Source organism: the organism of the source record quoted next, unplaced genomic scaffold (assembly GCF_019419815.1).
Source record: "Pyrus x bretschneideri cultivar Hongxiangsu unplaced genomic scaffold, Pyrus_bretschneideri_v1 Contig21, whole genome shotgun sequence".
Classification (NCBI taxonomy): Eukaryota; Viridiplantae; Streptophyta; class Magnoliopsida; order Rosales; family Rosaceae; genus Pyrus; species Pyrus x bretschneideri.
The window spans coordinates 1,808,893-1,880,981 of NW_025999513.1; the positions used below are offsets into that span (position 1 = coordinate 1,808,893).

Genomic DNA, 72,089 nt, shown 5'->3' on the forward strand with positions numbered 1-72,089 from the left:
ACATACCAACAAGCCATGAATATGATCTTCCATGACTTAATCGGTACAATCGTCGAAGTTTATATCGATGATGTGGTCGTAAAATCCAAACGCCGTCAAACACACCTGGACGACCTACGTTAAGCGTTCCTTCGCATGCGCAAGAACAACCTCAAGATAAACCCGGCCAAGTGTGCTTTCGGTGTTTCGGTTGGTAATTTCCTAGGATTTTTGGTGCACCATCGCGACATCAAGGTCGACGAAAATAAAGCCCGCGCCATCATTAGCGCCCCACCTCCGACGACAAAGAAACAGCTCCAGTCGTTACTCGGGCAGATAAATTTCCTCCGTCGTTTCATCGCCAATTCGTCTGGTAAGATGAAAGCATTCTCTACGCTCCTTAAACTAAAGGAGACCGACCAATTTGAATGGTGCGAAGAGCATCAAACCGCGTTTACGCAAATCAAGGTGGCCCTTTCCACCCCACCGTGCTCGTTCCACCTTGTCGCAACAAACCCCTTAAATTATACATTTCAGCAGCCGCTGAATCCATTGGTTGTCTCCTCGCGCAAGATAATAATGTCAGGTGTGAACAAGCGATCTTTTATCTTAGCCGAAATCTGAACTCCCCAGAGCTCAATTACTCACTTGTCGAAAAACTTTGCCTAGCTTTGTTTTTTGCCGCATCTAAGCTTCGGCATTACATGCTCCCATCAGCCACGCAGGTCATCGCCCAAACGGACGTAATCCGATACATGCTCACTCGGCCCATTGTCAAAAGCCGAATCGGGAAATGGACACTCGCCTTATCCGAGTTCAGCCTTCAGTATGTACCCCAAAAGGCCGTCAAGGGGCAAGCCCTCGCTGATTTCTTGGCCCAACACCCTTACCCTTACGGTTTTGAGGGAGGCGACGTCGACATCGGTTTCGTCACCACACGCGATACCCATTGGACTATGCATTTTGATGGTTCCAGTACTTCGACCTCGGCGGGTATCGGTATCGCAATTCAGTCGCCTGACCACTGCCGATGGTATTTTTCTCTCAAGTTAGATTTCAGCTGTACCAATAATCAGGCCGAATATGAAGCCCTCATTATCGGCCTCCATGTTTTACACGATCTGCGGGCCCCCCGCGTTCTTGTCCTTGGTGATTCCGAACTTGTGATTAACCAACTGAATGGCGTGTTTCGTTGCATGAGTTGTACTTTAGCTCCCTATCACATGGTCGCCACCTATCTGGCCGAGTCGTTCGACCGAATCACTTTTGAACACATTTCACGTATCCACAACACTGACGCCGACGAACTCGCCTAGATCGCCTCCGGAGCACAACTCATGGGGGGCAAACTAGGTCGAATTGTGGGAATTGCAACCACGGGTCAACGTTCGTACCCCGCCTTGATCAATCAGCAAACTCTCCAACACGCGCACGTAATACGCACAAGAATAATGTCACTCCCATCCCTACTAGAACGAGGAGATCCCATAGAAATATGTGCCGTTGAAGTAGAACCAGATGATTGGAGAAAGACGATGTTACGGTACCTCGATAACCCCAATGGGAAACACGACCGAAGAACGAAGGTGCTCGCCACGAATTACGTGTCATATCAAAATGAATTATATCGCAAGGGCGAGGATGGGTTACTACTATTATGCCTTGGCCCACATAAAGCTGCCCAAGCAATGGCCGAGGTACATGAAGGAATTTGTGGGGCACACCAGTCCGGACGAAAGATGCGCTGGTTGCTCCAACGACACGGTTATTTTTGGCCCAATATATTAAAGGATTGCATCGAATATGCACGAAGATGCGTACCATGCCAAATTCATGGACCCGTGCAGAGAGCCCCGGCTGAATTACTACACTCGGTTACTAAACCATGGCCGTTCAGGGGTTGGGCAATGGACATAATTGGCAAGATCACGCCACCATCAGGGGCAGCGAAACACGCGTGGATAATTGTAACAACTGACTATTTCACTAAGTGGGTCGAGGCAAGATCATACGCCGAATTAACTGCTAAAGAGGTATGCAATTTCGTAGAGGAGAATATTGTGACCAGATTCGGCATGCCAGAAACGATCATAACTGATAATGGCACTATATTCACGGCCGATAGGTTTAAAGAATACGCGGCAAGTTTGAATATCCGACTCGAGCAATCTACGCCGTACTACCCACAGGCAAACGGGCAGGCCAAGGCAAGCAATAAAGTGTTAATCGGCATTGATGCGAACTAAGTAAGCACACAAATTAAAACCCTCTTGTGACAATTGTAGTAAAGATGCAAGTAGGGATCGTTCTAGACCGGGGATTAGGAGGGATTACTAAATCACTTGGACACTGACTCAAAAACGTAAAACAAACGTTAAAAACACTAAACTAGGCTCAAAGAATGCAAAACTAAACAATAAAACACTAAAACAAACCAAAAGACTCAAAGAATACAAAACACTTATAAACACAAATTAAGACACTTTCTAACTAAATTAGACACTAAGGTAAAGGGGAATTGAGGTTTTGGACGAGATTAAACTAAATACACAAATTGTAATTTAAAGGCAGAATTTAAATATGAATGTGATGAAATATGGAATGAATGCTAGCTAGAAGGTTCTTCTCCACACATGTCACACTTGCATACATTTTGATTTTCAGTTGGTCTTTCGATAAATTATGAAACTCAACACCCCGAGTTAATTAGGTCCGCTTAAATTAACCGTCAAGTTTTCCTTAAGTTAATGAATTGGATGATTGCATGCGACAACCCAAAGCATTCCCCACAAGTTCCCTACATGAATTGCATAATAGAGAAACAAGCAAGAATCATTAAGCATCATGAAAACTATAAGTGTTGACGAGGCATTCGTTACTATGATTGCATGAAACTTATGCCAAGAATTCATTTAACGCGATTGTTTATAAGCAACCTCCACTACTTGTGAATATAAGTTCATAACTATTAGGTGAAACTCACTTATATTCTAGCGTCAAATTCATGCATGAACATTAAGCGTGCACTCTCAATAAACATACACAAACAAGTTATCAATCACACAGTTAAACGAATTGAATCAATCATTCATGAAATTCCAACCAAAAGTAATCAATTCATATTGCAAGCATAAACATGGTTTCGAATCACCCCCTAGCTAACTAGGGGGATTTAGCCTCTCATAGTCACAAAAAGAGAAATACAATTGAATTTAAACATAAAGCACAAAGGATTGATTACACCTAGAACGCCCAACGAATCCTCGTGAATTGGTGCGCGTCGAAGCTCCTCTTTCCTCTTCTCTTTATTGCGGCAGAGATGGTCTAGGGAATTTCTGGAGGTTTTTCTGATTTGGGGATGGATTTAGGGAGGTTGGGTGGTGCGGCAAGGGTGTGTGGAGGTGTATGGAGGTGTGGAATGGAGGGAGAATGGATGGTGCTGCTGCGGCAGGTTTGGAATGGAAGGGGAGATGGTGCGGCTGATGGAGAAGATGAATTAGGGTGAATGGATGCCACGGCCTAGGGTGGAATAATGGGAAAAGAATGGAGTGACGGCTTAATAAAAAAAATGGAGAAAAAGGATTATGGAGGCTACGGCCTAGGTGGGAATTATGGGAGAATTTGGGAGCATGATTATGGAATGCACGGCAGGTAAGAAAATAAAATGGGATTTTAGGTTTTTGGTGTCTCACATGCACGGCAAAGAAGAAATAATAATATATGGTATGATGGTGGCGGCTAGGGAAAAGAATTAATTAGGATGTGAATGATGGATGCCACGGATTGATGGGAAGGAATGGGAAAAAGTGATGAATGGAATTAAAAGTTGCGGCTGATTGTGCTTTTGTGATGTTATGCACGGGTTAGGGTTTAATAATAGGAAAGAATGGAGTCCATGGCTTAGAATGAAAATAAAAAATGATATGGTGGCTACGGATGGAATAGAATATGGGATTTTGGAGAAATATTAGGGTGTATGGATGCTTGCGGCTAAAAGCCAAAAAATGGGATAATGGGCTTTGCGGATGGAATGGAGAAAAAGGTGAATAAAGAATGGAATGAATGGGATATGGTAAGGTGATAATAAAAAAATGGGATAAATGGGATGCACGGCTTGAATGAAATAAAGGGTTAATGATTTTTTTTTAGTTTATTAGGGTGAATGGTAAATGGGGGCCACGGCTTAGAAGGCAAAATAGGTTTTGTGGCTGCATGATTATTAGGGTGATTAGGGTTAGGGTTTAATTGCACAAAAGGGGACCAAAGTGCCCCCCCTTGCACGGCAAGGGAAGGAAAGAAGGGGAAAGGCACGGCTTAGGCTAGAATTTGGGTTAGGGCCTTCGTTTTGTATCCTAAAGCGCCTACAAGGACTTCAAAGTGGCTAGAAAATACGGACGTTTAAGATTAGGAAAGGTTACCAAAACGGGAAACTTAGGGTTAACTTTCCCAAAATAGGAAACCTTGTTTGAGTAGGATTCCTCGTTTTGGTAAGAATTCATCGTTGGAGTAGGAATTCGTCGTTTCTTCACGTCTTCAACTCATTCATTCCTCTTTCGCTCCAAAAGGCTCCAATTTGCATCTTCTTGCACACTTTGGCCTTATAATCTGAAAATACACAAAAGTGGCCTTAAACACTAACATAGATAAGTAAACACAACATAAATGCACGAGAACAAGCTAATTAAGTCGCATGAATATGCTCCTATCAGGCATCCTTGAAAAAATGGTAAAAGAGAAACCTGGGTTGTGGCATTTGAAGTTAAATGAAGCATTATGGGCATACCGAACTTCACCCCGGTCGGCCACTGGAACAACTCCTTACGTGTTAACTTATGGACACGATGTTATGTTACTGGTCGAGTTGAGTATAAGCTCGTTACGAGTGATCGAGCAGAGTAATTTGTTCAGTATTGAATATAGTCAAGCGATGCGACAAGAATTAGAAGACTTAGAAGAAAGTCGAATCGACGCGGGTAACTTATTGGTAGCACAAAAGAAAATTGCCGAGCGAGCGTATAACCAGCGTGTAAGGCAAAAAACATTCGGCGAAGGAGAATTGGTTTGGCAAACTGTGTTGCCTGTTGGGATTAAAGACCCCAGATTTGGTAAGTGGTCACCGAATTGGGAAGGGCCATTCATCGTTCATAAAGTCCTCGGCAAGGGGGCATATCATCTAAGAGATCGGACGGGGTCAGTTCACAAATTGCCGATTAATGGAAACATTTTAAAGAAGTACTATCCAATTACATGGGAAATGCAAGAGTAAGACCATTGTATTAATAGCAAAACGACCATTATATTGATAACAAAAGAATCATTACAAGAGAACAAATACAAATACAATGATAAATTCCTAAGGGGTTGAGGGGAGGAAAGTCTCAAGGGCAGCTTTTAGCTCCAGCCACTTCGCTTCGCTCAAAATTATCTCAGCCTGCCTTGTCTTCTTGTTGCACTGCAGTTGCTGGATACGCCGTGCACCGGCAGCGAAGGCCGTCAGCCGAGCCTTGTTGGCCTCAAAATCCTTCTCAAGCTCGGGAGCAACAGCTGACCTTTGCCGTTGAAGGTCAGAAATTTGACGCTGGAGGTCAGAGATCTGGCGATCAAACTCGGTCAGCTTCGCCTTCTTTGCCTTGATTGCCTCCATCTCTACTCGGCCAGCCTCATGCGCGACCTTGGCCACCTTCAAGTTGTCCTCGGCTTGTAGGGCTCGCTCGAAGATAAGAAAGTGTTGCCGAGTCCGCTCCAGGAGGTCGGTGAGGAAAGAGATACCCTCCGTGCTTAGGTGACCACCGCTGGCGAGGTCATTAAGACACTCTCCAACGGAGTCAAGGCCCTTGCATCGGAGGGCTTGGGAGGCAGTAAGAGATAGGACTTCGTGCAGCTTCACGAAGACTTCGGCCTCGGGTATGGCGCCCGCTGGTTCGGCAGGAGCAGCAGAAAAACCGGCCTCACCGGTCGTGCTCTGAAGAAGAGCGTCAAGCTCCACTTCCCACGATGGCTGCACATAAAAGGAAAACTTTGTGAAGGAAAGCAAGACGTCGTGATATAGTGCATAAAAAGAAAAGGGGATTATTTTAGACCTGCCGAGAGGAGACTTCGGCCATGCCCTCTGGGTCATTGCTCGAACCCAGGGAACTTAATGGCCGAGCCTAGTACCTTAGACCGCTTCACAATTCACGCAGCCGATGGAGGTCATCTACATTTGATGGCCACGACGGTGGCCAGGAAATATAGACAACGCCTGTCGGCGCATAAAATTATCGGTGAAATGAACGTTCGGGCACCTGACATTTAATAGTCTTTTAAAAACATGTGCCATGAGAAAATCAACGTAAAAGAAACGAGACTTACAAAGGCTGAGGAGACTTCCTGCGGAGGAATGGGGAGATCCTCATCTTGCGGATGGATCGGCGTTTCGGCCGTGGCCTCAGGTTCAGCCATGGGTCTCTTGCCACGATCCACCGCAGAAGGACACGGTTGAGCGGCCGCCTCGACGACCGGAGGAGGATGGACGGGAGGAGAGTTGATGGGTCGACGATGGCATTCCAGCGGAACTTCGTCGCTCTCGCTCTCGACATCTTGAACAAAAAGAAACACATTTTGCATTACGACTACTAGAAACCCAAAGAGACAAGAGTGGAAGTAGACAAGGGTGGAAGTAGAATTATACCTCCAGAATGACCGTTGGAGTCGAGGGTGCTTCGACAGGCGCAGCCGACTTCCCCACTGCATGCGCCACGACCGGCTCCGAAGCTGAAGCTGGTGCGACGATTAGATCGGCTATGACCTCAGGAAATGAGATGGTTGGAGGAGTCAGGTTTGGAGAAGCCGGGGCAGCCGGCATAGAGGGAGAGCCGGAGGGAGCAGGTGTCCCTGTAGTATCACTAGGGATGACATGAATCTCCCGGTCGCCCTTCTTCGCCAATTTCTTGACGCGTTTAGAAGGGCGAGGAGCATCAGCCTCCGGCTTGGCTTCTCGGTGCGGGCGTTTGGCAGGGACTGTCCGGTCGGTGGCGACGGTCCTCTTTGTGGGCACCAACTTCTTTGCCCTCGCCATCGCGGCGACCACTTCCACCTTCCTCGACCCCCGGCCCCCTGAAAAGCAAAGTAATGAATAACAAGGACAAGAGTTTTAAAAAAAAAAAAAAAAAAAGGGAAAAACGGAACGAAAATATACCTTGGGCCGGCTCCTTAGGTTGGGTCGAGGGCGCTGGTCTGGGCCGGTCGCCGAAAACTTTGCTCACCACGTCTTCGGCCGAGGCACCGAAGAAGTCGCCAGTATACTCATCCCACCAGTCTCCAAAAGTGTCGGTGCCCAAGGATTCCAGAACGGTTGGCCGAAGACGGAACTTCTTGCACCGATCCTAAAACTCTTGCTCCGTCGTCCGGCACTCCCTCTCTAAAGAACCAGAAAGACGCCCCCAGCTCAGGAGGGAACGGGAGACGAGCAGGGGTACGGGGCAGCCTTGGAGGTAGCCAAGTTGCCGGGCGATAAAGTGGGGATGGTAGACCTCCCAACTTGCTCGGCGGGCATCGCAACCAATGGGAAGGTCGCGAGTCAGCATGAATGACCCCCAAGACTGACGGAGGCCCGAATCCTCGACCTCGGTCCAAGCTGCCGTCTGGAGCCTGATCGAGGCAGGGTACTCCTGGCGCCGGTACACCAGAAACTCATTGTCCGAAAGGACGTCGAGGCCAAAAAAGTGCTTGAAGACCTCGTCAGCCCAGTGAGGAAGAGCCGGTCGAGAGGCCAATTGGGGGCCAAGGGCGGCTGAGCGCTGGAAGGCAGGGACCTCAGGCCGAAGAGTGGAGAAATAGACCTGCAGCCAGAGTTGGAAGACCCAGAGGGGCCCGTTCTGGTGCGGGTCAATCTTGTTGATGGTCGTTTCGGCCAAGCAACGGAAGAGGTTGGCGAGAATAGCCGGACTGAGCGCCAGAGAGTGACCACTAGCCAGGGCCTGGGCCACCGGCATATTCTCGACCAAGCATTTGTTTGACCTGGTACAACAAATAAATTTGTTGTACCAGTAGAAGAGGAAGGCTTCATGTTCTCCCTTCCTAAGACCCTCCTCGCCTCGGCCGGCAAAGTGGAGGATGAGAGTATTATAATTGAAGAAGTTCTTATGAAGCTTCTGAACTTCTTCTCTTGAGGGCTCCCGATCGCCTCGGCTGAGCGTTTCGACGTCCCGCTCGTCGAAAAACACCTTCAGGTCAAGAAGGGATGGGCATCCAGAAAGAGCGGCGTCGATGGGGAGGCCGGATGGAGAAGTCCCAAGGATAGCCGAGACGTCGAGGACTGTGGGGTCGAGGGGGCCGAAGGGAAGGACCATGGTGTTGGTAGCCGAACACCATAGAGCCAAGGCCGCCATAAGCAGCTCCTTATCCATGGTAATCTCCATGGTCGAGAGCAGGATGGCATCGTAGATACCAAGGGCTTTCCACTCCTCGCCGAAGAATGATTTCATTCGGTCCACCCAGGCGGCCCAGGCTGTGGTGGTCGAGGGCCAAGCTCCTTGAGGCCGAGCCAAGCACCATTTGGACCAGTCGAACCCTTGAAGCAGGGGTGTTAGGCACTGCTCCTTGAGAAGATTGGTGATGCACGACGGCACTGCATCCCTGAAGAGGGGGCCCAGAATCTGATGAGTAGTGGCCATGTCATTCTCGAAGCGTAGTGTTTTGATCGCGTTCCGATCGATGAAATCTTTGCACTTGTTGACCTCATCGGAGAGCTTCGAAATAAAGGAGGCCATTGGTAGAGATGAGAAGAGATGGTTTGGAAGAAGAAGATATTGCAGAAGGAAGAACTGGAAGGTTTTTGCCTGAACGAATAGGAATGATAAAATTGGGATTTTGGAATTTCTGAAAGCGTAAGATGCGAATGACAGAAGTGTGGGTATTTATAGGCTTTTCAGAGTGAAGATCAAACGTCTGGAATTCGAAAAGCACTGGGGGGAAATTTAATCGGGAAAGGTTCCAATCATTTCGGATATTTTGGGAACCTGCGAAGATGGGATCGAGGAGTCGAAAATCCAAGACACACGATTGCGTGCGGCGTCAGTTTTAATGCATTAATAAGGATAAGACGTTTTAGTAAGTGCACGGTTTCGAGGCTCATGATTGAAAGCTTTTAAGAGCGGCGGAGAATCGACATGTGGCCACGCGTTGGGGGCAACGAGGAGAGTGCAATCATGTCTCATAAATGTGCAGGAATAATGGTCATTAAGGAAGTAAAGTCCAAAAAGCAATAAATGTTTTCGCTTCTTCAAGGCCGAGGCACGACCAAGAGTTAACAGTCGACGACCTCAGAAGCGAGGGGGCAACGTTTGGGCCCAAAATACTATGGGCCGAATAATAAATCCCGGGCCAGCTGGCAGGATCGGCCAAATCCTATCCTAAGTAGTCCGGATGAATAGAAAAGGTTGAGGAAGTCCTAGTGCGACCAGGATTCTCGACCGGCAAGGAATGGAGTCTCGAAAAGAAGGAAAGTTCAGAATCCTAGTGGGAGTAGGTTTGTTTGAGTTAGAGTCGAAATGGGACAAGGACTCCCAATCCAAATCAGAATTGGTTTCAAGGAATGGGGTACTATAAATACAAGAAATCATGTAACAGAAAAGCCCTTCAAAAATCAGCATACAATTGCCCCGCGCAAAACCTCTCAAACACCTTAAGATTTTTCCTTTTTCTTTTCCTGCCGACACACCTTCAGTTTGGATAAACAGCACTGTGGAAGCACTCGGCGAGTACCTTCAGTTTGGATAAACAGCACTGCTGCCGCAGAATCAGCCGACCGAGAAGCACCTTCAGTTTGGATAAACAGCACTGCGTCGAGGTCGACCGATTATCTATCTAAGTCTCGGCTGAGAGGGGTTTTCGAACCTTTATTGGCAGAGGTCACCTTGCTAGCCTTCTCGGCATAGTCAGGTGTTACGAATTGCATTGCTCAGCGTAATGGACGCCGAGTGGTTTTATGATTGGATACTCACAAGTGAGTTTCAGGGTTCGGCATTCCGACGGCCGAACCACGTTTACCATCAAGACGTACATCACGTTTGAGTACCTGTGCCCACATAGTTTGGTCTCGATTCGACGTGCTTATACTCTTACGAATATAATCACAGTGACCGAATCGGGCTTTGACAATTTGTGAACTCCGCAGATAGCAGCCTTGTCTTCAGGCTGTAGAACCCAGAGACCGAGAGTGTTCCTTCCTCGGTCGCAATCGCAAGATAGAGAAGTCACCGACGCGCTCAAAGCTACATCAACAAATTTTACTCCTCGGCCTAGCTCGGCCGACGAGTTGGCACGCCCCGCATTCGACCAAAGGACGTAGTTAGCTTATTAGTTACTCGGCCTGTGCGCCACGTAGGTTTTGTAATTTTTAGAGTCAACAACTATTTATATTTAATTTTAAATAAAAGTATTTAAAATGATTTCTGGTCGCACAATGTACGATGAACGAACATGATTTGAGGATTCGAAGAGGATCCTCATTCCAATTTATCAACCAAGGACCTTAGTATAACACTAGGGCCATCAGCAGACCACCACTCCCTTCTCAGAGGGGGTGGCCGACTACCCCGCCACAGCTCAGCCGTAGGGTGCCCGAGCAAGCAACTAATGTCTCTCTAGAGTTGCAGATAAGATCAAACACTTTCCTACACGACTCCAAGTTAAAGACTACCTCTTACAATCGTTTGATTAAAATAAAATTCAACAACATTTTCTATTTGTCTTTCTTTTTCTATTTATGTCCGAGATACTCTACTTTTATTAAAAAGGTAATGATCAATTAAATATGGCTCAAGGCTCACGCATGAGAAGGTTGCTCAATCTTGGCTAATTGCTATTGGGTTAGCTGAGTTTTATCTCTTAATTAGGAGGACTGATCGTCGGTCTTATGACCTTTTTTAGTTGTTATCTATAAGTAGGGATTGCACCCATTTTGCTAAATAATAGAACCCAATTCTATGTTATATTTACATTCATATCTGAAAAATGAAAACCACCAAATAAAATCATGCTTAGATTTACCAAGCGATTAATCATGCCAATATAATAAATTCAAAGAAATGTCCATGATATCGAGGGCGAAAAGTGCTATAGAAACATAAAACTTAAAACATAACATTGCATCATAAGACACGTACACATCACACGACACTCACCACTCAGATTGGTAGGCATCATCAGATTACACAGTAATGAAAATGCCCATTATTCAAGTCCCAGGGACGACACTACGTACCACACAAACACAACGCATAAGTTCATAACCTCATACTACAGTCATAAGATGACCTCATAGACTCAAAACTAGCAAACCCTTCAATGATGTGCGTTGATGGGAGAATCAGTGTGGCAGCACTTGTAGCTCACGAATGTCTCCATGGTGCGAGGACACTCTGGGCATTTCATGGTCTCCGGGACCTTTCCAGCAACGCTCGGGATGTCAAGGCGGCAGCAGTGCCTCATGGTCTGAATTACCTTCTCGTAGTATGCTTTGAACGAGAATTCAAAGCCCTTCTCCTTTATGAAGTTCTTCCATGTGTCGAAGTCGTCGAGGACCTTCAAGATTGTGAAGCCATGGCCACTCACCACCACAGTAGACCCTTTAGTAAGCACAGCCCATCCACCCTCATTTTTGTAGGAAAGCAGCTTCTGGACTTCTTTGGTCACAGTGTCAGTTTGCTTGTTGACTTTGGTGAAGAACAAGCTCTCAATTCCATTCCAAAATCTCCCGAGAATTCCAAGGTCTTCCCCGCCTTTCGGGCTCTTGCCAACACAAAATAGCTCAATATTGATCTTCAATTCCTTGATGAAGGGGTCATTGGCAATGGTAGTTGCTTTCTTTGTGAACTGCTGGATCCAGTCATTGTCTTTGCCTCCATAGAAGAAAATGTACTTCTCCTCTTTGATCTGTTCGAACAAAGAAATAAAAATTATACCCACAAATTTGAATTAAAATGGGTACTGTAATATTGTGCAATTGTGAAAAAATGAATTGAATTAATTACCCAGGTCTGTATGGTTGGGTGAATATCATTCACAATGGGAGTGATCCATTCTTTGTCATTTGTGAGAGTATCTTCTATTCCCTTATGAAAAGGAAATGCCTTCATTCCATGAATCCGAATCAAGTGGACAGCATTCGTATTTTCCACCTTGCCTTGCGGGTTCATCACTACCACAGCTGGCTTGCCCTTGAAGTGCCACTCCTCCTTGATGAATCTGATGCCGGCTACAGGCGCAAAATACTGCACAGTGTACCATGGCATCTTGGCCCACAAGACCTCGAACTTCTTTCGTAGGTCATCAGTCCATTGCTCCACAATAGGGATCCACACAATCTTATACTTATCGTCTTTCTTTGTCCCCTCATAAACTGGTTTGATAACCGAAATGTCATCATCAGAAATGTCAAGGGTGGAAATGAACAAAAGCACATACTTCCTCCTCAGCACATCAATGCTAACCTGTTTGAAAAATTACGGACAATGATTACATTAATTAGCTACATACACTACAAACGGTAATGGTAAAATTTATCAAAAAGTTGTAACGTGCTATGAGAGCAAACCGTTTTGCTAGTAGAACCATCAATAATTGGCTGCACGGTATCCTTAGTGAAAATCAAGGCCTTGAAAACCTCCATAACTTCGGCAGGGGTCTGAAAAAGTTTCCTCAGCTTCCGGTAGGTCTCCGCCTCCTCTGTTTTACACAGAAAACACTTAATTTTCAGCAATGCACATCAAGTGTAACATGTACGTGTACAACAGTACAAGTACTCACCTATCTGTTTTTTGCAGATTAACAATTGTATCTTAAGCTTGTTGAGGATGTAATGGATTTTTTGAGCAAATTGGGACAAATCATATGGCTTCACTCTACAATGCAGGAAACCAAGTCAGAGAAATATGACTTGTTTTAAAATTGTAGTAATCATAAATATATACTTTTAGAGGGTAATTGGTTTGGAAATAAAGAACTTACTCATCACTGGTTAGAAGGGTGATCTTAGTTGCACAAGAAAAAATAGTTATGATAGACCAATACACATCAACCGGTATGTGATCCATTGCAATTGCCAATGCTGGCACATCCTTTGGATCATAAGCAGAAAGCTTCTCAAGCTCAAAGATGCACTCAATCACTTGCAATGTGGTCTTGATCAGGATGTTGAGCTCGACAACAGCTTGCCTGCGCTTCTGGAGGTCCGTGGGCTTGAGAAGGACCGGCACTCTCTTGAGGATTGCGACGGACTTGGCAAGTAGGTCACTTTGTTGAGTTTGGGCAAGGAGCCAGAACTCTCCATATTCCAAAGCAAATGCTGCAAAGGCCAGCACTGCCTTGGCTTCCCATGAATAAGTTGAGAGCTTGTTGAGTATTGCCAAGGTTGATTTGTGGGCAATTTCTTCACCTGGTGGCTTGCATGACATCTGAAAGAAATCGCAGATGTTAAACCCGTGATTTTTTATAGGAATTATAAGAATTGTTTTTTTTATTTTTTATTTTTTGGAAAAATAAAAGGAAAACTAAGAATTAATCAATTTGTCATGCAATATTGTAAATAATGACCTCACAGCCAATGGACTTGAGAGTGCACAATGGAGAACTGAAGGTGGCTTTGGGGGGCTTCTCATCAATGGTTTCAACATGTACTTGGGTGCCCTGCAACAAGTCACTAGTAATTATTCACCATTTGGAAGTTTGCTGATACTTAAAATTAAACTCAGCTCAGTAATATAATTGCGAGATATTTCTTACTTCTAATCACTTTATTAATCAGATATGGTTGGATTAGTCCCAAAAAAAGAAACCAGATATTGTTGGAGAAAGAAGTAATATTGTACATTTGGTTTTTTACTTTTTGATGATGATTTGGATTCAAAATATTTAAAACTTCTTATTTTAGTTGAGATTAATAAAATCATTTCCAAGCTTCACAATGTATACGTGTCTGATTTACCAACAAAGATAAAATTATGTGGCCCGTTCTGTCAAATACAAATTAAAGAGGTCCAGAGGCTACAGCATAGAGCACTCAAACAAAATGTCCTTTACCCACTTCATTTCTTCCAATTTTGAGGACAAACCCAACTGAAATATCAAGTGCCGTGATATTATTTTTAATAAATGCAAGGAAATCTCGCACAGCCATCGCAATTAGGAACAATGCTAGTTACAGTCACCTAGGCAATTGAAGTTAACATTTCCTGGCTTACGTTTTACCCTAACTAACAGTCTTCCCAAAATAAATAGAGAGACTATTCTGAGCATTTAAACGACTGTAGTTAATATTTCTCTTTCAATTAGCGAAGAACATAGAGATGTTACACAATCTCATACCTGCACAATGTTATCAACGATCTGGGTCGAACGCTTGATGATGTTTTCAGTGACAAGGAAGAGAGAATCAACGTCGAAGGAGTCGTCCTCATGGACGTGTGTTGCATAAATGAGCTCTAATATTTTGTTGTCAGATATGGTGAAGAGGCTGAGCTCACCCTCAATGTGCTGAGCAGTGGTGGCGACCGTCGAGGTCACCTTGCTCACCACATTTTGCGCTATGCCTAGCATGGTTGATGGAAAATGGCTTACTGGCTTAACTCTGGGGAAAAAACCTGAAGGAAGAACACAGAAGGATGGCTTACGAACAAGGGCTAGTGGGCTGTTCCGTGCAGTTCATTGCTACCCAGTGCCTCTATTTATAACCATGTTCATCTCCGAATATAGCAGGTAAGTGTGGCCCAGCTCTACAGAAAAAGGACACTTATAGGATCGTTATGTTTTAAGCGGCACGTGAATAATTTCCGAGACTTTTTATTCAAAATAATTTTTAAGATCGGCATAATTCTTCATTTATGTAACTGATAATAAAAATCAATAGGAGTGGTTCCTAAATTTGTTCACCGTAAATTATTTTGGTTATTCTATGAAAAATCTGTTAATATTCTTGTTAAATTGTCACATGAACGATTACATGACCATATTTTAAAGGTATTTTTGTCAAACCTACCTTCCAATTAACGAGTATATTGACGATGCGCAAACTCATAGACCCTTATATCGATCTTTATTGTCAATAATCAAAATGAGAAGTTATATCAATCTCAATGAATATTTTTGCTAAAATGCCTATTTTCCGATGATGACAGGCTTTTGTAAGAAGCGCTAGGAACATGAATATTTGGACGGGTACCTCTGATTTCTTCTTCGATTTCCTTCTGGCATCTTCCAGTGCAAAGCTAGTTCTAGCCACCAAATATAACACCTTCTCCAAGCCTCCAATGATCAGGGTATACACAATCAAGAGGATTATGTTGCCTTTACTTGCCACTGCCAAGATATTTTGAGCGGAAGCAAAATTCAGGGAGAAGCTGGTGCTAACATCTTGGCACCACTACCAGAATCGTCTTAACCAGATCGTCATGTACCAGAGTCCAACCTTCATACTTGGATATGGGCATGAAATTCCCATTTTCAAGTCTTCTGAAATGCCACATCAGCATAAATATGAGTTCAAAAAAAAATAATGAATAACAGATTTAAGATATTGCTACATAATTATAAGTTTGTGTAAGAATTATAATATTTTAAAGATGATATATGAGATTGCAATTGCATTCAAATTGGAAGATGCAAAATGCATTTACCCTTAAATGTTTTGAAGGTAATATAGGTATTTTGTGTAACATAAAAATTTATATTTTTGACTGTTGCATTTGAACATAAATTGGCGTGTGAATCACATGGATGCAAATATAAATGTACCAACTGGCATTGCATATCAAAAATAATTATGCCAGATACCTTCTAGGCTCAAATTAATTTATAAAAAGTGACAGTTCGTAAATGATGACAATTTATTTCGCGATTCACAATTTTTTAGATTAAAAGAAATTTCATTTAAGAATATAATCAAGAACACGTATAAAAAAATGTGATTTTTAAGGCAATTCAAGAGATTGCACATTTCAAAGTCATGACCACGATCATAATCATGAAATTCCTATCGATAAAGCAAGAGAGGGATTACAATTTAAAAAACTCTGCTTGAATGGAATTGGAGAGAGAAAAAGAAGTAAGAGATGAAGAAGGATTATCGTACCACGAGGCCAAAGACGGAGACGCGGCTGGGGTTTTTCTCCAGGGCTAAGATTTCTTGTTTTGAAGGTTATATTTTGTCCTTTACATTCAGTGTTTCACATTAATTAGTGATGTAATACCTAGGGTTTTTCTTCAGGGCTAAGATTGCTTGTTTTAAGGTTATATTTTGTCCTTTATATTGTGAGTCACATTAATTAGTGATGTGATATGTTTGTGACGTAATTAGTGTGATATATCAATGAGTCCATAAGGGCAAATGAGAACACAAAATTACCCATGTTCTAGAAAGACCGATCACCATAATAGCATCGCCTCGCTAAAAATAGATTCCAAAATAAAGGATAACAGGCTCTTGAAAGATAAGAAAGACAGAAAGCAGCAGCACAGGAGGGAGGGTGGGGTCGATAGGTGACCATGACACCAACGGTGTGAATTTCTTCCTTTCGGTGCTGAACCAAACATATGTTCATGCAAAGAAAGGCAAACACGTATGTAGAACTATAAATGAAAGGTACCAATTTTCATAATTTTGTTGTGTCCTGGTGCCATAAATTTCTACCTCCGTCGGAGAGCAGAGCACTATTTTCTTGACTGAAGGCACAACACATGACAATAAAATTAATTCAGAGCAGATTTTTCTCCATAGATATAAATTAATATAAAAAGCTTTTTAAGAAGATTAACAAGTTGAAAATTCGGAAAGAGAACTATATGAAGTTCTTAATTTGGATCATATAGGTAAGTGATGAATTGAACTAGTAAATAGAGTATTTCAAACTCATTAGGTTATGAGTTCAAACCTTCTTTCCTTAATGTTTCTGTGCTTGTAACAAAAATTAAAAAATAAAACAAAAAGTGGGCCACATAATGCACGCCAAATGATAGTAGTTGGATTAAATAAAACAAAAAGTGGGCCACATAATGCACGCCAAATGATAGTAGTTGGATTAAAAAGAAGAATGAGCCACTTAGTACTACAGTCTTGTGGTATTCCTATTCATTTATAAGTGAAAAGTCTTAGATTTAATTTTTGCTAAAGTCGAAGTCGAATCACATTATTACTAGTCCATTATGAGATTAAGCCTACTCACCTTTTCTTAATGTAGATAATATCGTAATTTAAAAAAAAAAAAAAAAAAAAAAAAAAGGGAATTTTACTGACTACAAATTCTCCAAAATTTCGTAGAGTTTTAATCATATACTTTTAAACGAGTTAAATGACAGAGTTTTGCCTAATTTTAGAGAGTTCATAGAATTTTTTTTTTTTTTTTTTTTAAATTTTGTGGATTGTCATGGACTTTTTACTGACCAATTTAAATGAGCATTATTATATATGAGTTTTCATTATTGAAATAGTGATCATGACCATAAAATAATCTTCTGAGGTGGTGGTTGCAACGATGGTGGTGGAATGTCGGGTGATGATTGTTTGGAAGATGATGGTAGTAAAGTTGGTGTCTATGTGGTAGCAATAATAGTAGGAGTGGTGATTGTGATGACTGGGTGGTGTTGGGGTGGTGGAGGAGATGAGGGTGGTTGTGTTGGGGTGGCGACATGGTGGTGGAAGGTGATGATAACGATAGTCATTGCATAATGGTGAATGGTAGAAAATATCATTAGAAATGAAATCCATTAATAGCTCGTTTATTAATCTGTAATCAGATTGAGGGAAATTGAATTGAGGAGAAATTGAATTAAAGAGGAATTGGAATGAGGTGGAACCAGAATCAGATTTTTGTTGAAGTTGTTTACTTAAACTGTCTGGAATCGGAATAGAAATGACGTTAATCTATTAAAATCGTTTACTAATTCACATGAATGGGAATGAAAACTAATGTGGTTACTAAAATACCCCTATTTTAACTAATCTATTTTATATGCTAATTACTATTAATTATTATTATTTTTTAGTACAGAGAATACTTTTTTTTTTTTTTTTAAATAAACTTTCATATTTTCAATTTTTAATATTTTGTTGTGACCTCTACTACCCCATCTCTATCTTTCCCATATTTTCATTTTGTGACTCAATCATTCTTCCCCACCCTTTAATCCATAGCCGCCGCCTTTCCTGTAACCACTAGCCACCTCCCATGTCACCACCAGTCGGCTCCCCTTGCTCTCTCTCTCTCTCTCTCCCTCCCTCCCCCTCGTACAAATTCATCTCTCTCCACCTATTCTTGATTTTGTAAATGTTAAATTCGGGTCACAACGAGATCGAGTCGGTGTGTAACATCCTACATCGTCCAGGGGAGTGGATCATGTAAGCCTTATATGTATATTCTCATCTCTACCTAGCACGAGGTCTTTTGGGAGCTCACTGGCTTTGGGTTTCGTAGGAATTCTGAAGTTAAGCAAGTTCGCGTGAGAGCAATCCCAAGATGAGTGACCAACGGGGAATTTCTCGTGTGAGTTCCCAAAAACAAAACTGTGAGGGCGTGGTTGAGGCCCAAAGTGAACAATATCGTGCTACGGTGGAGTCGAGCTCGGGATGTGGTGAGGGCCCAGGCCGGGATGTGACAATTTGGTATCAGAGCCAATCCTTGGCCGAAAGTGTGCTAACGAGGACGTCGGGCCCCTAAGGGGGGTGGATTGTAACATCCTACATCGCCCAGGGGAGTGGATCATGTAAGCCTTATATGTATATTATCATCTCTACCTAGCATGAGGCCTTTTGGAAGCTCATTGGCTTCGGGTTCCATAGGAACTCCGAAGTTAAGCGAGTTCACGTGAGAGCAATTCTAGGATGGGTGACCCACTGGGAAGTTCTCATGTGAGTTCCCAGAAACAAAACTGTGAGGGCGTGGTTGGGGCCCAAAGCGGATAATATTGTGTTACGGCGGTTTAGAGCCCGGGATGTGGTGGGGGCCCGGGCCGGGATTTGACACGGTGGATAAATCGAATTGATTTTGGTCGTCGCCAACCAATGTAAGATCACAACTGAACTCCAAAATCTCCTTTCTTCCCTTCTGATTTTGGTCATGAAACCTGCACAATCCCACAAGCCATGAAGTTTGTATAATCTTTCTTTGACAAAGAGAAGTAGAGATAGAGGTAGAATGAGAGAAGGGTAGTTTGCGGTAGAAAAGTTTATTTCGGATTGAGGCTTTCTCCCGAGTTGAATTACTACCCATTGTTTGGTAATCCAATTCCGGAAAAATCAGTAACCTGATTCCAATTTTAAGTGGGTCCCACGGATGCTTTCATTCCCCAAGGGTTGGTAAACACTTGAATCGGTTGGATTGTGTGCAACTCCCATCCCCCTCGTTGTATTCCCCTTATGTAAACACACCATAAAATCTTAGGGGATATGTTAGATTTGCTATGACAAAAAAGTTACTATTAAAGCATTCAAAATCCATGAGTTTTTAAAATCCTCTAAAACATGTGAAATTTTGTAGACTCACAAGAAATCATAATTGAATACCACTATATTATTATAGACTTTTTAGAAGTCTTGAAAAGTTTTTATTCAAAGTTATATTGACTACACTTAGATTTGAGAGTCAAACAAAATTCATTAAACTCGATACAGCCCCAAGGTATATTTTGCACTCAGATGAACAGGATAAGTACATTTTATACTATTAATTAAGGTTTGAAGTCAGTTTCAAATTTTTAATATCACACTACGACAGTTTTGACATTCAACCAATTTCAACTTTTACTGACATGGAAATGGGAAATTAGCATATACCATTCGTGATAAGGTTACGCAGAGTCATCCAGTTACAAAACAAAATGATTTTCCCAATCTTAATTCAACTTAAGTCTAAAAACCTATTCTCTAGAGAGTTAAACTTCCCAATCTTTTCCTCTCAAACCATCCTTCATTGTCTGCACTGAAAATGATTTTCGTATCTTGTTCTCTTAAATGGGAACACGTCTATTGAGTGCGGTTGTTTGAGCTTTCATGACATTTCAGAAATATCATTTTCCTTAATGGTGTTATGAATTGGTAATTTCAACATTTGATGATTCAATAATATTTTGAACTTCCATTTCGGTTGTTAGAAGACAACATCTCCATCTCTATTCTGCGTGATCAAAATGTATGTTTGGCTAAGACAACCATGCTTTACGGGTAGAGAGGGAGTTGTGATTAGAAACAATGTTGAGCGACATTTAAGTCGTCATTTTACAAAAAAAAAAAAAAAAAAAAACAAACAAACAAACAAACAAACAAAACTTTGATTAAGATATCTAGATTTGTTATTTTATTCTATTGACAATTCGTTGTTTGATTGGTTTTGTTGCTTTCCTCCATTTTTTAACTCATATTCGTTAATCTACCTATTGTATTTGGGTGATAAGTTCACTCTTTTAATCTTAGTTGAAGGAAGATATAGGGTGTGGTTTTGTTAATGGCGGTGGATGATTTGGATGAAAGTATGTATCTTGGGGATTTTTTTGCTTGCAGTTGTTTAGGCTTGGACTGAAGAAGTTTTCTGGAATGAGATTCTTATCAGATTCTTATACCAAACTGTTTCTCCGTTTATGGCAGGTAATAAACACAGTCCAACCAGTGGCTGATAAAATGTCATTGCATATATGCTTTTGTTGATTTTTGCTACGACAATGAGGGAATCTAGAGGATCGAGGCTAGTCGATCTAAGGTTTGGACTACTCTTATTGATAAGCTCATATTTATATAAATTTTACATCAAATTCACTTGTCTTTTCTTACTTAGTTCCTTATATTTTTGAGCTAGTTACTTTGTTTTTTTGTTTTGTAGGATTTGTCAGGTAAAGAAAAGAAAAATAGCACAAGTGAAATTTTAAGTAACAAATTCGTCAAAACTGCCTGTGCAGGTCAGCTGACATTGGAAGCAAGTTGCGGACAGCTCAGAATGAATTAGAGAATGAGCCTTATGTGCTTGGAAAGCTACGGATGTCTATTTTCTGGAGCATTTCGCGGATTGTTAATATCATTTTTCTAGAAGAAGTTATGGCCGTTTTAACACTGAAAGGTTCCCAAGAGGCTGAGCAGTTTATAACTAATAAGAAAGCATTGAAAGCAATAAATCCAATAAATCTAGCAGCCAAAACTGATGCAATCAAGAACAAACCAGCTGACACCTATTCAAATATCAGAGGAAATGGAATTAAAGATGAGGATTAAGTGGGAGTAATTGGCATAATGGCTACCCAAGGAGTTACAATTGTTTTACCATTTCCTCTCAATTATTGTCATCACTAAATGTCTATTAGTGGGTGAGTTAAGGAGAAGAAAATGATGCAGCAAGAATTGGTTTAAAAGTAGTGTTGGTGAAGGAAAAAGAAAAAGCCTCAAGCGATTTCTTTCGGTTCTATTTTCTCAAACTCATGTCTATCTTTTGTTTTAACTTAAGGATTGTGTAACTAAATTTTTAGTAGTTAGGGGCTGTTTGAAGCCCCCAATATGATTGCAAGTTTGTTATGACATTTCGTTTGAATTACTTTTATGAATGGATGAAAATTGGTTCACTACTTGTCTCATTGATGAATTCTTTATGTGTTTTCTACGGATGCATACTTAGTAAGCATATCTAGGATTCTAATGCTATGAACATGTGTGTGCCTGCCCTTGTCAAATGAGGACCTACATATGTTCTAGAGTAGTACTTGTTAATTGCGATTAACATGTGAACCAATTTCTAGGATAAGTAAGACAACGCCAGTACTTACGATACCTTGTGATAACTCAAACTCTTTTCGTTCTTAATGATTTCCAATTGTTAAATCTATGAACATGCTATTCTAGATTGCATGCGAGGGACTACGTTAAGTTGAAAACATCATTCTCTTAACATACTACATAAGAAAGAGTAATAGGTTGAGTTCTAACATTGAGCCAACTTAAGCATCTTCATCCGGAAATAAAAGGAATTTGAATGAAACATAACATGTTAATTTGTATGATTATTTGCTGGTGGATAATAATTCCCCTAACTCGTTTTTCTTAATTTGTGAACTACTTAAAAATCTGTTTTTGTTCTATTTAATTTAAATAGCAAATCAACTCCAAAAATTCCAAAAATTGTGTGAGTGTAGCTCTGTGTGTCTAGTGTTTGCATATAAAATTTCGTAGACTTTAGATAAGTGTAAGTCGGTTTAATAATTATGTTTCGGTGGCTGGCCAGTAGGGACAGCAGCCCAGTTTTTGTGACATTTTAAGTAGATAGATAAAACAATCTTTTGCGGGAAAGACCCTTATTTTCATATGCTACAATTGACAAATCTTAGTGTTAATAAAGAAAATCAATAGGACATTTGTGTGATGATTTGTGGTGTGCTTTTAATCCTATCATTTATCCCTTTCTTTCTCTCTTTCTGTGAATTTCTTGAAATTGACGACGTATGTTCTGATTCTTGTTGTATTTGGGAGCGGAGAAAACTCTAGATTAGCTTCGATCACTTGAATTTTTTTTCTTTTTTAGTTCAGCATAGTCGGACTACATACTCCTACCATTGGGCTATTTCTGGGGAGGGTTCATATTTACTTTTGTTAGTCTGTTGACAGTTTGGTATTTTGGTATGTCTATCATTTTGGTGGAACTAAATTGTGAGTTAATTATGGTTTATCTTCTCAAAAAAAAAAAAAAAAATTATGGTTTAGATTGTTAAATTTTGAATTCGGAATTCCCTTTGGAAACTGTCACAAGCGATGTGTATGTTGTGGCTACAGGAATCAAAAGCAAGTGAAAGGTAAAGCTTTTCTCTTCAAACATTCATCGCCAGCAATTCCAGCCAGAGTTAGGTATATCTCTCCTCTTGCTTTCTCTCTACGATGTTCTATCCCAATTTCTCTCAGAAAGTAAGGGTTTTGGTTTGCATTCTTGGATTAGATTTGTATATATTCCATTGCATCTTAGTTTTCTTTGATTTAATAGCATAATCTAGCTCTTGGTATTCTAACTTTGCTTTTTTGCATCAAAATTGTATCTGGCTCTTGGTTTTCTTGATCTAATTTTTTTTAATTTTTTTATTTCTATAATTAGATAAATTAAGGATAAAATTTTCTATTCGTATATGAGTATTCGATTCTGATACATCACTTTCCTCCATTTGACGTGATTTTGGATTATTAGGGACTTAGGCTTGCCTTCCGAGCTTTTATTGAAAAAAGGCTTTTAACTGAGTAATTTACTAATTTGGTTTTGATTATCAGCCAAGAGAATAGGGGTTTAATTTGTAATTATTTTGATGCGGCGAAAAATTTTAGATTTTACAGATTTTTCCAGTTCAGGATGATAAAAATTTAGGGCTTTGATTTGTTGATGTGATTTCCATGTACTCTGAATTCAAATAGAAATGCAAGGATATATTAAATGTGTTTTTCAGTCTTCATCTATTTGTTTAACCCTTAATGATATGTGAATTATTGATTGATTATTTGATAATATGTATGCTATTATTGAATCAGAAAAATTAGTTCGTTAATTTGTTGGGCTTGGTTGTTTTGGCACGTAAGGTTATGACGAAGAGGACAAAGAAAATCCATACCCTGCCAAGGATGTGTTGGAATACCTTGAGTTGATGTGTCTTTTCCCGGGTTTTAGCGAAATTTGAGGTTTGATGTGCCTTCTCTATTCCTGCGTGTTATTTATCAATGGAAGGCTCTCTCTCAATGTGAGCTTCTAATTGTAATCCTTACCTTCAAATTTTAACCTTCCACGATCGAACTTCCATCGTAAAGGCAATCTTTGTACGTGACAATTGCATTGGTGGGCCCTTTTTGGAGCTTCCAGAAATCGTTGCTGCTTTAATCTTTTGTGTTGCCAATTTACGGTTCCTATCATGTAAATTGGTTGACTAAAATGGTATTTTCTGTAACTGATTTAGTTGTTACTATTGTGTTCTTAAGCATGATGTCGGACTGCCAATGACATATTCTATTGTTTTCTACAGCTACCAGTGCCTAAACCTCTAACAAAATGGAAACTTTTGCCAAAACAAAAGGTAAATCATTGCTGTAGGAGCCGAACTGTACCTTTCTTCTGTTTTCTTTTTTCTTTCTTCTTCCCCCTTCAAGGCTTTGTTTTGGTTTCTCATATGTGGCCATTTGGGGATTGAGAAATGTAGTTGGATTTAAGATTTTGAGAAATTGGAACATCTTTAGGAAAATGACACAAGTTGGGATTGGACCTGTCAAGTAATTAAAAGAAAAATCATTGGTATCCACGGACGCGATTGCTATCAGTTTGAATTTTGTTACAATAATTTCCCTTGAGCATAACGTGTTCGACAATTCTGTTATTTGTGGTGTTCTGTGTACTGATTAATGTTTTGTATCTGTTACCTTCCAAGTGAAAATTAGGTCTCACAAGGAGAAGCGTTATATTCCCCTACCGAGAAATGTGTTCGGTGTGGTGGATGCTACAGAACAGAAAAATGTTGGCTTAAGGTTGGAGTCCAGGTAAATGTGTGTTATCCCAGACGATTGAATTGCCTCATGGGTTTCTATATTTTCCTGAACAGATTTCTTGAAAATGTTTTTGTTCACCTGGGGTTCAAGAATAGTCAAGAAGAACTTTAATTTTTAGACATTCTCATTGTTACGGTCTCTAATGATTTAGTTAATCCTATTAGCCTATTGTTAAATCAATTAAAAGAGTGTTTTAGCCTATTGAGCCTTTTCTTTGTTTTGTTTTTTTTGTTGAAGCTTTCCAGGGCTTCTTTGTATTCTTTTTCCTGTTTGTTGACAAATAAGATCATGTTTATTTTTCTTCTAATTTTCGAGTATATATACATAAAATGTCACTGGAGTCGCAAGAAAAATCAAGGTAATGTGTCACTCATCAATCCAATGTAGTTCGAGTTTAACTTTTCCCGGGACTCCTCTTAAGATTATGGCTTATAATATATAGTAATATCGTTTATGATAAAGAAGAACAAGGAATATAATCAAGTTTTTCCCTCTTGCTACAGATGAAAGAAGAACAAGGAATATAATATTACGGTTGGAGGGAGGCAATGACAACTACAAAGGGTTATTTATCGTAGTGCCGGAAAGAAATCATGTCAATGCACTTAATACGGGTTCGATTCTTATCAAATTTCCTCCTCCTTAATAATTAAGTTAACTATTTAACCCACTAATGGTATCACTCTACTCAAAGAGAAAAAAAAAAACTTGCCCAATAATATTGTCATTTATTTTTTGACTATGAATAGAGCATGAACATTAAAGCTGGCGTCTCTCAGGAACAAGGTAATTAACTGCAAAAATGAGCTTCATGATTGAAACCTGACGAAAAGGCTGGTCCGTTCACTACCTTCACCCTCATCCCTATCCTCCATCTCCATGTGTTTCTCTTGCTCATCATCGGTAATAACTAGTTAGAAAACTCCTCGGTCATCACTGTATTTTCAGGCAGGCTTTCCATGATCATTCAACAAACATGGACTTTTTTTGTTGTTTGGTCATATGATCGAAGACTTGGAAAGAGACTTCAAGAAAAGATTTGGATCAGTTGAATCTAACAAAAGACAAGCATAAAACCGAGCACAATGATGTTTTAAGATTCATAAAGTTAATCTCCCTTAATGGGATAAGACTTTATTGTTGTTGCTGTTGATGTTGGTCAAATGATCAAACCTTATCAGAAAATTAATAAAAAATGGCTTCATTGGATTTTAATTTATCCAACACCTATTGATTCTTAACTCTAAGGATAAAATCAATCATTGAAAATGACAAAAACATTTGGTTGAGTATTTTAAACGGACGAAAGTCATGTGGACAAGACCCAAGAGACATGGCCTGTGCCTTAATTTTTTGGTTCATATGGTTGAAAATGTTCATTGGGTGTCTTTATTTTTTGTTAAAATTTTGTTTTGGGGTGTGCTATCCACACTTTTTTATTTTTCATACACCTCAATTTTCAGTCGTTGGATTGAATGAATCGAAGAATATCAAAGGACACAAATTAAAAAGCAATAATTCGATGTTTATATTGCCAATTTACTGCCAAGCCTTTATCATATTCGCAGTGATATATCGGTAATTCTAGGAAGATCAAATTTTTTAAACCAGCTTTGCAAACTGAATGATGTGGTTGTGGATGACTAGATTAGTAATTAAGTGCTGACTAATGTGCTTATTTCTTACTGATGACATGTTATTTAGTTTACAAATTTGATTTAAAAATTTGGCATTCCTAACATTATCCGTGATATATCCATTGTGCACCAATAGGAATTACAATTGAAAGTCTCGTGTTTTACATGGATCAAAACTTCTTATCTGAAACGTTAACCACTAAAGAAGTTGGGTTAGGTTTGTGTACTAGTACTTCACAATTGACGACATGGCCTCAAAGTATTAAAACATCTCCAGTGATATAAGTGGAAGCATAAATAACCACGTCTAATCAGATCGTGTCATGTAGATCGTAACATTGGACTGACAAAACTAGCTTGATAGCATGAGCATATCATTATCTAAACTTAATAGGCAGAGTAGATTAGCCCAACAAAAAATAACATAAAGCTCACAACAATCAAGGTCAACGACCAATTTATCAACCAAGGACCTTAGTATAACACTAGGGCCATCAGCAGACCACCACTCCCCTCTCAGAGGGGGTGGTCGACTACCCCGCCACAGCTCAGCCGTAGGGTGCCCAAGCAAGTAACTAATGTCTCTCTAGAGTTGCAGATAAGGTCAAACACTTTCCTACACGACTCCAAGTTAAAGACTACCTCTTACAATCGTTTGATTAAAATAAAATTCAACAACATTTTTTATTTGTCTTTTCTTCCCCATTTATGTCCGAGATACTCTACTTGTATTAAAGAGGTGATGATCAATTAAATATGGCTCAAGGCTCACGCATAAGAAGGTTGCTCAATCTTGGCTAATTGCTATTGGGTTAGATGAGTTTTATTCTTAATTAGGAGGACTGATCGTCGGTCTTATGACCTTTTTCAGTTGTTCCCTGTAAGTAAGGATTGCACCCATTTTGCTAAATAATAGAACCCAATTCTATGTTATATTTACATTCGTCTCTAAAAAATGAAAACCACCAAATAAAATCATGCTTGGATTTACCAGGTTGATTGATCATGTCAATATAATAAATTCAAAGAAATATGCATGATATCGAGGGCGAAAAGTGCTACCGAAACATAAAACTTAAAACATAACATTGCATCATAAGACATACGTACACATCACACAACACTCACCACTCACCACTCAGATTGGTAGGCATCATCAGATTACATAATAATGAAAATACCCATTACTCAAGTCCCAAGGACGACACTACGTACCACACAAACACAACGCATAAGTTCATAACTTCATACTATAGTCATAAGATGACCTCATAGACTCAAAACAGCAAACCCTTCAATGATGCGCGTTCATGGGAGAATCAGTGTGGCAGCACTTGTAGCTCACGAATGTCTCCATGGTGCGAGGACACTCTGGGCAGTTCATGGTCTCCGGGACCTTTCCAGCAACGCTCGGGATGTCAAGGCGGCAGCAGGGCCTCATAGTCTGAATCACCTCCTCGTAGTATGCTTTGAACGAGAATTCAAAGCCCTTCTCCTTTATGGAGTTCTTCCATTTGTCGAAGTCGTTGAGGACCTTCAAGATTGTGAAGCCATGGCCACTCGCCACCACAGTGGACCCTTTAGTAAGCACAGCCCATCCAACCTCATTTTTGTAGGAAAGCAGCTTCTGGACTTCTTTGGTCACAGTGTCAGTTTGCTTATTGACTTTGGTGAAGAACAAGCTCTCAATTCCATTCCAAAATCTCCCGAGAATTCCAAGGTCATCTTCGCCTTCAGGGCTCTTGCCAACACAAAATAGCTCAATATTGATCTTCAATTCCTTGATGAAGGGGTCATTAGCAATGGTAGTTGCTTTCTTTGTGATCTGCTCGATCCAGTCATTGTCTTTGCCTCCATAGAAGAAGATGTACTTCTCCTCTTTGATCTGTTCGAACGAAGAAATAAAAATTATACCCACAAATTTGAATTAAAATTGGTGCTGTAATGCTGTGGAATTGTGAAAAGTGAATTGGATTCATTACCCAGGTCTGTATGGTTGGGTGAATATCATTCACAATGGGAGTGATCCATTCTTTGTCATTTGTGAGAGTATCTTCAATTCCCTTATGAAAAGGAAATGCCTTCATTCCATGAATCCGAATCAAGTGGAGAGCATTCGTATTTTCCACCTTGCCTTGCGGGTTCATCACTACCACAGCTGGCTTGCCCTTGAAGTGCCACTCCTCCTTGATGAATCTGATGCCGGCTACAGGCGCAAAATACTGCACAGTGTACCATGGCATCTTGGCCCACAAGACCTCGAACTTCTTTCGTAGGTCATCAGTCCATTGCTCCACAATAGGGATCCACACAATCTTATACTTATCGTCTTTCTTTGTCCCCTCATAAACTGGTTTGATAACCGAAATGTCATCATCAGAAATGTCAAGGGTGGAAATGAACAAAAGCACATACCTCCTCCTCAGCACTTCAATGCTAACCTGTTTGAAAAATTACGGACAATGATTACATTAATTAGCTACATACACTACAAACGGTAATAGTGAAATTTATCAAAAAGTAGTAACGTGCTATGAGAGCAAACCGTTTTGCCAGTCGAACCATCAATAATTGGCTGCACGGTATCCTTAGTGAAAATCAAGGCCTTGAAAACCTCCATAACTTCGGCAGGGGTCTGAAAAAGTTTCCTCAGCTTCCGGTAGGTCTCCGCCTCCTCTGTTTTACACAGAAAACACTTAGTTTTCAGCAATGCATATCAAGTGTAACATGTACGTGTACAACAGTGCAAGTACTCACCTATCTGTTTTTTGCAGCTTAACAATTGTATCTTAAGCTTGTTGAGGATGTAGTGCATTTTTTGAGCAAATTGAGACAAATCATATGGCTTCTCTCTACAACGCAGGAAACCAACTCAGATAAATATTACTTGTTTTAAAATTGTATTGATAATAAATATATACTTACATGGTAATTGGCTTGGAAATAAAGAACTTACTCATCACTGGTTAGAAGGGTGATCTTAGTTGCACAAGAAAAAATAGTTATGATAGACCAATAGACATTGACCGGTATGTGATCCATTGCAATTGCCAATGCTGGCACATCCTTTGGATCATAAGCAGAAAGCTTCTCAAGCTCAAAGATGCACTCAATCACTTGCAATGTGGTCTTGATCAGGACGTTGAGCTCGACAACAGCTTGCCTGCGCTTCTGGAGGTCCGCGGGCTTGAGAAGGACTGGCACTCTCTTGAGGATTGCGACGGACTTGGCAAGTAGGTCGCTTCGTTGAGTTTGGGCAAGGAGCCAGAACTCTCCATATTCCAAAGCAAATGCTGCAAGGGCCAACACTGCCTTGGCTTCCCATGAATAAGTTGAGAGCTTGTTGAGTGTTGCCAAGGTTGATTCGTGGGCAATTTCTTCACCTGGTGGCTTGCATGACATCTGAAAGAAATTGCAGATAATTAAACCCGTGATTTTTTATAGGCACTATAAGATATTTTTATTTTTATTTTGTTTTTTTTGGAAAAATAAAAGGAAAATTAAGAATTAATCAATTTGTCATGCGATATTGTAAATAATGACCTCACAGCCAATGGACTTGAGAGTGCACAATGGAGAACTGAAGGTGGCTTTGGGGGGGTTCCCATCAATGGTTTCAACATGTACTTGGGTGCCCTGCAACAAGTCACTAGTAATTATTCACCATTTGGAAGTTTGCTGATACTTCAAATTAAACTCAGCACAGTAATATAATTGCAAGATATTTCTTACTTCTAATCACTTCATTAATCTGATATTGTTGGATTAGTCCCAAAAAGAAACCATATATTGTTGGAGAAAGAAGTAATATTATACATTTGGTTTTTTTCTTTTTGATAATGATTTGGATTCCAAATCTTTAAAACTTCTAATTGTAGTGAGGATTATTATTAATAAAATCATTTTCAAGCTTCTAATTTATACGTGTCCGATTTACCAACAAAGAAAATTGTACGTGGCCCTTCTGTCAAATAATAAATTTAAAGAGGTCCAGAGGCACATCATTATCAATATCAATAGGAGAATGAAATATCCAGATGTCAGCGTTCAAGAGCTGTATTGTAACCTAAGAAGAAAAAGGTGCCAAAGAAGTTAAATCAAAAGAAAACATCAAGGTGAAACAACTTGTCCACTTCAAATAATGTCTACGCTGATGAGTACTTTTGTGGTAGGCTGGGTATCTTAAAAGTAGAACATATCAACCTCTGTGTTTTTAGTACTGTAAATCTTGTAGTCGTTTACCTTAACGTACTAAAAGGCTCTAAACTCATTCTGTTTTGAAAAAATTTAGCTCGTTTGAAGTTATGAGGTGGAACATTTACCATGTTTTTATCTAAAACAAATTTCTAAGAACAGTCTCTACATTCCCAAATTAATTTTTTCCTAAGGTAAAAAGTTAAGTTTAATTATTAGAAAAGTGTTCTGATAAAATTATTACAAAAAATTCTCTACATTTCATTAACGGAAAAGGAATATTTTCTAATAAAAAGTTAGAGACATAAAATAGTTTTCAAAATTTTTTTTAATGATGCAAAAATTCAGTGTTCTAATAATTTGAACAAAACGTGAGGTGCTAATAAAACAAGCTATATGTATTGAGTGGTACTCTCATTCTACATATTTTGCAGTAACATATTTTAGAACTATGACTCTAGATCACGTTAATTATTTCCTTCTTTTGGTTTAGTGCAATAACTCCCGATTTGACAATGCTTTTAGGGGATCTTCTATACTGCTCCGGAGTATCGGATATTCTAAATTTTTAACCGTAAGATATTTGGACAAAAATTAAGACCTAACGGTTAAAAATTCAGAACTATCCTATTTTCAATATAATTTTTGTATTTTTCGAGCATGCCCCCAAAAAAGCTGTCAAATTGCAAATCGTTAGTGTTGGGAACCAGGGCCCCTTTAGGTTAATTTGCTGCCTCAGATCGGACTGAAAATGACTACTTAATCGTTGGATCTATTTGTCAAGTACTCAAACAAAATGTCCCTTACCCACTTCATCTCTACCAATTTTCAGGACAAAACCAACTGAAATATCGAGTGCCATAGTATTATTTTTAATAAATGCAAGGGAATCTAGCACAGCCATCGCAATTAAGAGCAATGCTAGTTATTGTCGGGTAGGCAATTGAAGTTAACAGACCCTGGCTTACGTTTCACTCTAACTAACAGTCTTCCCAATATAAACACACAGACTATTCTGAGCTTCTTAAGCAAGTGCTATCCTCGTGTATTAAGCGTTTAAGCGAATGTAGTTAACATTTCTCTTTTAATTAGCGGAAGAACATAGGGATGTTACACATCTCATACCTGCACAATGCTATCAACGATCTGGGTCGAATGCTTGATGATGTTTTCAGTGACAAGGAAGAGAGAATCAACATCAAAGGAGTTGTCCTCATGGACGTGGGTTGCATAGATGAGCTCTAATATTTCGTTGTCGGACATAGTGAAGAGGCTGAGCTCACCCTTAATGTGCTGAGCAGTGGTGGTGACCGCCGAGGTCACCTTGCTCCCCACATTTTGTGCTATTCCTGGCATGGTTGATGGAAAATGGCTTACTGGCTTAACTCTGGGGAAAAAAGCTGAAGGAAGAACACAGAAGGATGGCTTATGAGCAAGGGCTAGTGGGCTGTTCCGTGAAGTTCATTGCTGCCCAGTGCCTCTATTTATAACCATGTTCATCTACTAGCAGATAGGTGTGGCCCAGCTCTATAGAAAAACGACACTTCTAGGATCGTTATGTTTTAAGAGGCATGTGAATAATTTCTGTGACTTTTTAGCTAAAATAGTATTGAGATTGATATAACTTCTCATTTTGGTAACTAATAATGAAAATCGATATGAGTGGTCCACAAGTTTGTCCACCGTAAATTATTTTAGTCATTCCATGAAAAATTTGTTAATATTCTTGTTAAATTGTCATATGAACGATCACATTTTTAAGGTATTTTTGTCAAACCAATCTTCTAATTAACGAGGATATTGACGGTGCACAAACTTATGGACCACTTCTATCTATTTTTATTGTCAAGAATCAAAGTAAGAAATTATACCAATTTTAATAAACATTTTGCTAAAATACCTATTTTCGGATGATGACAGGCTTTTGTAAAAAGCACTAGGAACGTGAATATTCGGACGGGTACTTCTGATTTTCTTCTTCGATTTTCTTCTGGCATCTTCCAGTGCAAAGCCAGTTCTAGCCACCAAATATAACACATTCTCCGAGCCTCCAATTATCAGGCAACTCGCCACCGCCAAGATATTTTCAACGGAAGCAAAATTCAGGGAGAAGCTAGTGCTAACATCTGGGCACCACTACCAGAATTGTCTTACCCAGAGCGCCATGTACCAGAGTCCAACCCTGGTAGCTGGATATGGGCATGAAATTCCCTATTTCAAGTCTTCTAAAATGCCACATCAGCATAAATATGAGTTTATTATAGCCAAGACATCATTTAACAGTTCAAAAAACATAATGAATAACGGACGTAAGACATTACTACATAATTATAAGTTTGCGTATGAATTATAATGTTTTAAAGATGATATATAAGATTGCAATTGCATTCAAACTTAAGGATGCAAAATGCATTTACCCTTACATGTTTTGAAGGTTAGATAGGTGTTTTGTGTAAAATGAAAATTTATATTTTTGACTGTTGTATATGAACATAAATGGGTGTGTGAATCACAATCCTGGATGCAAATATAAATGTACCAACTTGCATTGCTTATCAAAATTAAGTATTAATTATGCCAGATTCTTCCTAGGCTCAAATTAATTTACAAAAAGTGACAGTTCGTAAATGATGACAATTTATTTCGTGATTCACATTCTTTTAGATAAAAAGAAATTTCATTAAGAATATAATCAAGAACACATATAAAAAATGTGATCTTTAAAGCAATTCAAAAGATCACACATTTCAAAGTCATGATCATGATCATGATCACAATCATGAAATTCTCATCAACAAAGCAAGAGAGCGATTACAACCAGAAAGACTCTGCTCGAATGGAATTGGAGAGAGAAAAAGAAGTGAGAGATCAAGAAAGATTAACGTGGACCACGAGGCCAAAGACAAGGATGCGGGTAGGGTTTATCTTTAGGGCTAAGAGTTCCTGTTTTGAAGTTATATTTCTTATATTTTGTCCTTTATATTCAGTGATTCACGTTAGTTAGTGACGTGATATCTTTGTGACGTAATTAGTGTGATGTATCAATGTGTCCATAAGGGCAAATGAGAACACAAAATTAACCATGTTCCACAAAGACGGATCAACATAATAGCATTGCCTAGCTGAAAATAGATTCCAAAATAAAGGATAATAGGCTCTTGAAGATAAGAAAGAAAGAAAGGGTGGGGTCGATAGGTGACTATGACACCAATGGTGTGAATTTCTTCCTCTCGGTGCTGACCCCAAACATATGTTCATGCAAAGAAAGGCAAACACCTATGTAGAACTATAAATGAAAGGTACAATTTTTGATAATTTTGTTGTGTCCTAGTGCCATAAATTTCTAGCTCCGTTGGAGAGCAGAGCACTATTTTCTTGACTGAAGGCAAGACTGACAACACATGGCAATAAAATTAATCCGTTGGATTGTCATGGACTTTTTACTGACCAATTTAAATGAGCTTTATTCTAGATGAGTTTTCATTAATGAAATAGTGATCATGACCATGATATAGTAGTCTTATGAGGTGGTGGTTGCAGCGATGGTGGTGGAATAACACGTGATGATTGTTTGGAAGATGGTGTTAGTAAAATTGGTGTCTATGTGGAAGTGATAATAGTAGGAGTGGTGATTGTGATGGCGGGGTGGTGTTGGGGTGTTGGAGGAGATGAGAGTGGTGGTGTTGGGGTGGCGACATGGTGGTGGAAGGTGGTGATAACGATAGTCATTGCATAATCGTGAATGGTAGAAAATATCATTAGAAATGAAATCCATCAAAATCTTAAGGGGATATGTTAGACTTGCTATGTCAAAAAAGTTACTATTAAATCACTCAAAATCCATGAGTTTTTTAAATCTTTTAAAACATGTGAAATTTTGTAGACTCACAAGAAATCATAATTGAATACCACTAAATTATTATAGACTTTTTAGAAGTCCTGAAAAGTTTTTATTCAAAGTGTATGTAGACATTGAAATTTCGGTGAACGCAATTGATAGGAGCATATTCATGCGACTTAATTAGCTTGTTCTCGTGCATTTATGTTGTGTTTATTTAGTTGTTTTAGTGTTTAAGGCCACTTTTGTGTATTTTCAGATTACAAGGCCAAAGTGTGCAAGAAGATGCAAATTGGAGCCTTTTGGAGTGAAAGAGGAATGAATGAGTTGAAGACTTGAAGAAATGACGAAATCCTACTCCAACGATGAATTCTTACCAAAACGAGGAATCTTACTCAAACAAGGTTTCCTATTTTAGGAAAGTTAACCCTAAGTTTCCCGTTTTGGTAACCTTTCCTAATCTAAACGTCCGTATTTTCTAGCCACTTTGAAGACCTTGTAGGTACTTTAGGACACAAAACGAAGACCCTAGGCTCCTTATCCATCCTTGCCGTGCCCTTTTATTTTCTTCCCGTCCCTTGCCGTGCAAGGGAGGGCAATTTTGTCTTAGGGTTGCACTTAAAACACATGCTATTAAACCCTAGTTCTACACCCTTGCAGCCGCACCTCTCCTTCAAAATTCATTTAAGCCGTGCATTCCATCAGCCCTTCATCTCTAATCCGTGCACTATCATTCACCCTAACTCTATCATGCAGCCACCTTGATAACCTGTTACACTCCAATCCGCACCATAACCCTAAGGAATTAAAAAATAGCGGCAGCCACCATTTACATTTTTCTATCATTCTCTCCATTCTCCCTGATTCATTCTTTAAAAACCGTATCATCCCATTCTTTCCCTAGGCAGCAGCCACCATATTCCTAGAATTCATAACAGCCGCAAGACATCTGCCACATCCTAAGCCGTGACTAACCTCCCAAATTCTCCTACAAAACAACACAGCCGCAGCACCATATATTTTAATTCCTTCTCTGCCGTGTTTGTCCCCAGCCATTGCAGCCAAATCCCATAACCCTAGGCTATTCACTCCATTATCTCCCATATTCTAATCCATACCCAACATAACCTTTCCATTTTCCCCATCCAGCCGCAACACCAACCCAGTTTTTCTTCTCTGCCGCAGCTTCCTCCACCTTCCCAGCCACCTTCCAAACTTTCCAACACCACCCCATATCCTTGCCGCACCACCAAACCTTCCTAAATCCGTCCCCAACCCAAAACAACATCCAGAAATTCCCAAAAACCTCACTGCCGCAGCAAGAAGAAAGGAAAAAGAGGAGCTTGGACGCGCCGAAATTCACGTGGATTCGTTGGGCGTTTTAGGTGTAATCATTCCTTTGTGCTTTATGTTTAAATTCATTTGTAATTCTCTTTTTGTGAACATGAGAGGCTAAATCCCCCTAGTTAGCTAGGGGGTGATTCGAAACCATGTTTATGCTTGCAATATGAATTGATTACTTTCGGTTGGAATTTCATAAGTTGTGGATTCAATCGTTCATCTATTTGATTGATAACTTATTTGTGTATGTTGATTGAGAGTGCACGCTTAGTTTTCATGCATGAATATGATGCTAGATTATGAGGGAGTTTCACCTAATGTTACAATCTTATAATCACAAGTAGTGAAGGTCGCTTGAAAACGATCGCGTTGAATGAATTCTTAGCATAAGTTTCATGCAATTCATAGTAACGAATGCTTCGTCAATGCTTATGTTTTTCATAGAACTTAATGATTCTTGCTTGTATCTCTATTATGCAATTCATGTAGGGAACTTGTAGGGAATGTTTTGGGTTGTCGTATGCAATCATCCAACTTAATAACTTGTGGAAAAACTGAGGGTTAATTAGTGCAATTCACGGTTAATTTGGGGCGTTGAGTTTCATAATTTATCGAAAGACCAACTGAAAATCAAAGTGTATGCAAGTGTGACATGTGTGGAGAAGAACCTTCTAGCTAGCATTCATTCCATATTTCATCACATTCATATTTAAATTCTGCCTTTAAATTACAATTTGTGTATTTAGTTTAATCTCGTCAAAACCACAATCCCCCTTTACCTTAGTGTCTAATTTAGTTAGAAAGTGTCTTAATTTGTGTTTATAAGTGTTTTGTATTCTTTGAGTCTCTTGATTTGTTTGAGTGTTTTTATTGTTTAGTTTTGCATTCTTTGAGTCTAGTTTAGTGTTTTTAACGTTTGTTTTACGTTTTTGAGTCAGTGTCCAAGTGATTTAGTAAGCCCTCCTAATCCCCGGTCTAGAACGATCCCTACTTGCATCTTTACTACAATTGTCACAAGAAGGTTTTAATTTGTGTGCTTACTTAGTTCGCATCAAATTTTTGGCGCCGTTGCCGGGGATTAGCAACTTTGCTAATCCCTTGGATTGTTTACTTTCTGATTATTTATTTATTTTGTTGAAGTTTCTGATTTTGTTTTGTTTTTCTTGTTTTATGTACTAGTGCATGACTCGGAGTTCTCAACCGATTCGTGAGCGTATCTCGGACTTTGACAGTGACTTTGAGAGGACTTTGAGGCGAAGGAAGAAGCATCACGAATCAAATCCGCCAAGCCCGGAACCTGAGCTTGACGAACAAGGCCTAGAAGAGGAAGAAGAATCCACGGCAGGGATCTTTGAGGAACCCACGGCAAGGATATTTGAAGAAGTCCAAGGCATGGCGGTGGACAACCGAACACTCAAGGAGCTTTCCGCCTCAGGTTTGGATAATGCCGCACCCTTGTGCATTCAATACCCCACGGCTGCCCAAGATGGCCGAGGGAATGAAGATACAAGGACCTGTGGTATGTGGCGTATGTTCTATCCAAGGACATGCCTCCGAAAAGTGTCCTCAACTCATCGAGAATGGCGGATGGGAGAGTGCGAATGCCATTGGGTTTCAAAGTCAAAATCAGTCAAGACATGATCCATATTCCAACACGTATAATCCGGGGTGGCGAGACCACCCAAATTTCAGGTGGAGGGATTCCCAGCAACCTCAGAATCAAGGAGGCTTTAGGCAACAACCCCCGGGGTTCTTTCCCAAACCCTACGGCCCACCCCAAAATCAAGCCCAATCCAGCCCAAGTGCCTCAGGTACGTCTCTTGACAATGATGCACTCCTTAAGATACTAACTAAGTTGTCTAATGGGCAGGAAGATCAAGCGAAGGCTATGCAAAACCAAGATAAGAGGGTGGATCAACTTGAGAAACAAATTGGGCAGATTGCCGAATTTGTAGTAGGTTCAGGCAAACGAAGAAAGAAGAAGCTGAAAAGGACATCCTTGAGACGTTTCGTAAAGTTCAAGTGAACATACCCTTGTTGGATGCAATAAAGCAAGTCCCGAGGTATGCCAAGTTCTTAAAGGAGCTTTGCAACACGAGGAAGAGGATGTCGACCAAGGAAGTGGTAAAGGTAGGTGAGAATGTGTCCGCCATCTTGCAACGCAAACTACCGCCCAAATGCAAGGATCCAGGTAGCTTTACCATTCCTTGTGTCATTGGGAATACTAGATTTGAATCTGCCATGCTTGATTTAGGTGCTTCTATAAATGTAATGCCATATTCCATTTATGCATCTATGAACTTAGGAGCATTGAAAAATGATGGGGTAATAATACAATTGGCCGATAGATCTAACGCCTATCCAAAGGGAGTTTTGGAAGATGTTCTTGTACAGGTTAATCATTTGGTCTTCCCGGCGGATTTCTATGTCCTTGAAATGGATGAATCGGACCATGCTCCTTCGCTGCCCATTCTACTTGGAAGGCCATTCATGAAGACGGCCCGGACGAAGATTGACGTGTATAGTGGAACTTTGTCCATGGAATTCGATGGGGAAGTTGTTAATTTTAATCTTTCTGATTCCATTAAATACCCTAGTGAGGACCATTCATGCTTTTCTATTGATATAATTGACTCTTTGGCGCAGGGATATCTCGACGATTTGAATGACGATGCGCTTGAAAAAGTCATTACACGAGGCATGGAACTCAAAACAAAGGGGGCAGATTGCATGCATGCCCACGGCATACATTCTCTACTCCATGCCGTGCCCCCTAGTGAGGAATTACTTGAAGTTGTGGCTACCCTTGAGTCCTCACCTAAGCTTGATGGTAAGTATACTAACCGTGAGTCCATTCCCATTTCGACTAACAAATTGCTTCCATCTATAATTCAGGCACCTATCCTTGAACTCAAACCATTACCGGGCCATTTGAAGTACATTTTCTTGGGGGAAGAGGAGACATTACCGGCCATCATTTCTTCATCACTCACGGCACAAGAAAAGGAGAAACTAGTGCGTGTTTTGAAGGAGTTCAAATCTGCCCTAGGTTGGACGTTGGCCGATATCAAAGGTATTAGTCCCGCTACATGCATGCATCACATATTTCTTGAGGAGGGGGCCAAACCAACTAGAGAGGCTCAACGCCGTCTTAACCCTCCGATGATGGAAGTTGTGAAGAAGGAGATAATCAAGCTGTTAGATTGTGGAGTTATCTATCCAATCTCGGATAGTAAGTGGGTGTCACCGATCCAATGTGTGCCGAAGAAATTTGGAGTGACGGTTGTGGAGAACGCGGAGAATGAGCTAGTGCCCACTCGAGTCCAAACCGGTTGGCGTGTATGCACAGACTATAGGAAGATAAACGCCACCATGAGGAAAGACCATTTCCCATTGCCGTTCCTAGATCAAATGTTGGAAAGGTTAGCGGGTCATTCATTTTATTGTTTTCTTGATGGATATTCTGGTTATAATCAAATTGTTATTGCCCCGGATGATCAAGAAAAGACTACTTTTACATGCCCCTTTGGTACATTTGCTTATCGTCGCATGCCATTTGGTTTATGTAATGCACCTGCTACATTTCAAAGATGCATGATGAGCATATTTTCTGATTATGTCGAGAAAATCATTGAGGTTTTTATGGATGATTTCAGTGTGTTTGGTAATTCATTTGATGGTTGTTTGAGTAATCTTAGTTTGATTTTGAACCGTTGTGTTGAAACAAATCTTGTGCTTAATTGGGAAAAATGTCACTTCATGGTTAAACAAGGTATTGTTTTAGGACATATTATTTCTGAAAAAGGCATTGAAGTAGATAAATCTAAGGTAGACCTTGTTCGTCACTTACCCGCTCCAACTTCGGTTAGAGAGGTTCGTTCGTTTCTTGGTCATGCAGGTTTTTATAGGCGGTTCATTAAGGATTTCTCAAAGATTGCACAGCCACTCTGCCGACTGCTGCAAAAGGAGGTGGCGTTTGAGTTTGATGATGCATGCTCCACGGCTTTCAAGCACCTCAAGGAGGCTCTCACTTCGGCTCCCATTATCACACCTCCAGATTGGAGCCTTCCATTCGAGTTGATGTGCGATGCTTCGGACTATGCGATTGGTGCTGTTTTGGGGCAGCGAAAGGACAAACAACCTCATGTTATTTATTATGCATCTAGAACATTAAATGATGCTCAATTAAATTACTCAACCACTGAAAAAGAATTACTTGCTGTGGTATTTGCATTAGATAAGTTTCGGTCATACTTACTTGGGACTAAAGTTATTATTTTTACTGATCATGCAGCTCTCAAGTATTTGCTCACAAAGAAGGAGGCCAAGCCTAGACTAATTCGATGGCTTTTGCTCTTACAAGAGTTTGACATTGAGATTCGGGATAAGAAGGGCGTGGAGAATGTGGTGGCTGACCACCTAAGCTGAATGGTGCATAATGAGGAGCCCCTACCCATTGCAGAGACATTCCCCGATGAACAATTGATGTCCATAAAGGTTAGTACACCTTGGTATGCCGATATAGTTAATTTTTTGGTGGCAAAACGTATTCCAAGTGAGTTCAATAGGCATCAACGTGACAAACTTAGGCATGATGCACGGTTTTATGTGTGGGATGATCCATACTTATGGAAATTTTGTCCCGATCAGATTATACGTCGTTGTGTGCATGATTTTGAATGTCATTCAATCTTGAGTTTTTGTTATACATATGCATGTGGAGGGCACTTTGGCACACAACGCACGGCTCTCAAAGTGTTACAATGTGGATTTTATTGGCCTAGTATTTTTAAGGATGCTAGAACGTTTTGCTTAACATGTGATAAATGCCAAAGAATGGGTGGCATTAGTGCAAAGGACCAAATGCCGCAGGTTTCTATCCTAAATGTTGAAATTTTTGATGTCTGGGGTATTGATTTTATGGGTCCCTTCCCTTCATCGTATGGTTTCATGTATATTTTGCTTGCGGTTGATTATGTGTCAAAATGGGTGGAAGCCAAGGCCACCCGGACTAATGATTCTAAAGTGGTTGCAGAGTTTATTAGAACTAACATTTTTGCAAGGTTTGGAATGCCACGAGTGATCATTAATGATGGAGGGTCACACTTTTGCAATCGGACCATTGAAGCGTTATTAAGGAAATACCATGTCACCCATAAGGTTTCTACACCTTACCATCCTCAAACGAATGGCCAAGCCGAGGTTTCCAACCGAGAGATCAAGCAAATACTTGAGAAGACTGTTGGGCCAACAAGGAAGGATTGGAGCTTACGGTTAGATGATGCACTTTGGGCGTATCGTACGGCGTACAAAACTCCCATTGGGATGTCACCCTTTCGACTTGTCTATGGCAAGGCGTGCCATCTTCCCGTTGAATTGGAGCACAAAGCACTTTGGGCCATCAAGAAGTTTAACATGAACCTCGATGAAGCAGGAAGTCAAAGGAGATGGCAATTAAATGAGCTTGATGAGATAAGGCACGAGGCGTATGATAATGCAAGCATTTACAAGCAAAAGACCAAAGCTTTCCATGACAACATGATCCGTGGGAAATCATTCTCAATTGGGCAGAAACTGCTATTGTTCAATTCCCGTTTACGTTTGTTTCCTGGTAAGTTACGTTCTAAGTGGATTGGACCATTTGTTATTACTAATGTTTTTGTTCATGGTGCAGTCCAAATCCAAAGCTTGAAAACGGGACATGAATTCAAGGTGAACGGGCATCGTTTGAAGCCCTATTATGACACCTTTGTGGAGCATGCCGTGGATGACATACCCTTGGAAGCCGTGGGCCCTAGTAAGGAGTGAAGAAGGTTTCGTCCGGCTGGAAGACGTTAAAGCAAGCGCTTCGTGGGAGGCAACCCATGCAATCAACAAAGGAAGAACTTGGGAATCGCTCCACACTCAGATTTGCGTCCCTAAACCCTTCCCTTTGTTGCTTACTTTATGTTTTGTGTAATGTTTTTAATTGTGTCTAAAACATTGAGGACAATGTTTAGTTTAAGTGTGGGGGGGTAACATTCTGTTTTGAGATAGTTTTGCATGAAATTCGTAGGGTTTTACCACCTAGCATGTCTAAACTTGTTTCCCACTGTTTTTAAGTGTTTTTAAGCTATTTTAGAGTGTTTTAGAGTGTGTTGTCTTAAAAATCCGAAAATACCATAAAAATTTGAAAAATTGTTTTGAAAAACCCAAAAAGAGTTGTTTTTGTGTGTTGTTTGTGTCGTAGGTCACCTTCCAACACAATGTTGAGGATTTGGTTTTTAATTGCATGATGGTTAAAGAAAGTTACAAACATGGTTGGACGTTTGATATACTCTTTGGTTTATGCTTAGTTGTAGTTATAGTTTATGAATTCACATGTAATCACAAATGATAAAAATTAGTTTTTGTAACATGCTTGAAGGAAGGAACTTAAACAAACGCTACATCCCTGTGAGACTTGAGCCTAAACGTTATTTGGAGAGTTATAATCTTTGCATCATTGTTTTCTAAGTCGTTGCATGATCTCATTATTCTTTGCTTGGTTACTACTTAGAAGGCGTTTCATCACTTAGTTCCAAATGCTAGAACTCATGCCCATTTCATTCAAAGCATGTCATTGATTTGCATAACACATATTCAAGATGAAGTTGTGTAGTGACCACCATCAAAGCCAAACAGCCATGTGCCCTTCACTCATTTTGTGTTTAAGTTTAACCCCATTGAGCCGTGTTAGCCCATATTCTTTGTTAACCCGCATTATCCTCACCTAGCCTAGATTAGGACCATCCTTACCCTTGTTCTTGAGGCATAGTAAGCAATGAATTCCTTTTGATTAATGTGTTGCAGAAAATAAGTGTGGGGGAAGGATTATTGATATGAGTTTATGTGCCATACGCATGGTTAAAAAAAAAAAAAAAAAAAAAAAAAAAGAAGTGAAAAAGAGTTGAAAAGTATTGTTTGTTGAAGTAAGGGCCCAAAACAATGAATTAGGCCCTAAGAGTTGTTTGAATCTTCCCCATTTGTCTAAAAGTTGATTTTTGCATTCTAAGGGAATTCTAGGACTTAATTTCAATACTTTGCTTGCTATTGCTTAAAGAACTTTTGTGTATCCCTACCTTTCCTTGTGAGCCAATACCCCAAGCCCCGTTACAACCCTTGACTTCTATCTTGAGTGTTGTGCATTTCAATTGTGGAGTTTGAATTTGGTATGAGCATATGGTGTCACTGGTTCTCGCATCTAAGTAGTAGCATTCCATTCATGAGATCATATCCAAACACGTTTAATTACTCTAGAAATTGCTTTCTTGGTTATAACATATGTGAGTACTAGTTTTTAATGTTTACATCAATCTTCTCACATATAACTAGTGTATGGTGTGTAGTCAGAAAATCTGAGTGAAAATTGAGTGCATAACTAGTGAGGAATTGAGGGAATTCTCTAAGGCATGTTACTACATTCAAAATGTGTTTTAATTGATTAAATGCGAACTAGTGAATGGTGACTATGATTAAGTATGTGCTTGAGGGGAAGGAAGACTAAAAGCTATGTGAGTAATGATCTTTGACATGTCATGTGTCATTGGAAATCCCTGAGGCAAACGTTGGAAGGTTTAGGTTATGTTTTGTTTGTTTTGTTGCGTTTTGTTTACTTTAGTTGTTTTGTTTTGCTCGAGGACTAGCAAAAGTTAAGTGTGGGGGAATTTGATAGGAGCATATTCATGCGACTTAATTAGCTTGTTCTCGTGCATTTATGTTGTGTTTATTTAGTTGTTTTAGTGTTTAAGGCCACTTTTGTGTATTTTCAGATTACAAGGCCAAAGTGTGCAAGAAGATAAAAATTGGAGCCTTTTGGAGCGAAAGAGGAATGAATGAGTTGAAGACTTGAAGAAATGACGAAATCCTACTCCAACGATGAATTCTTACCAAAACGAGGAATCTTACTCAAACAAGGTTTCCTATTTTAGGAAAGTTAACCCTAAGTTTCCCGTTTTGGTAACCTTTCCTAATCTAAACGTCCGTATTTTCTAGCCACTTTGAAAACCTTGTAGGTACTTTAGGACACAAAACGAAGACCCTAGGCTCCTTATCCATCCTTGCCGTGCCCTTTTATTTTCTTCCCGTCCCTTGCCGTGCAAGGGAGGGCAATTTTGTCTTAGGGTTGCACTTAAAACACATGCTTTTAAACCCTAGTTCTACACCCTTGCAGCCGCACCTCTCCTTCAAAATTCATTTAAGCCGTGCATTCCATCAGCCCTTCATCTCTAATCCGTGCACTATCATTCACCCTAACTCTATCATGCAGCCACCTTGATAACCTGTTACACTCCAATCCGCACCATAACCCTAAGGAATTAAAAAATAGCGGCAGCCACCATTTACATTTTTCTATCATTCTCTCCATTCTCCCTGATTCATTCTTTAAAAACCGTATCATCCCATTCTTTCCCTAGGCAGCAGCCACCATATTCCTAGAATTCATAACAGCCGCAAGACATCTGCCACATCCTAAGCCGTGACTAACCTCCCAAATTCTCCTACAAAACAACACAGCCGCAGCACCATATATTTTAATTCCTTCTCTGCCGTGTTTGTCCCCAGCCATTGCAGCCAAATCCCATAACCCTAGGCTATTCACTCCATTATCTCCCATATTCTAATCCATACCCAACATAACCTTTCCATTTTCCCCATCCAGCCGCAACACCAACCCAGTTTTTCTTCTCTGCCGCAGCTTCCTCCACCTTCCCAGCCACCTTCCAAACTTTCCAACACCACCCCATATCCTTGCCGCACCACCAAACCTCCATAAATCCGTCCCCAACCCAAAACAACATCCAGAAATTCCCAAAAACCTCACTGCCGCAGCAAGAAGAAAGGAAAAAGAGGAGCTTAGACGCGCCGAAATTCACGTGGATTCGTTGGGCGTTTTAGGTGTAATCATTCCTTTGTGCTTTATGTTTAAATTCATTTGTAATTCTCTTTTTGTGAACATGAGAGGCTAAATCCCCCTAGTTAGCTAGGGGGTGATTCGAAACCATGTTTATGCTTGCAATATGAATTGATTACTTTCGGTTGGAATTTCATAAGTTGTGGATTCAATTCGTTCATCTATTTGATTGATAACTTATTTGTGTATGTTGATTGAGAGTGCACGCTTAGTTTTCATGCATGAATATGATGCTAGATTATGAGGGAGTTTCACCTAATAGTTACAATCTTATAATCAGAAGTAGTGAAGGTCGCTTGAAAACGATCGCGTTGAATGAATTCTTAGCATAAGTTTCATGCAATTCATAGTAACGAATGCTTCGTCAATGCTTATGTTTTTCATAGAACTTAATGATTCTTGCTTGTATCTCTATTATGCAATTCATGTAGGGAACTTGTAGGGAATGTTTTGGGTTGTCGTATGCAATCATCCAACTTAATAACTTGTGGAAAAACTGAGGGTTAATTAGTGCAATTCACAGTTAATTTGGGGCGTTGAGTTTCATAATTTATCGAAAGACCAACTGAAAATCAAAGTGTATGCAAATGTGACATGTGTGGAGAAGAACCTTCTATCTAGCATTCATTCCATATTTCATCACATTCATATTTAAATTCTGCCTTTAAATTACAATTTGTGTATTTAGTTTAATCTCGTCAAAACCACAATCCCCCTTTACCTTAGTGTCTAATTTAGTTAGAAAGTGTCTTAATTTGTGTTTATAAGTGTTTTGTATTCTTTGAGTCTCTTGATTTGTTTGAGTGTTTTTATTGTTAGTTTTGCATTCTTTGAGTCTAGTTTAGTGTTTCAAACTTTATTTTACGTTTTTGAGTCAGTTTCCAAGTGATTTTGCAATCCCTCCTAATCCCCGGTTAAGAACGATCCCTACTTATTTATATACTACAATTGTCACAAGAGGGTTTTAATTTGTGTGCTTATCTATTTCGCATCAGCAATATTCACTAATGCCTTAAAGTTTCGACGTGCCAGGGCATACGTGGCATGGGCCACGTGTCGCACAAATTGTACACATGACGTGTGACTCAACAAAATCGGATGAGTCATCAAGAATGACATGTGTCAACACTTGGTGGAAAAGAATTATTTGATTTTAATTTAATTAAATCAAATGTTAATTGATGGAGTCAAATCCATCTGTAGTCAAGGCTTGGAAAGTCTATAAATAGGAGGCTCCAAGATAAAGAAAAGGGTAGAGAAATCATTTCACACCCAGACGCTGAAGCTTTGAAATTCTAAAGCTCTCAAGCACTCAGAGCCCCTAAACACTCAAACACTCAAGAAGACTTGGAAAATCCTTTGTGTTCTTCGTTAAGTTCCGTGAAGAACCACCAAGCACCCCTACATATGCTGGTTCCTCCATTGCCAAGAGCCAAAACCTTGCGGCATTCGTTCATCCAAGATCAAGTCATCGCGACCCTTAGATCAACAACATTACACATCTACACATTTCGGAGATCGAATCAGAGGATCAAGTTGTAAAGAGATTGTAACCCTACAAATTCATTAATACAAATAATATTCTTTGTACACCTGTTCTTGTCTCATTTGTCACATGATTTTCATGTTTATAGTGTGTATTGACTACACTTAGATTTGATAGTCAAACAAAATTCATTAAACTCGATATAGCCCCTAGGTATATTTTGCACTCAGATGAATGGGATAAGTACATTTTATACTATTAATTAAGGTTTGAAGTTAGTTTCAAATTTTTAATATTACACTACGACAATTTTGACATTCAACCAATTTCAGCTTTTACTGACATGGAAATGGGAAATTAGCATATACCTTCTTCACTAGGTTATGCACAGTCATCCTATTCGGGCTATGATTTCCCCTTGCACAGCTCCATAGGGTTTGGCACTTGGTGTGTTGTCGGGCGAGCTCTTGCTGCTTGGTGTGCTGGAAGAAGAGTTTATAGTTAGTTTGAAAGGTGCCTTTGTGGGGCCTTAGGGGTAAGCCTTGAGGCTCACAATCAAAACTAACAAGGATCTTGGCGTGCCACTATTATCTTAATATAACAGATAATAGATGTGATTTAAGTTGATTACTTACACCCCAAGTTACTTAAACTTCTTGTTATCAAAGGATTGTCGCAGATAGGTTAAGTCTGCGTTAAGTTCTTTTTCTTGCCTTGTGAACAAGGACTTTTAGTTCTTAATCTTTTACGTTTAAAAAAAAGGAAGTTCAAGGCCCTTTTAACCATTTCCTTCAACGCAATTTGTTTTTGATGAAAACAGGTTTATTAAGTTAAATAGATTTGAATGCAAATGGGACTCTTAGATGGAAAATAATTGGAAATAGCTTGAATACATGCTAAAAAGTACATTAAGCGAAAAATCTACTAAATTAAAGTGCAAACAAAGAGACTCGGGCAAGATTTCATCTTGTTAGGCAAGGTCGAACTTCTTGCAACCATTTCTCTTTGAGTTTACAAAGGTTGTATGCTAAAAAGGATGGATGGTAAATAGGTTTTACACGAGGGAATCAATACTACAACACTAAGGGAAGGTAGCAGAGCTTTTACACTAGACAAAAGATAGCTTTTCTAAGGGAATTATAGCTTTAAAAAGCCTGAATATGGACAAGTTTCAGCTTTCTGGGTACAAACCGACTGCTTCAGCTTTATTCTTGGGCGATGGCTCTCGGATAGCAGTGAATGATCATCTATATACTTGTAATGCCATTAAAAAGTGCATTTTGGCTGATAGTGAGTTGGTCTCTGTCATTTTTCATTTCCATCATAGGCACATGGCCTATGCCTTAGCTTGAAAAGGCTTCAGTTTGCTTCGGGCCTCATTGCTGGGCTTTGGGCAAGTTCGACTTGTTTTGGCGCCTTTGGGCTTTTCCCTAATGCAAAGCCCAATGTTAAATATTAACCCAAATAGTGCCCTCTTTAATCATTTGTTAAGTCTGCAAATCGAGATCGTAATAATGATTAAATACCAGCCGCATGCTTTAACTCGGGACCTGCACCATTTAAACAACCGTTTTCGAATAAACCTTTGCAATAACCCATGATTTCCAACGTTAACTAACTACCTATTAAATAATCTTCATTTAAATTTCTTGGCCAAATACCTTTAGCAATCCTATTTTCTGAGCTTTCAAACTTCCCAGATTTTCCAGAATTCTCTTTCCCTAGCAGTTCCTTTTTGCTTTTTGCTTTCAAACCTCTCCACTTTCTTCCCAAAACTTAATCAATCAATGGCACCTAAAACTCGTCCTGCATGTGAGTCCAGTGAGGGCATAACCACCATGTGTCGTCGACTCAACGACTTTCATTGCCCTCGGTTTGGCCTGAATTTCTTAATTTTCTTTGAGGAATGAGGAGTGCATTCTTTGGGACTAACTTGGATTGCTTGAGTCCCAATTGCGGTGGAAAATAACATACCCTCGACCAACTAGTTTACTCCCAATCCTTACTTTACTGAGGCTGGCACCTCGGCCTTCAAGTGGTCCAACTTTCGAAGGGGTTTCCACTGATAAGAGAGGAGGCCTGGTCACAGTGGGTGCATGAGCACGAGCCCATCTGGAAGCAAAAGTGGATGGCCAACGGAATCTATAAGCTTATCATGCTCTCCAAGGTCACGATGATTGCCAAGCTCGAGCTCCTGACCACAACTCTTCTTTTCTGGAACAATGGGACCAACACATTCAATTTTAGAATGGGTCCCATGTTTTCCACGGTCATTGACATGACTCAGGTATTCGGGCTAAGGCCCTTGGGCAGGTGCGTGGACATCACCCATGATTGGTCTTCACTTTCTAGCTCAACTGCTGAAAGCTTATCTGCTTCTAAGTCCATTACCCGCGTAGCGTACACTCCTTCTACCTTCAAAAGCTATGGGACGTCTTTCGCGGGCTTTATCCTATTCGCAAAGAAGACATTCAACCCACCTTCCTCCATTGTAAATAGGTCCCAGGAACACATGTACTTCCTTTTATATTGGTTGAACAAGCATGTGTTCACAAACAAATCCAAAGGAGTGAAGCTAGAGTGGATTCCCTTGGTGGAGACCCTTCATTCCTTCGATGAAATGGCCATGTGGCCCTTCCTCCTTGCACACCTCTATCACCTCCTCTACAAAATGACCAGAGGCGAGCCCTTCGAAACCAATCTTAACGGGCTAACCTAGATGGTCCAGTTATGGCTCTAGTGGTACTTCCCCAAGTTTTGGGTGCCCAACTTGGAGTTCCCTGAAGGAGTGGCTCCAACTTGTATCTTAGCTGAGGCTTATCCAACAAATCATTGAACTCTAGCCTGCTTATATTTCTTTAGATTCTGTCAAACTCAGGCAGACTTGGAGTGAGGTGCCTCTGTGCTCAAGAGGTACACATGGTTCTCAGACCATATTTTCCAAGACGCATTTGGGGAAGATGCCAATAGCCTCTACAAGGAGAAATTTGTAAGTTGCATCCAGTAGCGAGACCAGGCTTGGGGAGTGCGAAGTGACCGCACGGGCTACGAGCGTGGGCTAGAGGTCTACCATCTCAATTTCTGTGGTAGGTAGTTAGGATTTAGGCAGTTGATCCTAGTGCGCTACTTTGACTCCATGCACTGTGGAACCTCATTCCGTCTTCGCTATCCTGTCGATGTGACATTTTGGGCAGCTCAGCGTAACCTAGAAGTGATGAGCCGCATTGCCCATAACTTGTGGCTCTAAATTTTCAATGCACTCAATCTTTACCACTTGGTGGGAGGCCAAGTGGCAAAAGAAGTATAAAGCAGATCTTATGGAAGCCTACGTTTGTCTCTTCGGGCAATTCTTCTTCAAATCCTAATTGAAGAACTTGAGAACTGGAAAGAGACGATCAACCAGAAGAACTAGCTTTTTCTTATAAGTATACCTTATTACTTTTATCTTCTCTTTTGTGATGCTTTCATAGTCTATTGTTTATTAATTCTCATTCTGATCTTGCAGCCTAAGGTAATGCTAAAGAAGTGGTTTTCAGGACTAGAAGAAAAAGTTGTAGACGCACTTGTCCTTTAAGAGGTCGTCACTAAGGCAGCAAGGCGAGAGGCGGAGTCCAGCCAAGCTGTTGGAGACACTAGAAACATCTCCAAGCTCTTTGGAGAATCAGAGGCCGATGCTAGGCCTGAAGTGGAGACTCGAGTACCTAGGCGGGCAAAGGTAACCGTGGTAAAGTCATCAGAGTGAGAGCCCGAGGAGCGGCCTCAGCCTCGTCTTACTTTGCTTGGCCCGAGGGCAACTCCTACCAAGAAAAGGACCAGGTCCCAGACTTCTCAAGCCTCCAAATCCTCAAAGCCATCATTTGCCCATCCAGCTGAAGCAGGCAGGAAAAAGCAAAAATCCTCCAGTAAGTGATCTTAGCCTTAGTCTTCTTTTCCCAATTTTCGTTTTCAATTTATCTTGGGGCATGAACTAACACCCCCTACTTTTTTTTTTTTTTTTTTTTTTTTTGTAACCAAGGCCTCCATCAATTAAGAAACTTGCCCCTATTCCTACAGAGAGGCAGTTGGGCGGAGAAGTCCAGCTAGAGGATAAGGCAGTCCTCGACACAATCCTTGAGGAGTTGACCGTATAGCCTTCATTTTCTTAAATACTGGGTTACTCTTGAAATTCATTTTCTTTAATACTCATGCTAACTCTTTGTTTACTTAAAATAGGATACTAGAGGCGAAGGGATATCCCAGCTCAAGGTTTCTTCTCCTCCAACTCGAGCAGTGCATCTTTCCCCTTATCAGGCCTATCCCTTAAATGTATCATCTTTCATAATCCTGATTTATGATTTTTCAAGTTTCAAGATTAACCATCATCTTTATTCTTTTCCTCAGGCTAAAGTTGAGGCATCTACTTCTCAGGTCAGGGCAAACTTCAGCTTCTACCTCTTCAACTCTTCCTTCTCCCGTAGTGGTGACTTCCACTTCCCAGTTCAACCCAAAGATTGGGGAGATGCTGTACTACGTTGAAGATGATAATACTTTAGTAAGCATTTTTATTCTTGAGTTCTTCTAGGCTTTCTTTTGAATTTTCCTTAGTTTACTCTGTATTCTTCTTTTGTTAGTCATCTCTAGTGCACGAGGCCACTAAACAGCCACCAACAACTTTTGGGGAGCCAATAGTCCCTGAGATCCCCATGGTCTCAGAAGTGACTAGCTCGCGGGCTCCTCATGCTGCTTCTCGTGCCAGCCCATCATCTTCTCCCAAGGCAACTGCGACCACAGAGGTGCATTCTCCCACTGCTCAAGGTTCAGCTCAGGTATAGAAGTTATATCTCTTCTGCTTTTATTTTGGTTTAAGTGCAAACTGGTTCATTAACCCATTTTTTTCTTGTTCCAATAGCAAGCTTCTGGTGATGGCTCGGGCAAGTCTCTTTTTCTTGCAACGCGCAAAATGGTCATTCCTAGGCCTCTGGAGTTATAGGGATCCCTATCCCTAGGTCAAAGAAGACTGCTGTTATTGCCACCTCTACTTTTAGACCTCCTCATTCACTTCCCACTGAAGCCTCCGGGGGTGCTGGAATGATGCCCCCTCTTCTTGTATCCATTTTAGCCACAGTCTCATTGCCCAAATTGGTCATAGAGTTCGAGCAGATTCAGACAAGGCTGAGGTTTCCAAGGCGTCTCTCTGAGCCCTAACCTCTCCAAGATTCGCGTCGAGTCTTCAAAGAGTGGATGCAAAGGGACTTCATGGCCTTTTTCAACCTCAAGGCTCTCCAAGATGCTGAGAAGGCTTTGACTGAGTTGTTCAAGGCTCAACAAATGTCGAAGGTTCAATATGAGTCATTACTCTCCTTCATCGAGAACCTGAGGGCACTGAGAGACCAACATCAGTAGGCAGAGAGACAATTGAATAGAATCAAGTGCTTTAAAGAGAATTATCTCAGGACTTTTACTTTTTTGCAGCAGCCGGTAAAAGAGGGCTCGGCCATAAAGGATAGGATCTTGGTGGTGGCTTCTGAGATTTAGAAGTTGGAGGAGTAGTTATTTGCACTGAAAGCTGACCAGATGACCCTTTCAAGCCAACTTTACCAGAAAATTGAAGAAATGAAGAAAGTTAATTTGGAAATAGAGGACGCCGAAGCTCAATTTGCGAACAGTAACATTGCCTTAGAAGAGCCAGGCCAAATTTTCACTATCATGCAGACCTATCACTCTAGGATAACTACATTGGTTAAAGATGTAAAATTGTTAAGCTAGGTCTTTGTAACTTCTTTCTTCGATGCAATAAAATGAAACTTCTTTCTTCACTTCCAACTTGTCTTATTTTTACTTTAAAGCTTAACTGTGGTAGATGCATAAACTAACTTCAACCCTCAAAATGCTTAGACTTCCTCAATATAACAATCTCTAACATCCCACAACGTTGGGTGATATCTTTTTAAAAACTTGGCATTGACTGGATGTTTTTGCAAGTTTCCTTCTAAATCTTCCAAGTAATATCCTCTTTTATCCAACACTTGGTTGATAATGAAAGGACCTTCCCAAATGGGACTCTACTTCCCAAAACCTCTAACTTGAGCTCCCAAGGGTAGAACTACCTTCCATACTAACTCTCGCTCCTTGAAGGCCTTTAACTTCACTCTTTTGTTGTATGCTCAGGCAATAACCTTCTTCCCTTCTTGGATTTTATTCAAGGCTTGAATTTGGGCTACATCCAAATCTTCAATCCCTTGACACATAGCCTGAATGTATTCTTCACTGTGTAGGCTAAACTGGCTTTGAAGCCTGACAGAACTTACATTGATTTCCATAAGGAGTACAACATCTTGTCCAAAGGTTAAGGCATAGGGGTGGTTTTAGTTCTTGCCCACTTTGAGGTTCTATAAGCCCACAAAGTGTCTCCTAACTTCTCATGCCACTTCTCGAGCTATCTACTACCATTCTCTTAATAATATTTACCAAGATCTTATTGCTAGCTTTTACTTGACCATTTGATTAGGGGTAGTAAGGGCTAGACTGAATAACCTTTATCTTGAACTTTTTTTGCAAATTATGCTACTTCTTTCGAGATAAAAAATGGCCCTCGGTCTGTAACAATTATCTCGGGCACCCCATATCTGCGTAAGATCTTGGTTTCATTGAATTTCTTCACAGCAGCTGAAGTGATAGTCTTCACAGCTAAAGCTTCTACCCATTTGGTGAAGTAGTCTGTTGCCACAATTATGAAGGTATGCCCTTGCTAGAAGCTGGGTAAATCTACCGATGAAGTCCATTGCCCACCCTCTGAAAAGCCAAGGCTTCACTACTAAATTCAAGGGTACTAAAGGTATGTGTTGGAGAGGTCCATGTCTTTGGCATTCTTCACACCCTCAGGCATAAGCCTTACAATCATTCTCTATATCAGGCCAAAAGTAGTTATATTTTCTTAGCAACCACCTTATCTTGGTTCTAGCTTGATGTGCTCTACAAATGCTTTCATGCACCTCATCTATCACTCTCATTGACTTTTCCAAGCCTAAACATTTTAATAGGAGTTCATTTGGAGTTTTTCTTAGCAGAGTTCTGTCCCACATGACAAACTTAGTTGCTTGCTGCCTAATTTTCTTACTTGTAGAAGACTGAAGGGTCTTTAAAGTACTGGATGATAAGGTGTTCTCTGATCTTCTATCTCAGCTTCTTTAGTCATTACATCTAATAAGCTGAACCTTCTTTCAAAGATAGAAGGGAGATTTCTTCTTTGTACTTCCACATCCACCTTAAACCTTCTTTATTGATTTGTGCTCCAAAAGCCATTTGTGCCATCTCATTAGCAATTAAATTTGCTTTTTTGGGAATATGATTAACTGACACTTCAATGCCCCAATAACTCAATAATTGAGTGGCTGCCAAATAATAACTAGCCATTGTGATGTGTCTACACTTGTAGTCTTTATTTAGCTAATTAATCACCAATTTTGAATCACCAAACAACTCAACTTCAGTTGCCCCTAACTCTATTAGGATTTCTAGCCAATGATCAATGCCTCGTACTCTGCCCAATTGTTGGTAGTATCTTGATAATTAAGAAGGAATAAGTAACAATGCTGAAATCTCTTAGGATCAATGATGACAATCTCGGCTTTAGCAACACGCTGAGTACATGACCCATCAAAATACAACTTCCAATGAGTGATCCATAGGATGGCTATTCTCTTTACTTCTTGCTAAATCCACTATTCTTTGCCCCAGTGATCTTTACTTGGAGGGATCCAAAGACTAGCTACTTCCAGAGTTCCTGAGATGTTGACAAGTTCATCCTGTGACTCTTGGTACTCGGTCAAGAAGTCTGCAATTGCTTGCCCTTTTATTGCTCTTTGGGGTACATAGTGGAAACTGAACTTTGATAGTGCTAGAATCCATTTCTCAATTCTTCCAATCAGCATTGGTTTTGACAAGCATATACGTGATCACATTAGTCTTGGCAATGATATGGATGTAACAAGGCAACATATAATGCCTTAACTTGCAAGCAGTGAAGTATAAAGCCAAACATAGCTTTTCAATTGGAGTATATCTTGTTTCTACCTTAGTAAGTATCCTACTAAGGTAGTATATTGTTTGTTCATTCCCTCCTTCATTGTTTTGAGCCAATACGCTTCATATTGACTTTTTTGAGGCAAAGATATAGAGCTTTAAAGCTTTCCCCTCTGAGGAGGCATAAGCATTGGTGGAGAGGCCAGGTAAGCCTTCACTTTGTCAAAAGCCTCTTGGTGTTCTGGGCCCAACTTAAACTCTTCTTGATTTTTCAATCTTAGTAAATGAGTGAATGGTTGGGTTTTGTCCGCCAAGTTAGCAATGAATCTCCTTAACAAGTTGATCTTCCCCAGTAGCCTTTGCAATTGTACTTTGTTGGAGGAGGAAGGTGATTCCATTATGCCCAACTTTTTTTTTTGTCTACCTCCACTCCTATTTGATGAACAAGGAATCCTAAAAAGTTGCCAGATTTGACTCCAAAAGCACATTTCTTTAGATTCATTTTTAACTTATGGGTCCTCATTTTCACCAAGGCTTATCTAAGGTCTTCTATGTGTTGCTCTTCAGTATTTGACTTTGCTATTATATCATCAATGTATACCTCCATGCTATGACTGATTAAATTGTGAAAAATGGCGTTCATTGCCCTCTAATAGGTGGCACCAGCATTTTTGAGCCCGAATGACATGACAACATATTTATATGCTCCTACATATCTTGGGCACCTAAAAGCTATCGTATGGATATCTTCTTTAGTCATTTTTATTTGAATATAACTAGTCCATGAAAGATAGAACTTTGTGTTTTTCAACTGCATTTATAGACAGGTCAGCCATAGGCATGAAGCATTCATCTTTAGGCGTGGCTTCATTAATGTTTCTATAGTCGACACACCATCGAATGACATTAGTTACAACTTTTAATATAGGTACAACATTAGCTAACCACTTGACATACTTAGCAGGCCTAATAAATCCGACTTTTACCGACCTTCTCGATCTTTTCTTTGACCTTTTATCTATCTCTTTCGACATTCTCATTAGAGCTTGCGTCACAGGTTTATAGCCTTTCTTGACAGACATTTTGTGCTCTACTGAACTAGGGTCCAATCCATGCATCTTTGTGTAATGCCATGCAAAGCAAGCCTTGAACTCATGTAGAAGGTCTACTATCTTTACCCAATCTCTAGCTTTCAACAAGCCACTGAGTTGTATTAGCCTTGGATCCTCCTTAGTTCCCAAATTAATGGTTTCCAAGTGGTTTTATACTTCTAGTGCTGGCTTATCATGCTCTGTACACAAAAATTCAACTGACTTTGGATCTTCGGGCGCATTATCTGGCCAGTCTAAGTCATATATACACTTAGCTATGTGAATGATTGCCTCTATCTCATCTCCCAAAAACTCTTATTTCTCTGTTCTTGGTGCTTGAAGTTTCTGTTTCCTACTCTACCTCCTCATTGGCCGAGCTCTCTTTCACTTCTTTTCTTTCTCTCCCATACACTAATAGTCTCTTGATTAAGGACCGGACTACAATCACTTGGTTATTTCTCCTCTGTTCTGACATCATTGGTGTTGGTGGGCTGTGACAATGTGAGGCTTGTCCCATTCCTCCTTAGTGAAAGACAATCCTTGTTCTATGAGCTTTTGGGCCTTCACCTTAGTAGGGCAGCTGCTCTCATCAGCTCCTGAACACTGCAAGATTCTAATACTGAGGTTGTAAAAGTTTACCTTTGCAACATTAGCTATGGGGAGAAATGGTTGTGACTCGGCTTTCACAATCTTCCAAAATCCTGGTTTTTTAGCTTTAGACTCGTGGTAAACAGCAACTTGTTAATGTAGAGTGGACGTCATAGACAGACATTGGTGAATCCAATCTCTGCCAAACAGTGCTCTATAGGTAGAACTGTTATCCACCATAAAAAATGACAACATGATTTGCTTGGACCCTAAGCAACTTTCAAAGGCAATATCCTATGTGTTTTGGTGATGGCTCAAGAGAAACTAGAAACTGTTAGATCAGTGGGAATAAGATATTCCTCACTTCTACCTATTCTCTTTATTTGTTTAAGTGGAAGAACATTGACCGTAGCTACACCATCTATCAATACCCTCTTGAAGAGTACTTCGTCGAGATGAGCAGTTACGTATATGGGCTTAAGATGGTTAGCTAGGGCTAGACTTGGGTTGCTGAACACCATTCAGGTCAGAATATACCTTATCAGGCTTCTTTTGTGTAGGTTCGGGCTAGTCTACCATGCTTGATCCCTCTTTCCCAACTTCTTTAACACTAACAAGTGCCATCATTGATTTTGGTGCCAAATAATCACCCTCCATTATGGCTAGCTGATTTGGTTTAACCTAAAACATAGCTAATAAAACATAAGTCATGTTTACGTGGAAGTTGATGGGTTCAGGTACCTTTTCTTTCTTTCCTCCAATCTGATACACAAGCTCGTCCATCCAAGCCTGAGCATCCCTGGTTAACATCAACTCGAGCACCTCCTCATCTACTATTATATCAAAGTTAAGCAACTATCTTGGGGCTTCACAGGGTGCATTTTCCAGTATAGGTGAAGGTATCATTTTCTCAAGGGAAATGGTCCCAAAACAAAGAGGCTTTGGTCTCCAACCTGGTGTAGGCATCATCACTACACTTTCCTGAGCTCTTCTCAACACTCTGTACTTTCCTAGATGAGAATTATAAGGTACATGATTTCCCTCACCCTCCATCTTACTATTAGCTCTTTTAACCTTTTTCTTGCTGCTTCATTAGAGTTGTCTTATTCCACTTTGTGTAGCCTCCTTAAACTTAACATTGCTCGAAGCTTCTGAAATGGTGGGGATTTTTATTGAGTTCATGTAAGCCTTATGTTATCTTTAGACTATTCTGATCATAGATGGACCCCATCTCTTTAACAGGTTTTCCATCCTTGCCAACCACAAACCATTTTTGGCCGAGTCGGCTGAATCTTTCTTAGTAACTAGGGGCACTGGGTTTATTGTTCTCTCTCCCCATCCTTGCCTTGCACCGCGATGATGATTTGGCTGGGGAAGTTTCACTTCTATCCACCTTGACATCTTGGCTTCCTTGTCTTCAGCTTCTTCTAAGGCCTCATAGTTCTTGAATACCTCAGAAAGACCTTTAGATTCATAATCCCCTCCTAATCTTTAGAACACATTCTTAGAGGTTTCCTTCTCTGCTACCTGAATAACACTTCTGCAGGCATTTTGTTCTTTTATTTCTTTTATTCTAACTAACTCTCAGTCAATAATGACGCCCAATGCTGGCACCTCCAATTGACATTCATAATAGCATTTACTGCATAGGATCATTCCTTGATTACAGTTGCTTATGATCTGTCAGGCAATCTTTTAACATATTCAGAAGGTCTAACAGCTTGTCTTCTCTCACCTTTCTTTTCCCAAGTAGCCATTCCCTTTCCTTTTTCAACCCAGTTAAGGTTAATCATGTTAATGGGGGCTTTTGGGAAGGGATCTGTGTCAATCGTCATGTTAGCTTGAGGTTTTTCTAACAACAGCTTCCCCTTGACTATGAGATCTTGGATCTAATCCTTGAACTGGACACAATTGGCTATGGAATGGTTGAAGGTGTAGTGAAGCTTGCAATACTTTTTCCCTCTCAACTCTTCTAGTTTAGACATCTTTTTGGTGTTGTCGGGCACAATCTCTCTAGCCCTCACTAACTCCTCGTAGATGTCAGCAGCCTTGGTCAAATCAAAAGAATAAGTCTGGTACTTAAGGGGCTTCACAGGCACAAATCCTCTATCATTCATCACAATCTTTTGGTCTTTAACTGGCCGGACCAACCCCTTCACCATCAAAGGTTTAAAGGGAGTGGTTATCTATGTTGCGCACAACTCAATTTCTTCACCTACATTGTTGTCATTTTCTCCAGATTCAGGCCTTCAAACATCAATTGGGGCTTTGTTCTTGTAGAAAGAGGGCACCTTAGATGAGTGCGTCACTTGCTGTTCCTCGGTTAACAACTTCTCATACTTGGTTGTGGTAATCACCAACTTTTGGAGTTCATTAAATTGCACATCATAAAACTTTTTCCTCAAGGGTAGCCTTAAAGCTTTCTGGCAATAGCTATGAGATGCGCATGATTGATAGGAAACTGGTACCTCATCTTTGTCCTTCTAAACCTCATCATGAGGTCCTTAGTAGACTCATCTCATATTGTTTTACCTACACTAAATCAATGATAGTCATCTAGGGCTCCACCCTATAAAACTGCTTGTGGAAAGCCATCTTCATTTGCCCCCAGTTAGCAATAGAATTAGGAGGTAACATAGAGTACCACTGAGAAGTTAGGCCAACCAATGAATTCCCAAACAACCTCAATTTGTAGTTAGGATTGTCTTCAAATGCTAAGCATTAGTTGGAAAACTTGAAAATGTGGTCTCTAGAATCTCCACTAAAGGTTGGGAATGCGGGCATCTTGAAGTTAAGGGGAAAAGGGCTTTGCTCATCAATATACTCTGGGTAGGGATTATGATATGTGATCCTGAATAGCAGGCAAACATATGGTTGGGCATTTTGGACCACTATTCTTCGCAGCTCGGCCAACTCATTTCTAAGTTGCTGGTTAGCTGCATTGTTGTGCGGGGTGTAAGGAGTTCCCTACTTCGGGCTATGCTCATTGCCTGAAAAAGCCTCCTTTTGTGGATCTAGCTATCTTCATGTAGCTTATCCTTCTTTATTAGCCAACGGTAGTGGCCTATAAGGCGGGGCTTGCCCGCAGTTGTGGGTACAACTTTTGCACTAGACTCCCCAACTTGTTGATTAATTCCAAACTTAGAGGATCAAGCAACCTTATTTCTAAGATCTCTTCTTCTTCTAGTCGATTGGTCTTAGGTTCCACCTTATTGTAAGCACGAAAATTTTGTAACATTGAAACGAGAACACATGTACAAAGTAGATTTTTATTGATTTGAATTTGTAGGTTACAATCTCTATTTACAATTTTCCTCTAATTCGTTCTTCAAATTTGATGTAGATGCGTAGGTTGTTGATCTAAGGGTCGCGATGACTTGATCTTTGATGAACAATTGAACGATTGTTTCAAGTTTTCAGCTTGAAACAACTTGTGGATGATCTTCACCTGATGTTTAGGGTTGCGGCAAAGGGAGTGTTGATGTAGGATTTCGTTGATTCAAGGGTCTTGGCGACTTGATATTAAAATGAACAGTCATTACAAGTTTTGAGCTTACAACAAAGTCTTGAAGGAGTTGGCACGAGTGCTTGGTCATTCTTCAAGGGGAGTGCTTTGGCTTTGGTCGAAAGAAAGCTTCGGCTTTGGTTGTACATTCTTCAAAAGAAGCTTTGGCAGCATGTTAGTCTTCAAAGATTTATGCAGAGGTTATTCTTAATGTGTAATTTTCTGACCCCTATGCTTATGGCAGGACCTTGTATTTATAGGCTTTTCAATGCTTGCCTTTGGGTGGATTTGGCTTTGATTTATTTCCTAATTCTTCCTTGGGAGAATTTAGGGATGTTTTGTGTCTTAATTTCAGCCATCTTTACTCCCTTGGCCGAATTATAGGGCCTTTGCCTATTTTGTGAGCAATCTTCAATTCTTGCTTGTTTTATGAAGATGCCTTAACTTTCTTTTCGGTTTTGAGAACACTTTGAACCTTTCCTTTTTTAAGAGAGGTTTTCTCTCTTTAACCGAATTCTGGCAAGTTTTAAGCTTCATTTGCTTGATTTGTGCCATATGTCATTGATGACTTCTCCATTTGTGATGAGTCATATGCCATGTGGAACTTTGTGATGCATCATTTGTATGCAACGAAATTTACATGTCTATAAATGCCCCCACTTCAAGGCGTGTTGTAGGCATGTGCTTGCCACATGTAGGAAACGTGTTTTGAAGTCCTGCAGTGTGAATGTTCTAACTCAAGGGTCATTGAGAATTGATCTTGAACTAGTTCTCCTCTTCAAGGGCCATAGAGGTGTATTTCTTGAATTGACATGATGAGTTTCATCAAGGGCCATTGAGGCGTATTTCTTGAACAAAACATTTCTTCTAGGGCCGTTAAGGCTTGGTCTTGAATTGAGGTGATGAATTTCGTCAAGGGCCGTTGAGGCGTATTTCTTGAACAAAACATTTCTTCAAGGGCCATTGAGGCTTGGTCTTGAGTTGAAATGAAAGTTTTCTTCAAGGGCCGTGGAGGCTTGATCTTAAAAGAAATGAAATTTTCTCTTCAAGGGCCGTAGAGGCTTCATCTTAAAGGAAACATTTCTTCAAGGGCCGTTGAGGCTTGATCTTGAATGAAATGAAACTTTGCTTCAAGGGCCGTATAGGCTTGATCTTGAAAGAAATGAATTTTTTTTCTTTAAGGGCCGTAGAGGCTTGATCTTAAAAGAAATTTATTTCTTCTTCAAGCACCGTAGAGGCTTGATCTTGAAAGCAATGATTTTTTTTTTTCTTCAAGCACCGTAGAGGCTTGATCTTGAAAGCAATGATTTTTTTTCTTCAAGGGCCGTAGAGGCTTGATCTTGAAAGAAGTTTTGGAAATGGATAAATTGGCACATACTTATTGTGCGTATTGATTTTCCATAATTTTTTTGACAAAATACATTTGGTGTATTTTGAGACTTGGATTTTTCCTTTCCTTGTGGGTGTAGGAAACAAATGTTTTTTCCTTGTGGTTGTAGGAAACAAATGTTTTTCCTTGTGGTTAGAATCCTCTTTAATTTTGGTAACGAGAATGACTTCCTTCAAAGTGTTGGAAAACTTTTGTGACTTCTTTCAAGGTTTTGGAAGGGTAAGTAGGATGTGCATTTTTTTCACTTTCCTTTTTTTTTTTTCCTTTTCCCACAACAAGGAGGTGTCTTTTTTTCTTTCCCCTTTGATTTCCTGCAGCAAGGAGGGTGTTTTGTCCTTTCCCTTTTTGATTCCCCACAGCAAGAAGGAGATTTGTTTCTTTCTTGTTTTGATTTCCATGGCAAGAAGGGCAACTTTCTTTCCTCTTTTTTATTCCCATGGAAAGAAAGGAGTTCTTTCCCCTTTTGATTTCCTATAGCAAGGAGGGGTATTTTTTTTTTTTTCTTTTGATTGCCCACGGCAAGGAGGTATTTTTCCTTCCTTTTTTTTTTTTGTTTTGGGAAACATGTCATCTGACTTGCACGCCTAATTTGAGGTTGATTTCTCTTCTGGAAAATTTTGCAAAAATATGTGAAATGTAGCCTTATCCCTTATCTTTTCAGGCATATATCGCATGCCACTAGGAAAAATCGGGAAAGCCTTCAACTTTGCATTTTCCTACAGCTGCGCAATCCTAACTAGAAAACAACTTCTGCAAGAATAACTTTGAAAACTGGAACACTTGGCTTTAGGGAAAATAATCCTCAGCCACTTAGCTTCCTTCTCCAATTGGCCTTGCATCAAAACTCCTCTAGAAAGTTGAATTATCACCAAAAAAGTCTGCTTGTGCAGATTGGTTGAAACTTGCCAGTTTTTGGAGTTTGCTTTGGTTGGAATGTGCTTCCTTCTTTTGATTTTTCTTTTGCTATTTGGGTATGTATTTCCCTTATAGCATTAGGAAGCAATTGACCCCTATTTATAAGACAATTGGGTGTGCATTTTTTTTCACAACCCACAATTCTTGATGTGGGCTTGCTTGGAGCTTTTGTCGTAGGCTTTGCTTGTTGCTGCTGCTTAGAGCTTGTTGAAGTGCGTCATTGTTTACCACGTGGTGTTGTGCAAAAGACTGCAGTGTGTTTATGTTGTCTAGTGCCTTTTGGTCACAGTATTCCCTTGGTAGTGACGTTGCTGTGTGCATCTGTTGTTGCTGCTGCTGCTGCTGTGCCCTTTTTGTTGCTGTTTGGTGCGAGTTGTAATTGCTTGAAGCTGGTTACAGTGCGTCACTTTTACCATGTGGGGCTGTGCAAAAGACTGCAGGGAGTTTATGATGTGTAGTGCCTTTTGGTCATGGTTTTCCTTGGCGGTGACGTTGTCGTGCAGTGCAAGAAACTGCTTGCGTAATCGCTGCAAGGTTGCGTAGTGTGATTACATGGCGTTTTGGTTTTCTTTGCTACTGTACCATACCTTGAAAGACCGTCTTGTAACTGCTCTCTTTGACGTGCTTGATTAAGCTTCATGGCTGATTTCCTCTTGTCATTGTGATGTTGTCATCATCATTCTTCAATGTTCATGTGATTTGAGTCGCATGTCTTTTTCTTTAGTGAAACGATTTTTCTTTCTTTGCTGCCCCACTTGTGTGTTTATGTTGCTTTGTTTATTTTGTTGCAGCCATGATATTTTTCAAGTGCTTTAAGAGCAATACCATCACCATTCTTGCGAAGAAAGGTGATTCACAAGATAGGGGACGACGTTGAAGCTTTGCGTGCTGTTAGCTGGCCTTAAGGCGCTTGTTCTTCCTACAAAAGATAACTTGATGCATATCAAGTCGTGGTTTTCTGACGTATCTTAGGAGGTGACATATTTTGGTCGACCAAATACGAAGAAGAAGGCATGTACGTCGAGGATTTTTATCTTGAATTCTTCGCACCATGCTCGTGACAATTCACCGGCTTCGTTTGAGCTTATTGGCGATTGTGTCCATAGCGGAGCTGTGACTTGGAATAGTACTTTGTCGACTGCTGGAGAAATCATATTTCTTTTTTGCTCATTCTGTAATACGACTTTGTAGCCGAATTCTTCCTTTAAAGAAATAAAGTATTCACATTCTTGAATTTGCTCTTTATGCTTCAAAGTGTTTGTGTTTTTGTTGATGATGTGACTGTACTTGAAGTTTTGAAACTTCAAGTTACCTATATACCCTCGATTGAGGAGGGATCAAGTCATGACGTAGTTTAAAGGAGTGATTGGTTGCTTGATGGTTTTGACGATGATTTTGCTGTACAAATTTTTTATGCTCTTACGGGCCAGGAGCATGGAGTGTCATCTTTTAAGCTCGTGCGAACAAGGAGCATTGTGCCGTACAGTTTAGGCTTGTGCAGGCGATGAGCTTTGTTTGTTTGGTTTATGGGTAGTAACGCTTTAAGAATCTGCCATTGATGGGGCCAATCTTTAAGCTGTATTCCTCCTTAATTAAGTAGGCACCGTTGGTGTAGACCTCTTGTATTACGTAAGATCTATCCCACTTTGACGTGAACTTGCTTTTTGTCTTGTGAGTTATGATGATATGCCTTCGTAATGCCAAGATAAGATCTCCAGTTTGGAAAGACCTTGGGCGGACCTCTTGTTGAATGCCTTGGTTAGCTGTGCTTAGTAGCATTCCAAGTGTTGTTAAGCTTTGAGCCTTCTTTCATCGAGTGCTTCCAACTCTTGAAGTTATAGATTTGCATTTTTCTTTTCAGTCAAGCCTTCTTGTATAACCATCATGAGTAAGGGGATTTGACTTTTGAGCGGCAGAACAGCTTCCACGCCATATACGAGAGAATAAAGCGTAGCTTGGGTAGGAGTCCTATATGTCGTCCTATATGCCTAAAGTGCTTCGCTTATACTTTTGTGCCAGTCTCTCTTTGTTCAACTGATCACCTTCTTCAGGAGATTGTACAACGTTTTGTTGAATGTTTCCTCAAGACGGTTGGCCGGAGCATAATACATGGAAGACTTGTGCTACTTGAACTTGTATTTCTCATAGAGCTCATCCATGAGTCGATTGGGGAATTGTTTTTTGTTGTTGGTGTTGATGTAGCAAGGCACACGATATCAGTGGATGATATGCCTTTTGTAGTAGAGGAAGCGAGGTGCTCGTCGACGTATTTTAGAGTGGTGTCTAGGATCGTCTGGAAGCTTTTCATGCTCCAAGTAGTCGATCAGCGGTTGTCTCCACTCTTCAGTGTCGACTGGAAGTTTTAGATGACATTTATGTCGTCTAATAGTATTTTAGTGACGACTGGGATCACCCATCTTTGGCAAACTGGCACGTCCGCAGCTTTGTCTTATCCTAGCACCATACTTGAGGCTAAGTTAGCAAGAGCATCCGTCATTTGATTTTCTTTTCTTGGCATATGTTCTAGTGTCATGGCCTCGAACTTTTGTAATAGTTGAGTTGTTAGCTGGAAGTATGGGATGAGATCATCTTTCCTCACTTTATATTCAGTCAAGAGTTGATTGATTATGAGCTTGGAGTCGCTATACACTTATAGTGTTGTGATTTCCATATCGATCACCATTTGGAGTCCAATAATCAGTGTTTGGTACTCAGTGACGTTGTTGGAACGCAGCTCGCTTAATTGGAATTAATAGGGAAGTACTTGTCTTTATGGTGACATGAATACTACTCCTGCCTCGTCCATCTGCTCGTGTAAATTCGTCGAAGAACATTGTATACGTCGGGAAGATGTTAATGTAGAGCACCTCCTTATCAGGCAAGCCGTCCAAGATTTTCCAATCGGCTGGGATTGAATGATCAGCAAGGAAGTCCACTAGGGTTTGTTCCTTGATAACTTTAACTGAAACATAGATGATCTCGTGTTGGTTAAGAAACAACCCCAATTTAGCTAATCACCATGTCAAAACCGGTTTGGACATAATGTACTTGATCGGGTCAGCTTTAGCAACTAAGTCGATGGTGTAAGCATGCATGTAGTGTATAAGCTTTTGGACGACAAAGGCTAAGGCAAGGCACATCTTCTCGATCGGTGAGTAGTTAAACTCGGCACTAGTGAAAGTTCTACTTAGGTAATAGAGTGGTCTTTCTTTGTGGTCTTCATTATCTTATGCGAATAGTGCTCCAATGGAACCCTCTTGTGCGGCAATGTATAGGATAAGCTGTTTTCCAGGCACGGGAGCTTCTAAGACAGGTGGGCTTGCTAGGTACTATTTTATGCTTTCAAAGGCATTGCTGCAGGTGTCATCCCATATGAATGGAACGTTCTTCTTCATGAGTTGACTGAAGGGTTAATAGCGTCCAGTGAGGTTGGAGATGAAGTGTCTGATAAAGATAAGCCACCCTTGTAAACTTTTCAACTCGTGTAGATTCCTTGGCTCGAGCATGCTTTGAATGGCCTTGATCTTTGACTGGTCCACTTTAATGCCACGGTGCTTGACAATGAAGCCAAGGAACTTCCCTTAAGTGACGCCAAATGCACACTTCAACGGGTTCATTTGAGGTTGTAGTGTCGTAGTTTATCGAACATCATTTGTAAATCCTTTAAGTGATCAGATTTCTTCTTGGTCTTGACAACTACATCGTCTACGTAACATTCTACGTTTTTTTGTAGCATGTTATTGAAGATTTTCTGTAGTACGCGTTGATATGTAGCTCTAGCATTCTTCAAACCAAAGGGCATTACCTTATAGTAGTAGATACCTTTTGGAGTACGAAAGGCTGTTAATTCTTCCTCTTCGGGAGCCATGCAAATTTGATTGTATCCAAATGAGCCATTCATGAATGACAGCGCCTTATGGCTATTGGTTGAGTCCATCATGATTTCGATGATTGGCAAGGGAAAGTCATCATTCGGGCAAACATCATTGAGATCTCTGAACTCTACTCAAATGGATATTTGGCCAAATTTTTTTAAGAATAATGACAATGTTGGAGATCCACTTAGGGTATTGCACCTCTCGGATGAAGCCTGCTTTGATTATCTTGTCAATCTTGGCCTCAATTTATGGGATAAGCTTAGATCGATAACGTCTTTGAGTTTGGTTTATCTGTCGCATTCCGGGTTTGACTGCAAGACGCTGCCTGACGATGGTAGGGTCAAGGCCGGGCATTTCTTTGTAGGCCTAAGCAAAGATGTCTTTGTACTCAAAAGCAGTTGGTAGTACTCCTTGATTTGGTCCACATTTAGTAATGCTACGAAGATAGGCTTCGGTTCCTCGCTTGTGCCGAAGTTGAGCTCCTTAAAATGATCAACCGTGGCTTGCCCCCTATCCTTGAGCTGTGGTGGCATATCAGTGACGTTTTCCTTGGGGATTTCGTCTTCTTTGTCTTCTTGGATCATGATGTGGAAGACGTCTTGGACCTCATCTTTAGTGCGGATGATGGTGCGCCTTCTTACCTTTAGTGGTCATTTTGTATCAACTTCCAATGTTGCTTGGCGTTTCATCCTTTTCTGCTAGACCGTCGAGCTTTTCTTCCTTGGGCGTTGTCTTCCTCTTTCTAGAAGGTTTCTTGGTTTCTTCAACTCTTTCCAAGGCCAATCGTTGTGGAGGAGAGCTAGCCGTGTTGCTTTGTTTCTTAGGTTTTGACAACTTTTGCAAAACAAAGCTTTAGTGTGTTGGCGTGTTAAGCCGCTTGAAGACGAAAGTTCGATCTTGACCACCAATGCGATTAAGTGTCGAAATTATGGGTTTTGAATGATATAGCCTATCAAAGATTGATGTTTGAGGGACGAGTCTAGGCTCCTCTTGATTTTGTTCAACACTCATGATGATGTGTTAAGCATTAGCGCTTTTCGCTTTTCTTGAAATCTTCACGAACGTATTTGGTGTAAAGCCAAGTCTAGCTTTGTTGTTGTCAACTCTGTAACCATGCTTCTTCAACTTCTTTTGAGTCTCTGTGAGGTCACGTTCTTTGTCATCAACGATGTTTGAAACCTTCTTTCTAAGATTTGAAGGGGAGGTGAAATCGTACCCAGCCTTTGACATGAGTTTACAGGTGTTGGGTTGAAACTTTCTTCGGTCTTCTTGGTTGGAAGAGAGCTTGGTTCAGCCCTTTTGGGAGGGGTTTTACAAAACTTGCGGTGGTTTTGAAACTTTAGCATCGTATAGCTGTGTCAGGGGTAAAATGACATTTGTCTTGAGCAGCTTTACATCGTCCTTGTGCAGCTGTGTGTTAGCTTTGCTTGTTCTAGTTTCGAATTGGGATTGCCTATTCCTTCTTCTCGACATGGGGATGTATCAAAAAACGGGTGTGTTTAATCCTTTTAAGGGCGTCACACTCCATTTGATAGTTATGGGCTTGGCAGGCTCATCATTGTCTTTGCTTGAAGATGGCACAACTTCCCCTTCTTGTTTCTTGGGCAAGGCTTGCCACTCTTTTTTTCTTAGGTGCAGCTTTGCCCATGGATTTGATTTCTTAGGTGCGGCTTCATCCATGTAGAACTGGGCGTCCGCGAAGTGTGATTCAGCTTTAGTGAATAGCTTGGTGTCACCTTGTATCACCTTTACTCATTCTTAGTAGAACTTTAAGCATTGATGAAGGGTGGATGGCACCACTCCATTCTAGTGGATCCAAGGTCTTCCTAAACGCAAGTTGTAGGAAGTTCTTACATCATTCACATGGAATAACATTCTTGATTGAGTTCACCAATGGTCATCTCCACTTGGATAATGCCCATTGCTCTTTGTCCTCCTTGGTTAAAACCTTGGATTAGTGCAGACGACTTCGGGATAGTTCATCCACCTTGATGTCGATTATGGTCATCATTAACTTTGGCATGATGTTTATGGCTGACCCGTCATCCATAAGTATACGATTGATTTTGTTCTCTCTCATATACCCAGAGACGAAGAGAGGATGATTGTGAGGCTTTAATCCCAGTAGCAAGTCTTCGTCAGTGAAGTTGATTATGCCATGGGCGACACAACATGCGGCAAATTCATGTGGTAGAAGCTTAAAGCCTTTGTCCTTGCTTTCCTTGCACTTGGTGGTCATCGGGGCTCACCAAGATTGTTATTAGTGCTTTTCGCATCTCCTTGAGCAATCGCAGTACTTCCTCAATGCTAAAGTATGTTGGTAGGCTTTCTTTGGCGAGCAGGTCTTTTCTTCCTCGACAAGCGATAGCTTTGCCTTTTGAGGGCTCTTCTATCTCTATTTCAACCATGTGATAGGTTGTGGCAGTGCACTGGTGGAATAAGTTCTTCGGGAAGTACGCTTCTTTTGGGCTTTCTATTGTTGCGGCAATAGTGTCTTCTCCCTTATTCCACATTTGATCGTGTGGCTTGTGATCTTAGCTTCCTTGTCTTTTTTGTAGGTCACCATGGTCCATCATTCTTCATTGTCGGTAGGTGCATCTTGGTCGTTTGCCCTCAACAATGGTTGTGCAGAAGGTGCTGTGTGGTTTGAGCATTGATGGAAGTGGTTATGCGTCATTTGGAGCGGCACGGGATCGAAGGATCCAAATGCTATTGTTGAAATGTGTATTGTGGCCATGTCTTCCAAGTCGAGTTTAATTTGCCCTTGTTATGCCAGCTTCATGATGAGCTCTTTGAGGACAAAGCACTTTCCAACAAAATGGCTCACGATACGATGGTACTTATAGTATCTAGGATCGTTAACACGATTCATCTCTTTAAGGCGCTTGCATTCGGGTAGCTCAATCACCTTTTTTTCCAGCAAGTTGTCTAACGTTGCAGCCACGTAAGAGTCCGGAAAAGGGTACGTCTTCTGCTTTAGTTCCCTCAAGGTGTTTTTGTACTTGTCTTGGGTGCGAGAAGGCTCACCTCTCTTCATATCCTTGGTTTTTTTTTTTTGGAGGAGATCTTGATGGGCCTAGAGGAGGTCTTGATGAGGGTAGTATGGATGGCAAAAGCTTCATTGATAGGCTTTTGTCCAGTCTTGTTTACCTTTGGGGCGAACACCTTATCCTTTTTGAAGTCGGTGATTTGTTCCTTCTTACCATGATTGGCGATACTCAGCTCCATGTTTTGGGAACAAGTTGCCAACTTCTCAAATGTTTTCGGTTTTATGCCTTGGAGGATGTAATGTAACCCCCAGTGCATGCCTTGAACACACATCTCAATGGCAGAGGTTTCAGAAATCCAATCTTTGCAATCTAGACTTAATGAATGCCACCTATTGATGTAGTTGACGACAAGTTCATCCTTCCACTGCTTTGTTCTCGTCAGCTCCAGCATACTTATGGTGCGGTGAGTGCTAAAGAAGCGGTTGATGAATTCCTTTTCAAGCTAGTCCCAATTGTTGATAGACTCAGGCTCAAGGTTGGTATACTAGTCAAAAGTGTTACCTTTTAGCGAGTACACAAACTGCTTGACGAGGTAGTCTACTTCCATCCTAGCATTGTTGCAAGTTTCGATGAAATGGGCAATATGTTGTTTGGGATTGCCCATTCCATCGAATTGCATGAATTTTGGCAGCTGATAATCCCTTGGCATCCTCAAGGTGTCAATTTTCTTGGAGTATGGCTTTGAGTACAGCACGGAGTCATGTGAGCTTCCTTTGTACTACGCCTTGATTGTGCTTGTGATCATCTCTTGCAGTTGTTGGATAGAGAGAGATCCCATGAGCATCGCAGCTTGTTGCGAAAATTAGATAATCGAAATTAGGCTCATTAAGTCTCGAATTTTTGTGCTCACAAGTATACGAATCAAATGACAATATAGCATATAAGCACGGATATCGTCCCATAGAGATCGAATTGATTCTAAAAATCTTACTAACTAAATTGAAACAAATTGTAATTGAGAAGCTTTAAGGGAAAAGAGAGAAAATTTGAATTAAACTAAAAATGAAATATGACTTGAAAGTAAAATGCATGAAATAATAAAATTAAAAACATAAGAAAATAAAACTATGGCATCTGAATTCACCGTAACCAATTCTACTTAATTCCCTTAATATGTTATGCTCAAGTAGTTCCTCAATATTGATGATCGATTTTCCCTAAATTATTCGACGGTCATGACATCTGGTTACATCAAAAGTATCCTTACATGTTAACCCTCTATGGCTTCTAGGTGAATTTAAACAAGTAAGAACCCATTAAGCTCTATGGAAATTGTTGGAAAATCACACAAACCCTAATTGTATGGCATCTACAAATAGGTGGTTATGGTATCAATTGCAAGAAGCTAAACCCAAGTTAAGTATGGCATCTACTCTAACTTGCATCAAATCAACCTAATTAAAACCTAGATGGTGATCAAGCATTTAAATAAAAATCAAGCACATTATGAATAGCAAAAGATGCTCAATAAAGATGAAAAACTTGATAATAACAATGCCACAAGGCAATTAAGTTTTCATGATTAGACTACATCGTAGCCCTAGTAAAGAAAAACTCCAAAGTAGCTCTTCCTCTTGGCCTTCCTTACTACAGCCCTTTATGCAAAATAGATGATTTTTGGTTTTGTTTTGTTTTTTTTTTTTTGTTTTTTTTTTTTTTTTTTTTTTTTTTTTTGTGGCTGACTTTTCACAAGGAGAATGGATCTCCTTAATATAAAACCCACGACAAGGGTATTAAAGGCAAATTGAAATCCAATTAAAACCCCACTAAAATCCTAACACTAATGGACTTAAAGTCCTTATTAAAAAAAAAAATGAAAAATAAACGGAAATAATAAAAACTAAAAATTAAGTTCTCTCCTAAATTCCATTGAATAGCATTCCCATCTCTATTTGATTCCAAAACTACTCGGTTTTATCTTCTTGTTGTAATGCAAATGTCTTCGCGCAGCTAGGTTCCACTGAAATTACTATAGACACCTGAAATTTCCATTTTTCACTTCTTTTTCACGTAACTCCTGTATTGAATGCCTATAAATTAAAACAATATAAATTAGTGCATTTAACCCATTCATATAGACAAAATCCAAAGGAAATATATGATAATAATAAATGAAAATATGCACCTATCACATCTCGGTCCACCTCTAGCTTCTCCTCAGCTTTCTCCACCAGAGGCTCATCTTTCTTATCGTTTCCTCTTTTGGTGGATCAACCTTTGGGTCAGCTTTCTCGTCGTGCCGCGCCTCCAGACGGTTGACTAGTGTAGCAATTTGCAAGTCTTTTTCCTCCACGGTCCTCGTCAGCTTTGCAATTGCTTCATTCATTTGGGCCAGCTGCTCATTGATAGATGTCGCACCATTATTATAACTTGCATGGCTACAAGATACGAGGTTCTGCTTGAGTCAGCATCAGAAGTTAACGACTCGGAGTACCTCCTTGGGCTTTCTTCCCTTGGCGCTTTTAGTGAGGCCAGGGTGATCACAGGCTTGTGCCTCGGGTGGTCATGCTCTTTCGACAGAGAAGATGTAGGGGTGGAAGGCACAGTAGAGAGAGCTCCTGCCTTGCTTCGGGTTGTGATGCCCAAAGTGACACCATTTATGGCAAGAATGTTCTTGTTCTTCGCGTTGGTTGTGGGAACAACTTGATCCTTTCTTGATGCCATTTATGCTTTTTGTGAATTTGAAGTCAAAGATGAGAAGCAGAGATGTCCCACTGGGCGTGCCAAATTTGTAAACACGAAAATTCTATAACGAATGAAACGAGAACACATGTACAAAGTACATTTGTATTGATTTGAATTTGTAGGTTACAATCTTTGTTTACAATTTTCCTCTGATTCAGTCTTCAAATTTGATGTAGATGTGTAGGTTGTTGATCCGAGGGTCGGGATGACTTGATCTCGGACAAACGGTTGTTTCAAGTTTTGAGCTTGAAACAACACGTGGATGGTCTTCACCTCAAGTTTAGGGATGCGGCAAAGGGAATGTTGATGTAGGATGTCGTTGGTTGAAGGGTCTTGGCGACTTGATCTTGAAATGAACGTCATTACAAGTTTTGAGCTTGCAACAAAGTCTTGAAGAAATCGGCACGAGTGCTTGTTGATTCTTCAAAGGGAGTGCTTCGGCTTTGGTCAAAAGAAAGCTTCGGCTTTGGTTATATGTTCATCAAAGAAAGGTTTGGCAGCGTATTAGTCTTCAAAGATTTGTGCAGAGGTTCTTCTCAATGTGTAATTTTTTGACCCCTATGCTTGTGGGAGGACCTTGTATTTATATGCTTTTCAAAGCTTGTCGTTGGGTGGATTTGGCTTTGATTTATGTCCTAATTCGTCCATGGGAGAATTTAAGGATGTTTTGTGTCTTAATTTTAGCCATCTTTACTCCCTTGGCCGAATTATAGGGCCTTTGTTACCTATTGTTTATAAAGATGCCTTAACTTTCTTTCGAGAACACTTTGAACCTTTGCCCTTTTTTTAAGAGAGGTTTTATCTCTTTGACCGAATTGTGGGAAGTTTTAAGCTTCCTTTGCTTGATTTGTGCCACATGTCATTGATGACTTGTCCATTTGTGATGAGTCATATGCCACGTGGAGCTTTGTGATACATCATTTGTATGCAACGAAATTTACATGTCTACACTTATTCTTCCCCTTATCCTTCTTTTCTTCTAGCAAAGGAAATAAGGGAATCACTGGTTCTTTCTCAGGGCATGCTTCCATGATCACCTCTGTGGCAAAACCATCTCTTGGTGTG

At 40.3% G+C, this 72,089-nt stretch overlaps 2 protein-coding genes and 1 long non-coding RNA gene across 3 annotated transcripts; 1 reads left to right on the forward strand and 2 right to left on the reverse strand.

The window, feature by feature from the left end:
* Positions 1–11,081: 11,081 nt before the first annotated feature.
* LOC125477345 (protein SIEVE ELEMENT OCCLUSION B-like) lies at positions 11,082–14,673 on the reverse strand. Its single transcript, XM_048584355.1, has 7 exons — positions 14,326–14,673; positions 13,555–13,647; positions 12,970–13,415; positions 12,769–12,863; positions 12,557–12,687; positions 11,994–12,452; positions 11,082–11,895 (listed from the first exon to the last, which is right to left on the reverse strand). Exons 1-7 carry the CDS (start codon positions 14,554–14,556, stop codon positions 11,305–11,307), a joined length of 2,046 nt encoding a protein of 681 aa, XP_048440312.1. The 5' UTR covers positions 14,557–14,673; the 3' UTR covers positions 11,082–11,304.
* Positions 14,674–23,900: 9,227 nt separating this feature from the next.
* Positions 23,901–25,708, forward strand: LOC125477442. The gene is made up of 4 exons (XR_007258511.1): positions 23,901–24,027; positions 24,376–24,484; positions 24,997–25,107; positions 25,243–25,708. It is a non-coding gene; the product is annotated as an uncharacterized LOC125477442 (long non-coding RNA).
* Positions 25,709–27,190: 1,482 nt separating this feature from the next.
* LOC125477436 (protein SIEVE ELEMENT OCCLUSION B-like) lies at positions 27,191–31,767 on the reverse strand. Its single transcript, XM_048584540.1, has 7 exons — positions 31,450–31,767; positions 29,674–29,766; positions 29,087–29,532; positions 28,888–28,982; positions 28,676–28,806; positions 28,113–28,571; positions 27,191–28,015 (listed from the first exon to the last, which is right to left on the reverse strand). The coding sequence occupies exons 1-7, from the start codon at positions 31,678–31,680 to the stop codon at positions 27,425–27,427; spliced, it is 2,046 nt and encodes a 681-aa protein (XP_048440497.1). The 5' UTR covers positions 31,681–31,767; the 3' UTR covers positions 27,191–27,424.
* Between the last annotated feature and the right edge of the window lie 40,322 nt (positions 31,768–72,089).

Bases quoted from the DNA above. Each gene is read 5' to 3' on its own strand.
- LOC125477345 (XM_048584355.1), bottom strand. From the start codon at position 14,556: ATGCTAGGCATAGCGCAAAATGTGGTGAGCAAGGTGACCTCGACGGTC. The intron at 12,864-12,969 runs GTAAGTTCTTTA...CCTGCATTGTAG, and splicing joins ACCCTTCTAACCAGTGATGA to AGTGAAGCCATATGATTTGT. The intron at 12,453-12,556 runs GTTTGCTCTCAT...TTTTTCAAACAG, and splicing joins ATGGTTCTACTAGCAAAACG to GTTAGCATTGATGTGCTGAG.
- LOC125477436 (XM_048584540.1), bottom strand. From the start codon at position 31,680: ATGCCAGGAATAGCACAAAATGTGGGGAGCAAGGTGACCTCGGCGGTC. The intron at 29,533-29,673 runs GTCATTATTTAC...AATTTCTTTCAG, and splicing joins TCAAGTCCATTGGCTGTGAG to ATGTCATGCAAGCCACCAGG. The intron at 28,807-28,887 runs GTGAGTACTTGC...TGTGTAAAACAG, and splicing joins AAGCTGCAAAAAACAGATAG to AGGAGGCGGAGACCTACCGG.